The 72,089-nt window shown below is 35.7% G+C and overlaps 2 long non-coding RNA genes across 3 annotated transcripts; both read left to right on the top strand.

Annotated features, from left to right (window-relative positions):
• Positions 1-37,474: 37,474 nt before the first annotated feature.
• On the top strand, positions 37,475-39,438 carry LOC131062950 (uncharacterized). The gene is made up of 4 exons (XR_009111002.2): positions 37,475-37,685; positions 37,772-37,877; positions 39,026-39,097; positions 39,424-39,438. It is a non-coding gene; the product is annotated as an uncharacterized LOC131062950 (long non-coding RNA).
• A 1,278-nt stretch (positions 39,439-40,716) lies between these two features.
• Positions 40,717-58,125, top strand: LOC131062949 (uncharacterized). 2 transcript variants are annotated; one of them, XR_009111001.2, is made up of 8 exons: positions 40,717-43,174; positions 44,620-44,800; positions 44,904-45,024; positions 45,169-45,216; positions 45,591-45,662; positions 45,997-46,124; positions 46,410-46,524; positions 58,039-58,125. It is a non-coding gene; the product is annotated as an uncharacterized LOC131062949 (long non-coding RNA). The 2 variants fall into 2 exon arrangements; XR_009111000.2 differs by lacking the exon at positions 40,717-43,174 and adding an exon at positions 43,187-44,114.
• Positions 58,126-72,089: the final 13,964 nt, after the last annotated feature.

The following is a 72,089-nucleotide window of genomic DNA, read 5'->3' as shown; positions in this document are numbered from 1 at the left end:
AGGGGGAAGGGGAGGGAGAGAGGGAAAGAGAGAAAGAGAGACATAGGGAGAGACTTGAGAGGCAGAGAGAGAGAGATAGAGAGAGAGAGAGAGAGACTTGAGAGAGGGGGATAGAGAGGGAATGGGGGAGATATAGAGAGACCTGCAAGGTGGATGGAGGGATTGTGTGTGTGTGTGTGTGTGTGTGTGTGTGTGTGTGAGAGAGAGAGAGAGAGAGGGGGAGGGAGGGATGGTGAGAGAGAGATACCTAAGAGGCAGAGGGAGGGATTGTGAGAGAGTGAGAGACAAAGATCTTGAGTGAGAGGGAGGAAGAGATGGAAGGATAGTAAGAGACTAGAGAGAGAGGTGAAGAGAGGGAGAGAGTGAGAAAGAGAGATGATGATGAAAAAGGGAGAGAGAGATGGGAAGGATAGAGGGAGAGAATGGTAGAGAGATACAACTGAGAGAGGAGTCTAGAGTGAGATATAGAGATAGAGGCTAAGATGGAGAGATACAAGAGATAAATAATGGGAGAGAAAGAGAGATGGAAAGATAATTAGAGAGATATAATGATATGGAGAGAGGGAAAGAGAGTTAGAAGCAAAGAGAGAGAGAGAGAGACTTAAAGAAAAAGAGAAAGTTAGGGGGGGAGAGGGAGAGGAAGAGAATGGGAGAGAGGTACACTTGAGAGAGGAGGAGAGTGAGATAGAGAGATAGAGGTTGAGAAGGAGGGAGACTTAAAAGAGAAAGAATGGGAGAGAAAGAGAGATGTAAAGAGAGTTAGAGAGAGATGGAGAGAGGGAATGAGATGAATAGAGGGAATTTAAAGTTGGAGGGAAAGAGAGAAAGAATGGAAGAGAGAGACACTTGAGAGAGGAGAGAGACATAGAGAGATAAAGGATGGGGAGAGAAACTTGAGAGAGGAAGAGAAGGGGAGGGGGAGGGAGAGGGAGATAATGGGAGATATAGAGAGAGAGAGAGACCTAAGAGAGAGAGAGTAAGAGATAGAGATACTTGAGAGAGGGAGAGAGAGAGATCAAGTAAAAGAGGGAAAGAGAAGGATAGACCAAAGAGAGAGAGAGTGGGTGAGAGAGATGGGAAAGAAAGGGAGAGATACCTAAGAGGGAAGCAAGTAGAGAGGGAGAGACCTGAGAGAGAGAGAGAGAGAGAGACGAGAAGAGAGGGGGATTGCAAGGAAGAGACCAAAGAAATAATGTTGATATGTACATGTTGATTACTAAAATTTGACTACCTAAAATTTATATGAATATTATAAAAACTAGAATCTACATTGTTGTGGTTGTGAAGTAGGGTACCTGCAGTTGCAACACAAACACTCAATAGATCATTACAAGCATGGTTAGAAAATTAAAAGAAAATGAAAGATAAACCATGACAAAGTGACCTATCACCTCCTAAGAGATGCGAGTGTGGATTTTATCTCAGATCTAGATAAGCAATCCTAGTGACTTGACTACACCTAGACGAGGGATTTGAAATGATATGATATGAAAGATAGATGAGATTGATTATGATATATTGATCCAAGAGTCTAGTTAAGCTAATGATATGCATGATTAAGCTATGATGATGATAATACAATTAAGCTAGAAAATAGATTGATTAAGCTACGTGATTCAACAATTATGCTAGAAAATGATCAAATTAAACTAGATCTAAGATGCAATTGCCTATAATAACAATGCTCAAATGATATGCTAAAATGGATATGCCTATAGTAACAATGCCTAATTTGATATGAGATGGGATCCTTTGTGCTCCAAAATAGGGGATATTTATAGGATTTCCAAGGCCAAGGGTGAGGTGGTAGGAATCAACGGTCAAGATTGAGTTTGAAGATATCAAGGGTGAAATTGGAGGAGGTTGGAGAAGAGGTTGGAGAGAGGGACACTTGTCATCTCTATGGTGACAAGTGTCAAGGAGCCTTGCTCATAAGAGGGCAAGTGTCCAAGAAAGGAGACATGTGGCCAAAGTGTCATGTGTCTCAAGGGGAGAATATCCACACCATAGGAGGTTAGGATAAGGAGGTTAGAATGTGCAAGATAGGATAGGGTTAGTTAAACCCAGGGTTAGGTGGAATGGGTTAGGTTGGGGGACGGTTAGGTTAGGTGGTTAGAAGTTAGGAGGCATGTGGGTAATTTGAATTTAAAAATTCAAATAGTAGGAAAAGGCTAATTAACTTTCAACAACTCATAAATTGATTTGTTTTAATTAATTAGGGGATTATAAGGAATGAATTAAATGGGGGGAGGATTAATTAATTTGGATTAATTAATCAAAGGGGACTATTGAAATGAACCTATTAAATAAATCCTTAGATTTATTAATAAGTAGATGAATGAGAGAATTTAATCAAATTGCTAATGAATTCAACTAAATTGGGAAGGGGGATTAATTAAATAATTTTTTATTTAATTAATTATCTTTAGACCATTTTTAGGTGTATACATGCATTATAACTCCTAGAGATCTAGAACCACTCTCAAACATCCTAACAATATATACATAAAATATAGCTTAAAGTATAAGTCACATTTCTATGAAAGGAAAAAGGCAAATAGAAATGTGACTTATACTGAAATGTCATATTTTATGTATATATTGGGAGAGAGAAAACTTTGTGCTTTCAAAGATGAAAAAATTGCATGAAATACATTTGGCATGTGCCTTATTTGACGCATGCTAAATAAGGCATGCGCCAAATGATTTTTTTATTTTTTTCATTTGGCACACGCCAAATTTGGTGTGTGCCAAACGTGTTGCCTTGGAAAACACCAAGCCAAAGGCTTGGATTTTCCTTGGGCATCCAACACAAAGGCTTGGATGCCCTCTCAGGCACGAGATGTGTTTTCTAGTAAATATTGAAAATTTTCTTTTTTCTTTGTTCTCTCCATTAGGTTTGCACGTGTTTCAATGCAATTAAAAAAACACCATAAAATCGTCAAGATCTCTCTTAGCTATCCAACCTTATAATTATTTTCAAATTTTGATAATGTTAAGGTCTTCATCCATAATTTCTTTTGTTAGTGTGTCTGATTTTTGTCAAAAACCAACATGTCATATTTTGGCCATAGATTTTTACTCGTTTATCGAATTTTAAAAAAAAATACATTTTTAGAAACTAGACTCCATTCTACACAATTTTTTAAAAAAGTTCTAATTTTTTATTAGTTTTCACAAATTTTAGGGGGGGAGCACACTAAAATTTCTATGTTTTAGGATGTGTCCACTTTGGAAATTCGCAAAAATTTAAATATTCATAAAAAAATTAGCCAAAAAATTTGGCATAAATTGCAATGTGTTAGCTACTTTCTTACTGGAGCGATTTGCAAAATTCTAAAAAAAAATTAACATTTTAGGGGAACCACATCTCCTGCAATGTTACTTTTTCTTAAAAAATAGGACCAATAAATGTGGTGCCCCTTTTTGAAACCCTTAATCTCCTTTGTTTTCAAAACAAATTAGTAGTTTATAAAGTAGATTCAGAGCACTTCAACTTTTGTTCTTGTTGCATCTTCAAATTTTGAGTGTACCTATCTTCAATTTCTTGTCAAAGTTTAGACTTAGCTGATTTCAGAAAAATAAAATAAAAATAAAAATGTGGCATCTTAAGACCCCTTTTTGGTCCCCCATCTTTGTGCACTTACCCAGAAGGAAAAGCTTCAAACCTATCAAATATATTTCAAAATCCTTAAGTTGAAAGAATAAGAAAACATATCCTCCTATTTGGTTCATTTTGATGAGATCATGAACACAATAAGAGGTCTTGGTGAAGAGGTTGATGAAGTCGTGATTAGAAAAAGGGTATTAAGATCCTTTCCTTTAATATTTGATTCCAAAAATCTGATGATTGAAGGAATGAGAGATTTAGATAAATTGACAAAGATTGAGCTACATGGGATTCTTACTACCTATGAAAGGAGGATTGAATATAAGACATAAAAAAGGGAGCCTTCCTTCAAAGAATCATGTAAAAGGATAAATTGTATGAACCAAGTGATAGTTCAAGTAATGAAATATATGAAGAAGAATATCACTTCATGAGGAATCTAAATAAAGGATTTGGGAAGTATCAAGGTAAATTAGCATTCAAATATTTTAATTATGATAGAATAGAACATTTTTCTTCTAATTGTTTATAGTGTAAGAGTGAAAGTAGTGAGGATGAAGAGGACTGCTATATAAAAAAACAAAAAAATTATCAACAAAAAAGGGCTACAAGCAAGGTCAATATGAAAATAAGAATGAGGTTTTCCATAAGTTCAAAAAGGGTCTTTATTTAAGAAAATACTATCTCATTGGAGATAAGGGCCAAATAAATTTCAAATAGTGATCTAGAGAAGAAATACTCTTCATGACAATGGAAGAAAAGTATGATAGAGATGACAAGAAATTCTTTTTAAAAAATTAGAGTAAGTGCATAATGAATATGAAGACAAATTGGACCTTGAGGAAGAACTCCATTGTGCCTACGGGGAGATTGAGAAACTTAAGAAAAGATACTAGAGACCAAGACTACAAAATCAAGAGGATAGTGAAGCTAAAGAAAAATTAATAAAAGTCTTCACAAATCAAAAAAATTGATTGTAGATCTTAAATTTAAAATAGAAGAAGCAAAAAGGGTTTAGGTCAACTAAAAACAAGAGAAGAAAATTGCAAAAATATATAATTCAAGGTTGTTTCCAAAAGAAAGGAAATTGAGAGGACAATGGGTCTATTAGATAGAAATTTGAAGAATGATAAGAGTTGATAACTTGGTTCTAATATAAGAAATCAAGCAATATTTGTCATGGCTTTCTCTTGCAAGGGTTTAAACATAAATTGTGTTCATATTATGTTTCTAAGTTCTAGATCTTGCAATGCATTATTATTGGGGGTGATTAATTTTTGAAGTATTTCTATTGTGGTTAATTAAGTTATGACAAGTTTAAGTCATGAGGGACAAGAGCTTATCAAGATCACCAAGAATCTTATGCTTCATTTGGTTGGGTGGATAAAATGCTTGGGTCATATATCTGTCATCTAGTTTGTGAGAGGAGGTTATCCAGGTCACATAGAGGTGACACATCAGGAGACAGAGAAAGTCAGAGATTTCAGGTAAAATTTTATGTAATTATCATATGATGTATATTTTATCTTATTGTAAAAGACCAGAATTATCACATGAAAAAGTTATGTAAAAAGACCTACAAGGTCACATGATGTAATGCGACCAGAAGCCACCATGCAATGTAACTAACAAAAAAAAGAAGAGAAAAGCTACTAACATACTAACCCACTAACATGCATGATTTATTTTCTTTGGTTTAGTTTTCTTTTCCGCATGCATGCATGTTCATATATAATTTTTAGTTAATTGATTTAATTATGTGGTTTTGCATGTTAATTTAATTCATAATAATTCATGCACACGATTTATTCTATGCATGTGCACACTTAACTCAATATCATAAATGATTATGGTCATGTTATTTGATCTTCATGCACACTTACTTCTGCATATTTCATTTTTGCATGTTAGTCATGAGATAAATGGATGTTCAGTTCATTTATCTATTATTGATAGTTCTGATACTAAATGTAAGTACAGATCCAATAGCCAATAAGATGAGAGGGGGGGTGAATCATACAAACTTAATCTTCCATAAAAACATCAGATTCAACCTAGATAACATATACTTCAATAATATAACCAAAACTATTAAACATGCAAACTCAAAAGCATATAAACATCATAAACCTCATAACACCAAATTTAACGTGGAAACCCAAATAGGGAAAAACCACTATGGGATTTCGGACCCACTAAGAAATATACTCTTCTAGAGTATGCTCGGTTAAAAGCAAATCTTGTTAAAGATTACAAAAACATTGCTAGATGTGACCCAGTTAAGGGATTTCCCTCAGACCTGTTAGGATCTTCACCTTGTTAGAAGTGACCTTGTTAAAGGATTTCAAACACTCAATCAGAATGTCACCTTGCTAGAGGGTTTTACAAATAAGACTATTAAGTCCACTCGGTTAAGAGATTTTCTGTCATTTTCACAAAATAACAGTAATAAACATCTATCTGCAACTTCACATCTAAAATGCTAAAGAAAATTCTTATTTGTTCAATACAATCTAGACATAGAACTAATCTTGTCCATCTACTGGGCTTCTATACTCTGTTATTCAAACAAGTCTTCAAGCTTCTGTGCTTGGTAATCACTATGTAGCATCCCTGTGCATACACTTGCCCACATACATTGTTTATCAATAGTTTCCTATTTATAAACAATTAGCTAACTGCTTAATCTCCTTGATCACATTTCCCATGATCAATCATAGCCATCAGATCTTCAATCTTGTCCAGGTTCAATGCATCTTTCAATCTAAAAATGTTTTACCCTACCTAGGAACTTGCACATATTTCTTGGAACTTGTGCCAAGGTATTGTGGTTCAATCTGCATTGTAGATCTTCATGCCGACTTTCCATTGCCTTAGATTCATTAACAAACTTCATGCATGACATACCAATCATTTAATCAATTCCAGCTCATCAGCTTCCTTCATTAAATATCACCTGTAATCATTTAATGCATTCTGTTATAGCTCGGTTACAACTCGATAAATACTAAACTTCACTTGGTAGACATTCTGCCTTCATTAACCGATAGTGATAACCTTAAGGTTTACCGACTAGGTTCTTTGCTTGGTAACATAGTATAGTATTATCCTTACAATTTACAACATATGTATGATGTTAAAACAATCTAAACATCATGATCTCATCATTGTCTGACTTGATAATAGTTGCCCATTGAATACCTTATTCATCCTCTTATTCATTATAATATTTCCTATGTCTTTTACCTACATCTTTATATTCTCCAAATCATACTTCTTAAGATATGGCAACATCATACTGAATAAGAAAATCAATTTCTTGACATCAATGACAAAATAATAATATCAAGATAGTAAACATCCTTAATCAGTTATATCCATAATCATCAACAACCTTCTCAATATCCTTATTGAAATGCCAACAATCTTTCATTGTCTGTTATAATGCAATATTGCCAACAATCTCCCCCTTTGGCATTGATGGCAAAACCAATTGATTTGACCTTAAAATATTCGGATTGCTATGATTCTGAAATGCTGAAATGCTCTCCCCCATACATTAGACTTCTCCTCTTTTCTTCAGTCTTCTTTCCAATCTATAGTCTTCTCAGTTTTCTTCCCCTTAAATTGGTCTTCTCCACCTTTGACAACAATGCCAAAAAGTAAAGAACTAAAACATAATTTCTTCCTGTATGAAGTGATTTCCTGCTATTGTGTATCAATTGAGTCTCGGTCAGAGCATTTTGTCTTCTAATTCATGTTCCTTGTATTGTTTCCTATAATATTTCCTATACACCTTTAGAAAACATCCTAAAGTGTGCAATGCATCATCAACTCCTAAAAGATATTCTATAGAGTCATCAGATTGATGCTTTCACTGAACTCGGTCAGTGAGTAGAAGATAGGGGTAGGACCCCTAACTTACTTCTAAGATATTCAAAAGTGTCCCTTGGTAGTGGCTTGGTGAAGATATCTACTATTTGTTCCTTTAATTTGTGCTAACATACTCCAACACCACTTTCTTCTCTTGAGCTTCTTCTCTAAGATAATGATATTTGATAGAGATGTGCTTTGTGTTAGAGTGCATAATAGGATTTTTTGAAATATTAATGGCACTAGTATTGTCATAGAATATAGTTACTGGCTCGAAAACTTTCTCATTTATACCTTCCAACAATTGTTTGATCCATGCAATGTTGGTACAATTCAATGCTGCAACAACGTATTCAGCTTCTGCTATTGACTGTGAAACACATCCTTGTTTCTTGCTAAGCCAACTCACTAGTCTTTCTCCTAAAAAGAAAGCTCCTCCACTTGTTCTTTTTCTATCATCAATGTTGCCTGCCCAATCAGCATCAGTATAAACTTTTAAATCAAAATCATTTCCTTTCTGATATACTAAGCCATAATCCTCAGTGCCTTTCAAGTATCTAAAAATTCTTTTGATTGTTGTCATGTGTGTTTCCTTAGGATCTATAGAGAATCTTGCAACTATACCTATTGCATGTGCTATGTTTGGTCTGTTGTGAACAACATATTGTAGTTTTCCAATCATGGATCGGTAAAGTGTCTCATCAATAGATGCAGATTCATCATTCTTTGATAATTTACAGTTGCTAGTCATAGGAGTACTTACTGGTTTTGAATCCTCCATTCCAAATTTCTTCAAGATTTCCTTTATGTACTTGGATTGAGTAATGAAAATCTCATTTTTCATTTGCAGTATCTGTAAACCTATAAAATACTTTATCTCACTGATTAATGACATCTCAAATTCTTTGGTCATCTCATTTCCAAAATTCTTGCATAAAGAGTCATTTCCACAAAATATAATATCATCGACAACTATGGCTGAGATCAGTATTCCATTTTTGTCATTCTTCATGTAGATATTGTTGTTCTCACTTGTCATTATAAAACCAATCTTAATCAAATAAGAGTGCAATCTTTCATACCATGCTCTAGGTGCTTGTTTTTGACCATATAAAGCTTTGTTCAATTTACATACCTGATATTTATTATTATCTTCAACAAATCCTTCAGGTTGTTCAATAAAAACTTCATCTAATATTCCATTCAGAAAAGCAGATTTGACATCCATTTGATATACCTTGAAGTTTTTGAAAGCAGCATATGCCAACAATGTTCTTACTCCTTCAAGTCTAGCAACAGGTGCAAAAGTTTCACCATAATCAATTCCTTCTTCTTGAGCATAACCTTTGCAAACTAGTTGTTGGGAAATGGTGTTGTACACCTTGCATAATAATGGTTTATTATTGCATTATTTTATTATTGTGTGAGGTGGACAAAGAATTAAATTGTAATATCATTGTATTGTTGCACCTAGGAGCACCTAGATGGACGTGCAACATGTAGAGATCCTTTTGGATATTCTTGTAACCACTTGATGAGTTGTATTGACACATTGGTATTGTTATTTTATATTGGGGAATGTAATTGTGATAAAGTACCCAATATTAAATGTGGGTCATGGGTAGTTAAGGAAAACATTAAAAGGTTGGTAAGGAAAATATTATTTTATTGTCACATGGTTTTGGGCACATGGTTTTGATGTAATACCACTTAGTGGTTTTGTGGTTGCTTGTTTCTATAAAAGCACCACAAGGGTAGTTGTTTGGGATAATGAAGCCAGGTTAGCATTTGTGAAGGAGGAAGCATGGCATGGGATGTGTGGATTCATGCTTGATCACATGGAGTGCTTGGTTATGGATGGGTCTTGAAGGCTTTCCATAGTTGTATTGTAATGGACGCATTGCTGATAATACATGGTGGATGATGCTTTTGGAGGCTGGGTTTTTCCCTCATGAGGGTTTTCCCAGGGTATATCTTGTGTCACATTTTGTGAGTATGTTGTCTATTCTTTGCATGTGGATCTTATGTGTTGATTTGGTTAAAATATGAATTTGGGTTATGTGGAAATTGTCATAAAGTTGGCTGCGAATTTCCTTTCACTAGTCTTGCTTTGTTTTGAATGACCTCTCCTTTTTCATTTAGCTTGTTTCTGAAAATCCACTTTGTACTGATTACATTTTTGTCCTTTGGTCTTGGGATTAGTGTCCATGTGTCATTCTTCTTGATTTGATCAATCTCTTCTATCATAGCATTTATCCAATCTTCACTGTTAAATGCCTCTTTCACTATTCTCGGTTCAAATTCAGATATCAAACATGTGTTTTGTCTCAGTTTGTTCCTTGTCATCACTGGATCATCCTTATCTCCTATAATCCGACTTGGTGTATGATGTCTTCTGACATACTTGGCTAATACAGGCTCAGTAGGCTCTGTATGATCTTCTTCATCACTCGGTAACTAGATATTCTCTTCATTTTCTTCAACAGTCTTCTCGGTAAGACTTCTCGGTTGAACATAGACAAATTCATCATAGTCTTCTAGTTCCTTGGAATTTCCTTCATCCTTTCTTTTTGCAAATTCATCAATTTTCACATTTGCACTTTCTACTATTTTGTTAGATGATTTGATTAGACATTTAAATGCTTTGCTTCTAGAAGAATAACCTAGAAATGTTCCTTCACTTTTCTAATCAAACTTGCCATTTCTATCATCTTTGTGAACATATCATCCTACCACCAAAGATTTTAAAATAACTTACATTAGGTTTCTTATCATACCAGATTTCATATAGTGTCTTCAAAGTACCTTTCTTTAATTGTACTTGGTTCAAAGTGTAAACTGCAGTGCTTATTGCTTCTCTCCAAAATGTTTGTGGCACCTTCTTTTCAATCATCAGTGTTCTAGCACAATCCACAATAGATTTGTTTCTTCTCTCAGCTATTCCATTCTGTTGTGGAGTTCTCGGTGCAGAGACTTGTCTTTTAATACCATGATCATTGCAGAATAAGTTGAATTCATCAGATGTGAACTCTCCTCCTCTATCTGATCTAAGACATTTCAGTTGTCTTCCTGTTTCATTTTCAACTCTTGCCTTGTACCATTTAAACATTTGAAAAGATTCTGATTTATCTTTTAAATACATTACTGACATCATCCTTGAATAGTCATCCACAAATAATATGAAATATTTATCACCATAATAACTTTGAACTTTCATAGGACCACAAAGATCAGTGTGCACTAGATCTAAAATTCCCTTAGAAGTGTAAGACTTACTTGTAAAGCTTGATCTTATCAACTTACCCATATGGCATCCTCGGCACATAGCATTCTTAGGTTTTTCAAGACTCGGTAGACCTCTTACTCGGTGCTTCTTGCTTATTTTGATCAAATTATCAAAATTTACATGACAAAACCTTTTATGCCATAACTAGGTATCATCTATCTTTGCATACAAACACTTGTTAAGAGTTGAGTCAAGGTGAAATGTGTTACCTTTTGTTTGTGTCCCGGTAGCAGCTAACTTTCCATTTTTGTCATGAACTTTGACAATTCCTTTCTGAAATTCTATTCGGTAACCTGTGTTGTTTAGTTGTGCTACACTCAACAAATTGTATTTCAAACCTTCAACCCAATAAATATCATTGCATCTTGCATTGTCAAGAAGTGTTATAGATCCTTTACCTTTCACCGGACATGGTGCATCATTACCAAATCTAACATAGCCTCCATCATAATCTTCTAATATAACAAACTTGTGTTTATCTCCTGTCATATGATGTGAACATCCACTATCTATGATCCAAGAATCATTAGTGTTTATATGAGATATTAGGGCTTTTTCTTCATACCTTTCTTCATCTGTTCCATCTTGGATAGCCACATAAACTACTTCCTCTGTATCAGTTTCATCTTATTTATCATCATTGGATTCCTCATCGGCTATTAAACATGTCTTTCTATCTCTTCTTATGAAGTCTCAGTGTCCTCTGTAATGATTATCTTTATGTCTGTCATCTCGGTAATCTCTCCTTTCAATAGAATCTTTGTCAGGATAGTTAGAAGCCATATGTCCTATCTTATCACAATTGAAACATTTCAAAGATAGTTTTCCTTTATACTTACCTTTGCCTCTCGGTAACCTTTTGGCTAATAGTGCTTCAAACTCTTCTTGCTTTTTGATTTCCTCATATAGTTTGTGTACTTCTTCCATGTTCTTATGAAAACTTTCACTTGCTCCATTGTGATCTCCTTCAGAGTACTTATACTTTCTTTCATTGAAATCATTAGATTCATCAAGATGAAAAGAACTAAATGCAAATTCAACTTTATTTACCGAAGATCCACTGTTATCAAAGTTACTTAATTCAAATGCATGTAGCTTACCAATAGTAGCATCTAAAGAAACTGGCATATTAGGTATAGACCTTAATTCATTGATTGTAGAGACTCGGATTGCATAAGCCGGTAGAAGGGTTCTTAACAACTTACTTGTTATATCCTTTTCTTCAATAGTTCCACCTGCTCCTTTGATTTGATTGACAATCTCCTTTAGTCTTGTACTATACTGAGTTATGTTCTCACCTTCATTCATCCTCATAGATTCAAGTTGTCCTCTTAGACTATCTACTTTTTCTCTTTGAACATGTTCATCTCCTCCATATACTGATATGAGCTTATCCCACATTGCCTTTGCATCATTGCAACCGTCTAGATCATTAAACTCTGAGTCGATCAATGCAGATGTTATTTCAATCATTGCTTGAATATGTTCTTGCTTTGCCTTTATCTCTTCCATAGTTAATGGATAGGTGCTCGGTGTAACAAAATCATTCTCTAGATAGTATACAACATATTCTCCAACTCCTGATAGATGTAGCTTCATCCTTTTCTGCCATGTAGAGAAACTTGACTTGTTCAGCTTCGGTGCATCCCTCTTATACATCTTTGGATCTTTAACTCAAGTGCCTTTAAACTTTTCTTCTAGAGTCCAATGCTCTGATACCAATTGATAGTTTTGATACTAAATGTAAGTATAGATCCAATAGCCAATAAGATGAGAGGGGGGGGTGAATCATACAAACTTAATCTTCCATAAAAACATCAGATTCAACCTCGATAACATATACTTCAATAATATAACCAAAACTGTTAACATGCAAACTCAAAAGCATATAAACATCATAAACCTCATAACACCAGATTTAACATGGAAACTCAAATAGGGAAAAACCACTATGGGATTTCGGACCCACTAAGAAATATACTCTTCTAGAGTATTCTCGGTTAAAAGCAAATCCTGTTAAAGATTACAAACACATTGCTAGATGTGACTCGATTAAGGGATTTCCCTCAGATCTATTAGGATCTTAACCTTGTTAGAAGTGACCTTGTTAAAGGATTTCAAACACTCAATTAGAATGTCACCTTGCTAGAGGGTTTTACAAATAAGACTTTTAAGTCCACTCGATTAAGAGATTTGTTGTCACTTTCACAAAATAACAGTAATAAACATCTATCTGCAACTTCACATCTAAAATGCTAAAGTAGATTCTTATTTGTTCAATACAATCTAGACATAGAACTAATCTTGTCCATCTGTTGGGCTTCTATACTCTGTTATTCAAACAGGTCTTCCAACTTCTGTGCTCAGTAATCACTATGTAGCATCCCTGTGCATACACTTGCCCACATACATTGTTTATCAACAGTTTCCTATTTATAAACAATTAGCTAACCGCTTAATCTCCTTGATCACATTTCCCATGATCAATCATAGCCATCAGATCTTCAATCTTGTCTAGGTTCAATGCATCTTTCGATCTGAAAATGTTTTACCCTACCTAGGAACTTGCACATATTTCTTGGAACTTGGGCCAGGGTATTGCGGTTCAATCTACGTTGTAGATCTTCATGTGGACTTTCCATTGCCTTAGATTCATTAACAAACTTCATGCATGGCATACCAATCATTTAATCAGTTCTAACTCATCAGCTTCCTTCATTAAATATCACCTGTAATCATTTAATGCGTTCTGTTATAGCTCGATTACAACTCAGTAAATACTAAACTTCACTCGGTAGACATTCCGCCTTCATTAACCGATAGCGATAACCTTAGGGTTTACTGACTAGGCTCCTTAGGGTTTACTGACTAGGTTCTTTGCTTGGTAACATAGTATAGTATTATCCTTACAATTTACAACATATGTATGATGCTAAAACAATCTAAACATCATGATCTCATCATTGTCTGACTCAGTAATAGTTGCCCATTGAATACCTTATTCATCCTCTTATTCATCATAATCTTTCCTGTGTCTTTTACCGACATCTTTATATTCTCCAAATCATACTTCTCAAGATATGGCAACATCATACTGAATTAGAAAATCAATTTCTTAACATCAATGACAAAATAATAATATCAAGACGGTAAACATCCTTAATCAGTTATATCCATAATCATCAACAACCTTCTCAATATCCTTATTGAAATGCCAACAATCTTTCATTGTCTGTTATAATGCAATATTGCCAACAATTATTTGTATGTCAGTTATCATAAATTTTACATGTGCATTAATGGTTAAATTAATTTAAATTGTAACTATGAGTTAAAGGATGATTAAACTAGGGTTAGGACAAGCGGGTCATTACATATATCTAATTCTACACATGAATAGAATGGACATGGTTTAGGATGTTTACAACAAAGTCTTGATGCTTATGAGAAATCTACATCACATTTTTTCAAATAAGGCCTAAGTTTCCAAAGTCCTCCTTTGTTGGCATCTTCTCCCTAATTGTCTAATATGTCTATGTCTTGTTACAACTTCTCATTGCAATGAGAGAGTATCTTTTATGAGATTCTTAAAGACAACTTGATTACTCTCTCTTTAAAAAATCAAAGAAATAATTGTAAGAAAAACCAACAAAATTCTTCTTTTGGCAAGTATCATCAAATCCATGGCCATTCCACTAATGAATGTCATGATTTAGTGGATAAAATTTAATGACTTATTGTAACTAGTATCATTCAAATACTAGATGACAATGCCTTGGATTCCAATCTTATTCCTTCCAAATAATATTTGTGTTCCTATTATATTGCTCCTCACTATGTGACATTGCTATCTTATTCATTAGGGGCTCATTGTCATTAATGGTGGTACAATTTCAGGTGCAATCATAATTATGTAGAAACATAATAGCATTGTTATTCTTGTCTCCATGCTCGGGAGGCAATAATAACCTTTCAATCATTCTTCCTTTGTAAAGATCCACTTTTCCTTTGATGAAGTGTTGTTTGCTTATGATACATTATTATTCCTTGTCTACAACCTCTCCTTCACTTGTCAATGCATTTCTATTATAAACAAACCCTTCACTTTGGGTTAAAAGTATGTTGAATCCTTTGTCAAGAATCCCTTTTACCTAGCAATATGGGGAAGGTATGATTTCTTGTTCTCCTTCCTTTCTTTTGTTCAATGATGTTATTTTTGTTCAAAAATATCCTCTTGGAGGTAGATGTTTTTTAAGCAAAGATCGCTTCATCCTTCTCCTCATAAGGATTCCCTTTACACTTTTTGTAAGATATCTCTTTTAAAACTATCTTTTTCTTTCTTATTAGAGTAATACCTCTTTAGCTTGGATTTATGAACATTGTTGCCTATAAGGATATCTCCTTGGTGTTGAAGGTGTGTATCCTTGTTTCTAGCTTCTTTAAGACATAAACATAGCTTTATGTTAACATCTTAAGGGGGGGCACAATGCATTTTTCCCTCTTTGTACTATATTTTTCATGCCTTATAGGGCATGTTCATTCTCAAAACCAGACCAACAATTCTTAAACGAGATATTTCATTTCCAAAAAGTAGACAAAACAAATTATATATTATACGAGGTGGTAATTCTCAAAACCAAGACAACAAGACTTAAATAAGATACTTCATGTCTAAAACCAAACATATTTTGTTTTTATTTCATGTCTTATATAGGTTGTTTCATGCTTGAAACCAGACCAACAAGTCTTATTCAATATGCTTAACTCCTGAAACTAGACAACAACATATGTAGTAGGGTGAGTTGACTAGCATAACACAACTTGATAGACCGTTCAGCTCTTCCTTTCTCAGAGAGTGGAAATAGCATAATACAACTTTCTTGACTATTTTGACTCTCCCTCTTTACATGAATCACACAACATAACATATCTTGTTGTCATGTGAGTATTCATGTTCTCGTGGGTCACCTAACATAATACAACTTGCCAGCTTGTGGATTCCATGACCTCTATTGTTCTTCTTATCATGTATCACCTAGAATAATGTAGCTTGTTATCCTATGGTGTCCATGTCCTCTCTTTTCTCTTCCACGTGAGCTCATAACTTTTCTATTTGTGGATCACAGTTCATCATTTAATATATGCTCTTTCTCTTTTTATGTGATCACTTGTATTCTTGTGATAGCATTCTGAGAATGATATTAGTGCTTGATACATTTGATTATTGGCATCTCTTCAACTAGTTGACTTGGAGCCTTTTTTCTATTACTAACCCCTTATGTTGTGTGTATTTTGTATTTATTTGTCTTTAATTGGATTTATGTATTTTTTTGTTTTGTGTGTCCTTGCATGTGATTGTGTACGTTAAGATCCTAAGATTGGGGGCTTGGTTCCTCAAAATTAGTGATGTCTTATCTCCTTGTGATCTTTCTCCTAATTGCTCCTTTATTTCATCTTTCTACTTTATCATGAGTATTTTCATAGGCTCATATTCCCATTAAAGTGGGGGATAAATGTAGTATCATAAATTGTAACTGGTCCAATTTACTCCTCATGTTTGAACTCCTACTTTAGCATGTTTCATTTTCATTTCACTTAGGTCTATTTTGGCTCCATTTTGCTCCAACCTAAATGTTACCTATTGACACCACTAGGTGGGCCCCATCTGGGAGGCTACCCTCTCTTATTTCTTAGCTACTAGTCCTATTTTTTGAGGTCTAGGGCACCCCAAAATTCCTTGGTCCCACTTAAATAGGTGCTAATTTAAAATGGGGTAGACTCTTTCCCTCAATTTGGTCCCCATAGCTACACTTGATTGTTGGGGGTCGGCCTAATCAGTAATTTGCTTAGGGAACACTATTTAAAGAACTCTTGTCAATTCATTTTAGATCTAAGACTCCATGCATAATATTTGTGCATCTTTGAAGCATTCATCATCAAGCATTTTCATACATCAAAGGCTGTATTTCATCTTTCAAGCATTGTGGAGCATAGTTGCATCAATCTTCATGCAAGCATGTGTGTGAGATTAGGTTTTTCATGTTCATGTGTTTGTCATGACATTACATTCAACATTTTTTATTACATTCAAATAGCGTTACATCATAAATCCTTCTATCGACCATTGTAGTGTTAGGGTTTGTAGCAAATCCGAAGCAAATATGAACTAACAATTATATGTAGATTTAAATACAAAAGATAAAGAAATAAAACAGGACACAGATAACATAGAGATTTAACGTGGTTCACCCAGAATGGGTTACGTCCACCATACACAGTCGTCCAATCTTTCTTATTATCCAGCACAAAACAATACATCAACCTTGCAATGCCTTAAGCATCCCAACTGCTTATAACATGCGTTTTTAGGGCAATAAACAAAGTCGGCCTTTTTAGGGTTTTATTACAATGTCGATTTTCATCAACAAAAAATGGTGAGGATACATGCTGAGTGTATAGTACTTTGCTGATTAGTCACCACATATCAACATGTAGATCTGAGGTATATCTCCTTAGAATTTACTTCAGTATTTACATTATTTGATTCAAGGTTAGTCCCTAAATTAAGGTTTTCCCTAAGGCAAACCCCTATCCACAACCCTATTTCCTTTCTTTTTGTGTGTAGGGAACAAGCTCAGGAGATGTACTCGGGGATTTCAATAGAGTCAACAATGATGAATAGGTTCAACTTTCAGTGGAGTTAAATTCAAAGGACTAAGGCGAATCTATACTACTTGGTCTCAAAAAATTGGGCCTAACTTCTATGAACGGGTTCTAAACATTTTCATTTGCCCAAATCTTAGTTTGGGACTCTAAGGGATATCTATACCAGTTAGGAATTTGTTCCTCATGGCTATACTTGATCATTGAAGGCCAGCCTAATCAATAATTTACCTAGGGAACCCTATATAAAGACATCCTATCAATTCATTTTAGATTTAAGACTCCATCTATAACATTTGTGCATCCTCAAAGCATTCGTCATCAAGCATTTTTGAACATCAAAGATTGCATTTCATCTTTCAAGCATTATGGAGTGAAGTTGTATTAATATTCATGCAAGCATGTGTGTGTGATTAGGTTTTTCATGTTCAGGTGTTTGTCATGACATTACATTCACATTTATGATTACATTCAAAGAGCATTGCATCATCAATCCTTCTATCATCCATTATAGATCTGAGCTATATCTCCTTAGCATTTACTTCGGTATTTACATTATTTAATTCAATGTTAATTCCTAAACCGGGGTTTGACTTAAGGCAAACCCCAATCCAAAACCACATTTCCTTTCTTTTTGTATGCAGACAACAGGCTCAGGAGTTGTTCTCAAGGATTTCGACAAAGTCAACAATGATGAACAATTTCAACTTTTGGTGGAGTAAAATTCAAAGGACCAAGGCAAATTTGTACTACCTAGTCCCAAAAAATCAAGTTGAACATCTAGGAATGGGTTCTAAACATCTTATTTTACCCAAATCTCAATTTGTGGCTCCATGGGATATCTGTAGCAATCTAATTTCGACAAATCTACTTCAATTATTCATTGTTTTATCCTAATTTCACAATTCACATCCACTCTTCAACCAGAAAGAGGGATCAAACACATAACCAATGAATCTAATCAGAATTTCAGCCCTTTCCATATTTGGATTGTGGTTAGATCTATTTGGTTCACCCCTCTTTCAATGTAGTGTTCCCCAAGGAAAAAATAGTGGTCTTACTATCCTTATTTGTGAAACCCTAGTTTTTCCACCATTACATTTTGGTGAACCCGACTCTCAAGCTTGCATTCCTTCTAATTTTTCATTTTCAAATTTGATTCATATGCACTTAATTGATTCATATAGGCCATCATTTCTGAAACATATAGCTTATGCACTTATATTCATAATCATTTGATAGTTAATTCACCTCCATTATATTACTCCTTGCATTTATGAAAAAAAGATAAGAGGTACTTTAATTGATAGTGGGTCAACACTTAAAATGTATGGTGTTGACTTATGTAGTTTTCTGATTTTTACCAGTATGGTTTAGTTATATTCTTGAATATTGTTTTTGAAATTAACCTTTGGTATAGTGATAAGAGTATGTTTTATTTTTTTGGATCATTGGGTTAGGAGTACAAACCCTACTATGTGCACTTAACTTTTGACTTTTATTTTATCTAGAGTGGGGAATTTAGAATTATTCTTTTATTTGTGGAAATGGTTTAAATGAGTTAAATTGTTTATTTATTTTTAAATACTTATACAATAAAATAGAAAAAATTGTAAAGAGGATAATAAAATAATAGTGGATAGAGGTTTTTTTATTTGAAATTTTTAATATTAGCAAAATTCTAATTTGAATATTGATTAAAGAAATTAATTTTTACTTGGAAAAGGAATTAACAAAATTTGAAATATATAATAAATATTATTTCTGATATGAATCCAAGGAGGGTTAATGGTTAATCTCATTAACTCCTCAAAAGTTTCTAATAAATACTTGGTAATGGTTATATATTTATTCAAATTCCAAGCATGTATTTCACCCTTTTTATTGTATTAATAATTATCAAAGAATCTCTTTCAAGTTGTATATTTTAGAAGCCCGATTTCCCCCCACTTTCAATGCTTTAATCTAGCCAACTGAGCCTCAACTTCATAGTTCATTCCCTCTACGAGTTTTGAAATTCCAACTACTACAATATTGCCCTCCCAATCTTGTGCCACAAATCTAGTTCTTGACAATCCTAGGTTACCCTTTGAGGCCCCATCAAAGTTAGTTTTATACCATCAGTCCCTCGGCTTGGACCACTCCACCACCTTCACCTTCTTGAATTTCATATTAGCTTGAGCAATCCCATTAACTGACTAATTTTTTAATCATTTTAATATATACAAAATAATTTAATAACTTTTAGTCATAAATTTAACTATTTTGCATTAAGTCATTCAAACAATGACTAACTTTAATAATTATTAATAGTTATTTTATTGAGACCAATTATAATTATATTTACCAATTATAATTAATATTACATAAATATAATTAAAATAATAGAATATTACACTACAATTTAATAATTAAATTTAAGATTAATTTTATTATGATAATTATAATTTTATATATATCTATATATATTAAATTAAATTAGGATTATGCTCTTAAGAAAAATATATATTTTCACTATAAAATTTGTATTATATTATAATTATTTATATTATTTATTAGAGTGAGTCTTATAATTAATATTACATAAATATAATTATACTAATATAATTTTAAAATAATAATGATTCAAAATTATAAAATTTAAAAAATAATATAAATATTTTTATTACAATTCAAAATTATAATAATTAAAAATTAGAACAAATATTTTTATTACAATACTATGATGACAAGTACTCGCCATTACTATGATGACAAGTACTCAAAATTGAAGTCTCGGGTTAGATTAATAGGTTTTCTAATTTAGTGATGGGTATTGTTGTGATGTGCACCATGATAGGTGCTTCTATTTATTTAGGGAAGTTGGATTTTTTCACACAAATAATGAAACACAAAATTTAAATTACTATTTGGTTTAGAAAAGCAATCTATAGGTTTAACAAATGTAATCAGGGTTATTTTGATGTCATTATTAAATATAATATATTAGATTTTTTTTTTGCAACTTATTATTTATGTATTTTCCTTCTATCCACTCTCTTTGAACAACATATAAAAGAAGCTTTGAAGCATAGGAGATTATGCATATTTGGGAAGAAAGAGGAAAAATTGAGTGTTGTAGAGAAGGAGATATGACAATGAATGAATTTCTATATGACTATGTATCCTACGACACGGGCTATGGGGGTAAAAATTTGCATCGCCCCCATCCAAGGCTTGCACTGCTCTGTCCACCTCTGTAGTCCCTCCATGAGGGCCCATTCGTCGTGCAACTTGTCATTGTCTCTGTCTGATTGTCGCTTCCTTGAAACTCTCGCCAGTAACTCTTTTTTCATTTCTCTATTGAGCTCTTGTGGGGGGTGCCCTAAAGGATTTGATTAATGTTTGATTTTTTAATAATTTATTTTAATATTTTTTAACAGTTTTTTATTTATCATATTTTTTTATGTTCTTTTAAGTTATATTTGTAATATAATAAATATGATAATTAATTATCTATTTAATTTTTTTTAATAATAAGTTATATGTTTAATTTTTTTTAAATAACTTTATGATATATTATATCCAATGAGTTATATTTGTAATATAATTAATATGATAATTAATTATATATTTAATTTTTTTTGAATAATAAGTTATATGTTTAATTTTTTAAAAATTATTATATTTTTATTTTATTTTATATTGTTTATAATAATAAGAAGTTTTTAATAAGTATAGTTATTTTTGAATTTATACATTCAATTTTTTTAATCATAATTTATATGTTTAAGTTTTGGAAAATATATTTATTATATATTCTATTCATAAGTTTATTGAACTTATATATTTAAATTTTTTTAATATATAATTTATATGTTTAATTTTTTAAATATCTTTATTTTATTTTTTTGATCGACAATATTTATATTTTATTAATTAAACTAACTAGTACAACTTCATTAAAAAAATTCAATACCAAACCACTTCCCCAAAGCCACCCACAAAAAACATCCAAACCACCCTTCCAAAACCATGATTTCGAAAACTAGTAACTTGCTCAAACACTACCCCACACCCACTACTTCAAGTATGAAAGTTCACATATTACATCTTGCCATTCAAAAATCTTGGCAGAATTTGTTCAAATAGTTTTTAACGTAAACATAAAGTTTTAAGTTTTCAAAGAAAATTTTAACTAAACAAAAGAGATTGGCACCTAGAAGTACCCTGGCCCGCAGAACACATCATCTCTCTTTCTTCACAACTCCTACAACTGAGGCAATTGAATCTCCATTGGTCCTCAATGTTCACTTGATAGTAGCCCCTTGAGAATTCGTTCCTTCCGCCACCCCACCAACATCGTTGACCACACCACCCAGTTCAACCTGCCTTGCCAGCTCTGTTGATAGCCATCTTGTAATCGGCCTCCTACTTCTCGTCTCATCAACCAACCTCCCCTCCACACCCACCTATTGAATTACATCTTCAAGCTCCATAATCTGGACGTAAACCACCAAACCTTCCCAACCTCATCTCACATCATCCTAGAACCGAGCTCTAACTTCCTCTCAGTGATGAACAAATTGAATTCGGGAATGCCTCACCCATATTTCAGTATTTTCCTTTGGGATTCCTTCAGAGAGGTTGAAGCCCCAACCCATAATGACCCATTCCGATAGTGACTCCAAATTTAACAGGTATTCCTGTGGAACAATCTTCTTCAAAACCTTTCTCACATTTGCACATGTATATCCCAATTCCAGTCCCCAAGCCATCATTAGGGAGTAGATATCAGCTCTGCATCTATACCTGTGGTCGATAACTGCCACCTCCTCTCCCAAAACTAGTTGAATCACCTTCAAGAACAACAAGTCTTTTGCCAGAAATATTTTCTCAAGCTTTTTCAATGGGACGGGACCCCGAAAGGCCGGCATCAACTTGGAAGATTGCAAGGTAAAATTTGCTTCCATATTGGGCATCCACAGGAAATATACACTATAAAAGAAAAATAGATGAAATCTGCCAAAAACTTGTTTCCTGCACCAACTCACAAACTAGTCTCATTAAATGTGCAAGAATACCAAAATTAGAAATTAAGATGGCACACTCCACAACCGCTTCCATTTCAGAGGACATTCCACAATAAATTCTCATTAACAAGCCAAACTTACTACTTTGAAAAGACAACTGAAAGACATGTAATTCGAATTTGCAGGCGTACAATCTTGGCAAGGTAGCTTAACATCATCGTACAATACCATCTTTACAATCTCGCCACCTCACTTCTCCTATGGAAATCTCACACACCACATTTGAAAGGCCATCAGCAATGGCATTCCCACCTCTTTTCACATGGGAAATACAAAAATCTTGGAAGATTATAGCTTTTCACTAATTATATGTATAAATTTATTCAGCTTCCAACATGAGGTATTGCCTTTGATCAAGGCATTGACCACAACCTGGGAATCGCCCTCCAAGTGTACCTTCCCTACCTTCATGTTCATTGCCAAGTTGGTTGCAAGTAAGGCCGCTTGAACCTCTGCCTCATTATTGGTTCCATCTTGAATCCTTCTTGCTCTTGTGAAAAGGACCTTCCCTTCATCGTCACAGACCACGCATCCCACACCTAAAGTACTCGAATTACCTTTTGAGGCCCCATCGAAATTTATTTTCACCCACCGTCTCTCCGGCTTTGACCACATCACAACCTCCTCTTCGAGTGAACCACACATAGGATTAACCCTGAGGAACCCATGAACGGGTCTAAGTTTGATGAGGGGCCACCTTGTTGTCAACCAAACTATACGGGTATTTCACATATTTATGATTAACCATCGCTAAAGAGACTACTTCAAAGATAGCCCGCTCCACCCTACCACACACAATATCTTTATTATTTTAATAATTATTATATTATTAATATTGAAATTAGTATTACTTGATTAATTGGCATTATTCGTTAAATGAATAAAAAATTCAAATTATTAGTGTTTATAGCTAATATTTAAATCTATATTTTCTTGTAAGCATATATTTTTTTATCATATTTTTTGTGATAACATATATAGTTAGCTATACTATGATCCTTATGCAAATGGGATAATGCCATGTTGAAGGTGGTTCTCCTCCTAGCATAATGGTTAATTGGTTGCATATGAATGTTTGTTTGCTCACCCTCCCCTATCATCTTTTGAGTTGAAAATTTTGAAAACAATCTCCTTCCTACAAGCTTATTTAAAATATCCTTACAAACTTCTTAGAAATACCTTTTCACTCGGGTTAGATATGCTTATAAATATTTGCTTCTTGGAATTTATGAATTTCTTTTTCTCACATCTACATTCAAAAATGAAAAAAATATTCCCATATTAGTTGGAAGGCTTGGTTTGTGCGTCTTGAAATATATGCCTAAAAACTTCACATCTTTTCCATAAAGTTAATCTTACATTAGCTGGAAGACTTGGTCCACAACAATTGTAACATATATAGTTCAATATACTATGATCTTTATTTCAATGGGTAGAATATATAATAGTTATTTAAAAATAAATAAAAATATAAATTATGATTAAAAAATTTAAATATATAAATTAAAAAATAACTATACTTATTAAAAACTTCTTGTTATTACTAACAATATAAAATAAAATAAAATAAAATTTTAAAACATTAAACATATAACTTATTATTTAAAAAAATTAAATATATAATTAATTATCATATTTATTATATTACAAATGTAACTTAAAAGAACATAAAAAAATTCTAATAAAAAAAATTGTTATAAAAATATTTAAATAAATTATTAAAAATCAAACATTAATCAAATCCCTTACGGTACCTCCATGGGAACTCAACAAAGAAATGAAAATAGAGTTGCTGGCTGGAGTTTCAAGGAAGTGGCAGTCAGACAGAGATGGTGGCAGGTTGCATGACGGATGGGCCCTTACGAAGGGACTGCAAAAGTGGATGGAGCAGTATGAGCCTGGGATGGGGGCGGTGCAAATTTTCGCGGCCACATCCAGTACCGTATCCCACAACTTCCTTCTAGTGCTTTCTATAATCTTAGAAGAAAAATTTATGACTTCTTATTAGCAATTTTATCCATTACCACATCTCTTTATGCACTTGTTTCTTAAAATTATAATATTTGATTCTGTATTGCTCTTCAACCACATGCATCCTTTAAATGCTTGCTTGTTTTACCTTTCATCCATATGTAATTGATTTTCAAATGACTTCAAGACATGGCATGAATATCTCAATTTACATGGAAAATAGGTTGTAGCAAACACACATTTGGATGATGTGGCAATCCTTTTTCTTGTTAGATCCATCCTATGCTAATCATATCTACTCAAATATTATTCACGTTTTGCATAGAAAATGGTAAGTAACACTCCCTATATGTTCAACCATCTCCGTACTCGACTTAAAATTTCAACATTCTCATTTGTTGGTAGGGTTACAAGTTCCATTCTCATTAGGATTTATCATGTTTCTCTTGCTCATTGAGTAATTTCAATGTGGAAATTAGCCTTCTTCCTAAGCTTGATTTTATGTTCCCCTTGTCATTAGTTACTTTCACTTCGTGTCATTTTTTAAGCAACCCTACTTGGAGGTAGTTTGCTTCTTTTCTTTGACTATGTTTTTTCATGTCATAAAATTTGATAATACTCTTATTTTAAAGATTGAAATTAGTTGGTGTAAATAAATATTCATCATGGATATTATTACACTTTACTTAAGTTAACTTAGGATAATGCATCTCTTCGTAGTTTGGATATGAGACACTTAAGGAAGTGTGCACACAGGAATATAGCTTGTAGGAGAAATTCCACCTTTTGTGCTCTTATCTTGCTGTTACACTCCACATTCGGTGGGTCGTCCACCTCTTATGAAATATTATATTATTTCTCCTACCCACCTCTAGTATTTCTTACCTACCCTTATTTCTCATCGAGCTACATGTCATGATTGTGTACTTGTATATCCATATGGTCTTGCCTATATAAGCAGGATCATATTCATTGTATTGGTGAATCCAGTTGATCATTTGTATATTGATGAGAATACAGTTTGTTCTTGTCATTCTATTGTCTATCTTTATGCTTTTCATTGTGCCCTTGATCTTGGCAAAATCTCACATGGTATCAGAGCTATTGGGGCTTCATTGATTGGTTTTGGGAGACATCTTGGAAGGCTTCTATTTTCGGATCTAAGGTACCACATGTTTTGGAGGCATCTTAGAGCATTTTTGACCTCACCATTGCATCTGGGAGGCCATTTCCATAAAAATCGAGTATAAACTTGACCTATTTTGGTGAAAGTCAAATTTTGGGTGTTGGAGAATTTTTTTGCCTAATTCAGGTGGTACGGTACGAAATTTTTGGATTTTTTCAAAAAAAAATTGAATTTTTTTGGGGTCTGTGCCTTCTACCTAGTTAGTCAGCTTGGTCTAGGGGTGCAATGACCATTTTGACAGTCAGACGGCCGTCAAATTTAGCATAGTGTTTTGCTGACGTTAGCATTTTTTGAAAATTTTAGACCCCTCTTTGTTGAGCAGTTTGGATTTTTGGGTCAACTTTGGATGCTCATATCTTGCTCAATTTTGCTCCTTTTCAGGTGCAATTTTTTTTATTTAGGATAATTTTTCATGCTCTTTGCAGTGGTGTGGTTATTTTTTGTTTTTGGTGCATAGGTTTTTCAAAATTTTTGGATTCTTTCTGTTGTACTTGTCCAATCCTCAATTTTGCAACTTCAAAGGCTTCATTTGAGCTCATACGACCTCCTTTTCAAGTGCCATTTTTTTTGAAAGTGCATATTTTTTTGTCTACTTTCATAATATATGATCATTTTTTAGAGATTTTGAGTTAATATTGTACTTTCATATATTGGTCTTTTTTGGCCTATTTGGTACTTGTAATTTGCTTGGATCTTAGTTTAGATCACTTGCATTTTTAGTTTGAGTCTCTTTTGGCCTTATTAAGGTAGTTGTAAGTTGAAATTATAATTCCACTTTGCCATTTTTTGCAAGTGGCCCATTGTACACACACTAAGTATAAAGTGCCAAATCATCATTTTTTTTTTGGGGGGGGGGGGGTGTTGTTTGATTGAGTGAATTTGGGGGGGTGTCTTGTGTGATTGTGCCTCTCTTTCCTTGTGCTCTTTCATTTTTGTTGCAATGAGTCCTCATAAATTTCCACCTTTAACTCCACATAATTATGCATCATGGAAAATTAAAGTAAGGAGCAAATTAATGGAAAAAGGTCTTACACATTACATAGATGGAACAATAGAAGCACCACTTGATCCTAAGGCTGATCCTAATTCTCAGTTAGAATGGTTCATTAATAATTGCATGGCTCTTGGAACTTTGTGTAAGTATGTATCAGATGACCTCATTTTTCACATTGAGAAGTGTACTGCAATCAAAGAGGCTTGGGATATGTTTCAAAAATTGTATAGCCAAGTTGATGAAATCAGAGGTTACAAGATTGACAATGAGCTCACCAACTTAGATCCCAAGAATTTTGATACAATCCAAGAATATGTCACCAAAGAAAATGAGCTAAGAGCAAAGCTTAAGGTTTGTGGAATTTACAAAAAGGATGCTTAGTTGATATTCAACTTGTTGGACAAGCTTGCACCAGAATATGCAGCATTTGTTTCAAGCTTCCAAACTCATCGTTTGACAGTGGGTAGTTCCTACATTTTGCCTTCATTTGATGCTTTCACATAAATGTTGATATTGGAACAATCTAAGTTGTTGAACATGGGGCTTCTCAAGTCTTCAAAGTCCAAGGCTTTGGTGGCTAATCAAGGAAGTCAAGGGAGTCAAGGCAAAGATTCCAACAAGAAGAAGAAGCAATCTAAGTCAAAGCCACAATAGGAAAAAGGGCAATCATCCTCTCCATCACAAGGCGATTTTTCATCCTCTTCCAAGAAGGGGACTCCACTTAAGAAGGATAAACCAACTTGCGCATATTGCAAGAAGTATGGTCATGATGAGCATTGATGCCACACCAAGCAAGTTGACAAGTTGAAAAATCTTCTTAATAAAAATAACATCAACTTGCCATTCGCCTACACAAAGAAGGATTCATCTCCTTCCTCTTCCTCACATTCTAAGAGAAAAGGGCAAGCATTTGTGGCTACAACAGGTTCTTCATAGTAGTGGATACTTGACTCGGGTGCCTCTTATCACATGGGTTCTACAAAGGAGCAGTTTTCTTCATTGGAGCCATCAAAGGTACCTCACATTTACATAGGTGATGATACATAAGTTGAGGTTGAAGGGAAAGGTTCAGTTGACATGGATGATGGAACATTTGAGAATGTTCTTTATGTTCCTAACTTGTCTACCAACCTTCTCTCTATCTACCAAATCACTCACTATGAGAATGGAAAAAAGGCTGAGTTTACACTTGATTCAGTTGTGGTAAAGGAACTCGATGATGATGCCTTGGTAGCAGTGGGACAAGTCAATGACAACTCAAGGCTTTATTCATTCTCCCAATTTTTACCAATTTCTCCTTCTAGGGCCTTTCTTACTCTTTCAAATTCAAAAAGTAAGTTATGGCATAAGCGGTTTGGTCACCTCAACTACCGCTATCTTCAACAGCTTATCACTAAAGGCATGGCCATAGGTCTACCTCGAATCATTTTTTCAGAGGGTGTATGTTCAGGTTGTTCTATGGGCAAGCATCCCGAGGAGAAGTTTGATAAAGGGAAAGCTTGGAGAGCTTTGGAAGTTCGTCAACTTGTTCATAATAATGTAGCAGGTCCATTTCCAACACCTTCATTTAGTAAGGCCCGATATGTCCTTACCTTCATTAATGACTACTCCCACTTCACTTGGGTCTACTTTCTTATTCATAAGAGTGAAGTATTTGACAAATTTCAGGACTTCAAGACTCATGTGGAGAAGCAATCCGGTAAAGTGGTCAAGATTCTTCATACAGATAATGGAAGGGAATATGTGAACAAAATACTTGAGAATTTTTGTACATTTGAGGGGATTGAACTTCAGCATTCTGTTGCATACACTCCACAATGGGACGGAGTTGCAGAGTGGAAGAATAGAACTCTCAAAGAAATGGCTAGTTGTATGATACATGCACGTTCTCTTGATCCTGCCTTTTGGGCAGAGGTTATCAATTGTGACACACACATCCAGAATCAGGTTCCTCACAAAGATTTGCAAGGTATTACTCCTTTTGAAGCTTGGGTTGGTAGGAAACTGATTGTGAGACATATCAGAGTTTTTGGGTGTCCAGCATGGGCTCGCATACCTCCACAAAAACGCAAGGCATTGGAACCTCAAAGTAGGCCTTGCATATTTGTTGGATATCCTGAGGGTGTTAAGGCATATAGATTGATGGATCCAAAGACACATGAGTTGTTTATTGAGAGGAGTGTTCACTTTGAGGAAAGCTCTCCTAGCTTAGCCTCGCTACCTCCTCTACCTTCCTCCATTGTGGATAGTGATGCTAGTGATTCTGATGCAGAGCCCTCCTTGTTACCTACCAAACACCTCCAAATGTATGACACTTACCCCCTAGCACAAGAATGGGATCCTATCAAGGCAAGGCTCTACAACTTAGTACAATCTTCTCGCCATCTTCAAGACCCTCTCTTACTCAATTATGGGTATCTTGCTACAACACACACATGGTACCTCCAAGGGTTACAAATTAGTCTCACACTGGTTTTGGGTCATACAAAACTCCCCAAGTTCAAACAAAGCACTGGTGGCAAGGGTACCTACTCATTCCTTAAGAAACTCATTCAATTAGGCCTAGTCGCTTGTAGCCCTATTTAGCAGGTAAAGGGACCTTCAATTCAGATTTTCCCAAACACCTAGCTAAACAAATTATAGATTCAATTATCCTTTTGGAATTTATACAAGTCCCCAAAAGGGAGGGTCAGGGTCTAGAAAATAAAGGTCTTTGCCAGCAGGAATTTGACTATCCTAGAAGGGCTAATTAGGTTTCTTTTGTGAAGCAACTATGTTCAAATGAATAAACCGGTGGATTAAAATCCCATGGGAATGTTGGGAAACATAAATCGATAGGGATTACATGGTTACATGCCTAGAAGCATCACCATTTGCACACAAGGTGATTTTGTTTGTTCAAGGTCTAGGTAGCCACATAGAGATGTCTACCTAGGGTCACTTAAAACACTTCTCTCCCTTGCTCCTCCTACAAAAAAATATTAGAACTCTAAAATACATTGACCGTACTTGCCTTTCACCAAATCCCATGAGCCTTAGATTGGTAAAATGCAAGATATGGCCATGAATGAGGAAAAACCCAAGGTAAACCCTAGTTTTCCAGGTACCTACAACAAAACTTGAATATCAAGAACAACACACATAATCAAGGCTCCAAATAAAAACCAAAATAGAGTCAACTCTCCTCTAAAATCAATTCGCATCATTGGGAATGGATCCCAATCCATACAGAACTGTACCACAGACCAAAACTCCAAAATTGTAGGAAAACTTAGAATTTTATTGGTTTGCTGCATCAAAATTCTTCTCCATACAATCACCCCTTTTGGAAATTGGATCCTCAAGGTGTATAAACCATTCCTCAACTTCTCTCAACCGAAAGTCAAGAGGTTAGAGTTGTTGGAGAAGTTTCAAATTACAAAATGCAAAAAGTGCATAAAAGTTGCTCACGACAACATTTGCAAAAGTTGTTAAAATGTCATCTTTTGCCTCCTAATTCCTTGGGTCAAGTTAAACCCCTCCTAAAACATCTTAAAACACTTAAAACCAACACATTGGATCCCCTCTTGTCCAAAAGTCCTAATTGGCTCATATAAATGCCAAAATAGGAGTTTGCTCACAAGATGGGGTTCATTATTACAAACATATAATGCATGATTGAAAACCTATATAAAACATCCTAAAGACATTATTAATCCCTTATCCTCCCTTATCAGAGTTTGACATGTCATCTTGAAGGGTTTTGATGAGGTGCTCTTGCACTAGATTCAGATGATGAGACTCCTTCAACTCTGACTTGCAGGGTTACACCTTCGCAGGGTCCACTTGCAGTTGAGAAGCCTCATTCTCCACCTCCACCTAGACCTCGTTGGGCTCAACAAACACTTGAGTCCATGGGTTCTCTTGTTGGGGATCCTTCAGATACATGGAGAACTCAATCACAAAATCAGGACCTTCCACATTCTTTCATTGCTACCACTTCTGATCCACAGACATTTCAGGAAGTATCAGGGGTTCCTGAGTGGGACCAAGCTATGGAGGAAGAGTATAGTTCCTTGATGAGGAACAACACATGGGAGTTAGTCCCTCTCCCTAAGGGGAGAAACATGGTTTGATGTAAGTAGATCTATCAGACCAAGTTTGTAGTGGATGGTAGTGTGGATAAGTAAAAGGCTTGTCTTGTTGCGAAAGGTTTCTCTCATGTTCCAGGTGTTGACTATACTGAGACCTTTGCACCCATAGCCAAGATCAACTCCATTCGCTTGACACTTGCTATTGCCGCAACTCATGGTTGGGTTGTACATCAGATGTATGTGAAGAGTGCTTTTCTTCATGGGGATCTTGATTTAGGAGATTTATATGGAGCAGCCACAGGGTTTCATCCATGATTCTTCCTTGGTTTGCAGACTAAGGAAATCTCTCTATGGCCTTAAGAAGGCCCTAGGGCTTGGTATGCCAAGATGGATTCCTTTCTTCTCTCAGTAGGGTTCACTAGATGTCATTCTAATGTGAATGTGTACATTTTGTGATAGGATGACTCACACTTGATACTTGTGCTCTATGTTGATGATTTGATCATTATAGGGAGCACCACATCCATCATTAGCAGGGTCAAATCTGCTTTGCATGACAGATTTGCTAGGACTGACTTGGGTCTTTTGCACTACTTTCTCAGGATAGATATTTCACAGTCACCTTCCAGGATTACACTATCGCAGTCCAAGTATGCTATTGATCTACTTGAACGTTTTCATATGGCTGATTGTAAGCCTGCACCGACTCCCTTTTTTTCAAGAGTCAAGCTTGAGGCTCAGTGTTCTTCTCCACCAGTTGATGCCACATTGTATCGTCAGCTTGTGGGTAGTCTCATCTACTTGACTCACACACGCCCTGATATTTCATTTGCAGTTGGCATGATTTTCTGCTTCATGCAAGAACCACATGAGCTTCATTGGAAAGCCGCCAAATGCATCCTTCATTACATCCAGGGTACACATCATTATGGGATTCACTATGCAGCAGGCACAGGACTTCGCTTGGTTGGTTACACAAACTTCGATTGGGCTGGCGATCTTGATGATCGTAAGTCTACTTTAGGTTATAGTTTTCACCTTGGTTCATGCACCACTTGTTGGCAGAGCAAGAAACAACATGCTATTGCTCTTTCTTTGACTGGGGCTGAGTATCGAGGAGCTATTAATGCAGTGACTGAGACCATTTGGCTTCAGTAGATTCTCATAGAGTTTGGGCTCACCACTCCACGACCGACAGTTCTACATTGCGACAATCAGAGTGCTATTGCAATCTTAAAGAACTCGGTTCAGCATCAGCGAACCAAACACATCGAGATCCATATGCACTATATCCTACAACGGAGTAGGTTGTAGACATATTCACCAAACCATTCACCGAGAGTAAGTTCCAGTAGTTGCGAGCTCTCTTGGGGGCGTAAGATGTCTCATTAGGGGGGGTCAGCTGACTTCTCCTTCCTCTCTTATGGGGGGGAATTTTTACTCTTTGAGGTTTTGTCATTCTTCTTTGAGAGTCTTTTGTACATTCATCTCTCTTTTGGGGGGGAGTTTTTTCCCACTGGGTTTTCTCCCTTTCTCCGTTTGTGAGATATTGCATTGCATAGTTTTTCTTGCATTTGCATTTTGTACATGGGTACTATCATGGCCTAGTAGCCGGGACCCATCTTGCATTGTTGACTTGAGTCTTCATTCCCCTAAGTTGCACTTAAGGGGGGTGTTGGTGTAAATAAATAGTCATCATGGATATTATTACACTTTACTTAAGTTAACTTAGGATAATGCATCTCTTCGTAGTTTGGATATGAGACACTTAGGGAAGTGTGCACATAGGAATATAGCTTGTAGGAGAAATTCCACCTTTTATGGTCTTATCTTTCTGTTACACTCCACATTTGGTGGGTCATCCACCTCTTATGGAATAATATATTATTTCTCCTACCCACCCCTAGTATTTCTTACCTACCCTTGTTTCTCATTGAGCCACATGTCATGATTGTGTGCTCGTATATCCATATGACCTTGCCTATATAAGAAGGCTTTTATTTCATTGTATTGGTGAATCCAGTTGATCATTTGTATATTGATGAGAATACAGTTTGTTCTTGTCATTCTATTGTCTCTCTTTCTGCTTTTCATTGTGCCCTTGATCTTGGCAAAATCTCACAAAATTCTTTCATTTTTGCATTATAAATTGAGCACACCAATTCACAAGTATAAATATATGGTTTCATTAGAACTAAAAAAATGAGTAGTAGAATCTTTGTACTTAAAGAAGCCATTTTCAACATGTTGATAGATATCAAGCTCATCTTTGTTTATTTCTTGTTGCAACTACAACTAGGTTGTCACATCTAGTGGAAATCAAATGTATCAATTAATGTAACATAATGTACTAATTTGATTCAATTTAAGGATAGGTCTCATAGGCTATTAAAACATCCAATGTCAAAGATCCATGTGTCACTTAGAATTTCTTTTATTAATTTATTTTTTAGCTTTGGCATGCTTTGAGAAGATTGAATAAGATTGTTTTAGATTTTGTGTTAAAACTTATTTTTTTGATAATTCATCGTTTATCTTACTACAAAGAACTTGTGTCTTTTTATCATGAAATAGAAATTGGGACAAGCCAATTTATGTCTTTATATTCAATTAAATGCCAAGTGGTACTTGATTGTACATTCACAATTAGAACCTCAGTTCTGTATATCTACTATGGTAGGAAACAACCACACCTATGAGTGAAACTCCCCTTTCCAAAAAGCTAAACCTTTAGCTATAAAAGAAAAAAAATAGTTATTTATTGATGATTTAATTATTGAATGATAGATGACATTTATGCCCTATTGAGCACCCATGTCTAGCAACTATCTAATTATAATTATTCAATTTTGATACTTTATCTCAAATCAGCAAGAAATAAACATTTTCAAAACCTATTATAAGATGCTATGCTTATTTATTGACCCAATTTACTTTAACATTAATAGTAAATTTGATATTATTTATATGTTTAGAATTACATCTAAACACATTTTTCATCAAACATGTCACTTATCAAACACACCCTTTAGACCAAATCACAAGGTACCAAAACTAATCGTTATATGCATCAATATATACAAGTAAAAAAATATGCATTAATTTTTTTTCAAGAAAATCTTACATCACATAATAAAGAAGTTGAAAGGGCTATTATGTATGTGTCACCATTGAATGGGTGTGACAAGAATGGGAAATTATCTCTTGGATTGTAAACACTCATCCTTACTAAAATATATTCCAATCATAAACTATCATAAATGGTTGAAGGTAACTCAAGCACACAAGGATTTGCTAAGAACAATATAAAATCCCTTATCAATATAGACAAACCTCAATAATGAATCTAGTAACTAGAAATAACTCCCCCAAAATTTATTTTTCTAAGAGGATTAAAATAAATGACGAATTCCAAAGGAAAATTTTTGCTTATACACTTGGATGCCATTAACAAATCTTGTAGGCACATGAAACAAATTCCAATTACTCTCTTCTTCCACTACTACCTTCTCCATTTCTTTCTCACCATGCACCCAAACTTGGTGGGCATATGAAAATACCATGTATTTGCAACAAACAATGCAAAAGAAGAGGATTTTCATACCCTCACAAAAAATTCTTCATGTTATATTTTGTAGAGAATCTAAAACTTTAATTTAGGATAATTTTTGTACAAATTGGGCCATGTTGGTAATGTGAAGTTTTGAAGAGAGAGAAAATGAAGAACCCAAATGTAGGTAGAAGGAGAAAAATTAACCTACATTTCCAAATCTTTCAGTCATAGAGAAAACTATGACAAGGCATAAACTTGAGTTTGCTAAACAAAAGTTTAAGAGTATATATTATGTTATACAATTATGAAGTGGAAATCTAAATACTCTACATGATGCACCAACAAAAAATGCTCGAGTACATTTATAATGGTTAGACCATTGAGTGTAACAAAGGAAGGAGGGTTGAAGAAGGAATTAAAGGGTGAGGAGTGTAGTGATAGTGTTTTAAACCCTCTCACTTGTGGTGGAGGGTTTTTGGTGATGTAAAACAAAGAACAATATGATGCACAATACATTTCTCAATGTCTTCACTTAGGCTTCACATATTCACCTCACTTAGCAACTCCCTTCCAAGGTAGGATCTTATGAATTAATAGATGGGGTCGGTTCTAAATTTATTTATTTTATTGGGGGATGTAGAAGTCTCCTATGTGGAACCTTTTGTAGGTCACAAGGACCTCTTTGTTTATCTAAGATTTCAGTTCCTTTTGAAAGATGAGAATATTGTAGAACAAAAACAACATTTTGAGCTCATGGTCATCTTCTTGGAGAGGACATTTGAGGGTCCAATAAGAAGCTAGAACTTTTTGGAATATGGTGGGTTGTAAGAGGTTTCATAAATTGCCCCTATAGAAAAGTAGGCTAGATGGAGGGTAGAACAACTTACTATATTATATTGGAGGTAATATGTGTTCTAATTATCCATGTCTATTTGATTGAGTGATTTATAATTTTATTAGCTAAATGTCTTGAAAATTGATTGATTACGCTAAATAAATAAGTCTTTGGGCATTTACAATTGTGACATGTCACCATACCTGAATGATGGGATGTACCCACTCACCACCAATGGTTAATCTATCAAATCATAGAGCATCAATGCCACTTGTGTATTTCTTTTAAGATTTAGTATTTTCCCAAACTTTATGAGTTTTTATTTATGTCCTCCTTAATGCTAACATTTTAAATGAATATTTAAATCTTTTTTCCACTTCCAACCTTAGATGCAAAATTATTTATAATTATTAATATAAAAATTTATACAAAATATAATTTAAGACAAATCTATTATACATCTAAACTAACAAGTGGTGATAAATATTATATATCCATCTCAATATATAAAAATTCAATGACACGAATTTAATTAAAATTTATAAAAATAAAAATGAAAATATTAATTTGTTTAAACTAGATGCCTAAATGAACCAAAAAAAACTTTTTATTTTGGTATTGTAGACTTAATTAAACACTATTTAATTAAACCAAAAAAATAGCCGTTGAGAAATGATAACGAGAAAAAAACATATTTCAAATTAAGAGCGACAAAAGAATTCAAATTTTGATTCATTCGGTTCAGACATTCTCTCTGTTTGTTCTATTCTGTTCTGTTCTTTCTTCAATGCTCTTTATGTTCCTTTTGTTCTTTTTGTTCTGTTCTGTTCTTTTTTCAATGTTCTGTTCTGTTCTGCTTTGTTCTTTCTTAAATGTTCTATTCTGTTATTTTTGTCCATTCCTGTCTTTTTTTTTTTTGCAGAGTTTTTGTTTTGTTTTGATATTTCATTTTCCCTGTGTAAAGCGTGCACGCTGGTCCGTCTGTTCATCTTTTATTTGTTGTTGTTTTGGTGTTACATTTTTGTGGTAGAGTCGAAGAAGAGGAGGAAAAAAAAGGAAGAGGCAGAGCAACCAAGGATGAATCCTTATTCCAGGTATGGGTGATTAATCAAGCCATAGTGTACCCGCTCTGTTATTGTGATTAATTAAGCCATTATTGTGAAAAAAGTGTTCATGTCTAAGGTGGAATTTAAACCTTGAATTAACTTCGTGATTATAGAGGGCAAGTATTCATGATTATAAGTCTTTTTTGAAATAACTTAGTGATTGTAGAGGGCAAGTAGTCATGATTGCATTCCTTATGACCTGCCTCCTAGATCACAAGTAGCTGCTCGAAAAGGAAGCTATATTTCCAAAACAGCTAACCCAATGGTTGAATGGATTGATGTATTCTCAGGCATTGATTTGATCTTCTCCTGCATAGCTAATTCATTTGTATTTTCTATCAAGCGCAAATCCCATGGAGAGGTCCTGTTGAAATCCTAGTATGACAGCTTGGTTTTCAGGATCAGTATCTGGAAATCAGTACAAGCCTTCCCACATCAGCTTCACTGTTTGGGCTGGAAGAGAACACACAGCTCAATGGGTTTAAGATTCTTCCAAACGAAGCTTATGCCCTTTATACAACTGATATTGATGTCAGTAATGTAAATGTTTCCCATGAATTTGAGAAAGGGAGGTTCGGAGTTCTATCGATGAATAGCTATAAGATGGATACCTTTTATACAGGCAGGAAGCTAACATACAAGGATATTGGGGGTTTGCTGAACTTCTACTTCTTTGCAGGTTCGTCTCCATTAGATATGGTTCAACAGTTCATTGAGCTCATAGGACATACAGCTGCAATGCATGTTGGGTTTCTGGTATGTCCGTGCATGCCCTGCTCTACAGTCTTTTTGGTGTAGCATGGGTTTATTGCCTTTCAGATATTTTACAGAACCTACAAATCATCTACAATAGTAGGCTAAATTATCAGCTAACTGATCTTTGTTTGGTTATAAGATTTTCGATAAGATTTTCCTTCGCCTCAAGTAAGCAGATTTTATAAAATGGAGAATAAAACCCCAATTTCTAGTATTGATGTTTGGTTATATGCTTTAATGTAATTAACACATTTTCACCTAATACCCATTAGTTATTTTTGCCCTTTTAGAATACATATCTGTAGATAAAACACTTCAGATTCGGACGACCATTTTTCTCAATCTTTCAATAGGAATGAATGTTTTGATTTGTTTCCACAAATGGTTATTTTCAGGTATATTTAGGCTTATGGTTTTCTTTTCTCCTTTTAAATCCTTTTGGCTCGAGTAAAGGACTCATGAAGTGAGATTTCAATGCAGGCATGAGATGCAGGACCCAACAAGTGTTCATATAACCAATGCAAAGAAGAAGAAATTAGAAGTTCTTTATGACCTGCTTGGTAGTTCACAAGTAGCTTCTCTAAGGCAACGAGTAGCTCACATAGCTAACCCAGTGTTTGAATTCTCTGTGTTTTTTTGCACAATAATCCATTTGGATTTACTATCAAGCACAAATCCCATGGATTTTCTATTCAACCCCTCATATGGTAACTTGGTTTCCAGTATCTGTTACTTCTGTATGAATTTATGCCCATTGGTAGCCTCGGTGAGTTGATTTTGGGTGGGTGAGCAGATACGAAATTGTTGAGGGAAAGGTTCAGGGATTGTGCACGGAGATGTGAAGCCAAACTTCATGGAGAGGGAAGCTACCATGTTCTCCAAAGCATACACCGCACCAGGTATTTACTTCTCGTTTTCATTTAAGTTCTACATTTGAATTATGAAATTCAGTGTGTATATTTTTGATGAAGTAGATAAACCTTTAAACCATTCTGTTTATTTTATATTCAATGTTGGGATCGAATTTTTCTTATTAATAATAGTTCGTTAAGATCAATAAAATGATTACAGAATTCCCATGTTTACTATAGAGTTCTATTGATGAACAGCTATGGGATGGATGGTTTTTATACTGGTAGATAGCTTTTAAAAAAAGTTCTCTGTTGGTGGTTATTTTTTTTTTTTAACATTTGTTTGAAATTCAAATGATTGGGAAAAAAACTCAATAATACCCTGGATTTTTAAAGTTCGGTGTAGTTTAACTAGTAAATTCATTTGTGAACATTACATAATATTGGGCTTCGACTTGGTCTATCCAAAAAGGGGCAAGAATTCAGGGGAAAAGGACAATTCGAATTCGTCAAAACTCAATCAAAATCACTAAAGAAAATAAAAATTCCTCCATGCTGCAGAGGGCAGTTTGCCAGCTTCAAAGTTTTTTCCCGCTTGATTTTGGGTTTTGATGTTTTAATAATAAATTAATAATTTGTCATGCACTATAGTGTCCCACGTCTTTGTCTCATGCTTCCTGAAAGATTTGTCAACTGACTGGATTTATCCTGAGTTATTGAATCAAAGTAGCAATTTGCAAACAACTATTTAATAATTTATATTGAGGCACATTTACGAAGGAATGGTTGTGCATCGTTTCTATCCAAAAATATTTTTTAGAATTTTTTCTGGAAAACGAGTTTTATATTAACTCTCTGATGCAATCTCATTTTCCACTTTTAATTTACATTTTATAGGGGTTTAGTACCAATCAGAAACACCCATACAAGTGAAACTAAAATGCTTTCGTAAAAACTTATAAAGATTTCTCTTGATCCCAATTATATGAAATGCATGTTTCACAGTGTATGTGGTGGTGATGGGCCATGGTTAATGAGGATAGCTTAGTCCCTTGGAAATTTTGAAAATATTTAATCAAGAAGCGTTGCCTATGGATGAATTTTCTAAATTAAGTGCTTAAGTCTCAGTACAGTTTTCTTTTTATCTAAATTTACTTAATCTGTCTTAAAAGATTTACAGTGAAACTTGATTGCAGGGAGACCAAAAACATCAGGAGCTTTCTCACCTCTATGATAAGCCATGCTTTTTGGGATCGCTAGCTGTTCAGGTACTTCCTTTTCCCACAGTGAAAACTCGTACAAATTTCTAAGAGACGAACCTGCATCAAGTAATACTTTGATTTTTGTCTACCTTAGTTTGTATGTAGGCATATTTATGAAGAAATGGCTGTGCATCATAATTTTTGCATGGGTATAGCATTGTTTCTATACAAAAATATATCAGGGTTCCATATAAATTGATTTTAGTTACGCATTCATATAATCCACTTGGATTAGAAAAACCTATGATGCTAAGCTTTGCATTATATGTTGTCTCATTTCTGATGCCAAATAATATTTGGGAAGAAAAAGTAATATAATTCTCCTCTGGTAGGCTCCTCAAGTCCCCAATCAACAGATAAATGTTATGGTGGAGGAGAGCACAATGGCCAATGCTGGCATTTCTAGATTCACATTGTCCAGATAAGACAGAGCCTCCTTATCCTTCTCATTGTATAGAAAACCCTGTTCCAGGTATTGCTTTATTTAGTTATTTTGTGCATTTATTTTCCTCTTGAAACATAATCCTATAGTACTATTTGATTTGATTTCTTCTACTCTTCAACATTTTCTTTGGTTTCCGTTGGCTGCTTTGATTATTTGCATAATCTAAATACATCTTTGGATGGGTTCTGTGAAATTCAATTCATATGACAATATTTGATGTATTGTTTCAGATTCTTGGATTGATCAGTTATGATCACAAATGGATCCTTTTAGATTCTTATGGCATCATAGTCTTATTTATTCAGCTAATCCTTGGATCTTGTCTTTAGGATCCTTGAATGGTTGGAGGATAACCCAAATATAGTCATTAAACGTAAGGATTGCATCAATGGCTCCAATACATTTCTTGATATTCAACAGGTAAGTTTTGAAATGCTCTAGTTTAATTTTTGCATTGAACTTCTACTCTGAGATTAAGAAAGTTCATCTTATTTTGTAACTCTAGTTTTACTTAATATAAAATATTAAAAAGCCATACAATTCTAGTTCATGATGAAGAGATCTTGGGTAGTGTTTTTTAGACTGTAATATCTAGGCTGAAATTTGACTGTTTGTTAGATAAATTTACTGCAAGAGCAAGATTGGTATGATGCTTTTGTTGATGATCTCATGTTAATGGAGGATATTCGTTTTATTCTTAATTTTTTATGAAATGTAAATATTAAAAGAAATTCTGGAATCTAAGCTCTTCCTTTCTTTGATTGTTTCTTGTTTGCTACAGATTTTAAGCTTTTCCATAATACAGCTTTTCTCTTGTCATTATTCTAATGCAAGTGGTATTTGACAACATATGTACTGACATTGTCTCAATTAGATGTGGTTCAGCAGTTCAATGGCATTTACATAGCAGCATTTTCAAATTAAGCTGTTTCCTAAGTTATTGAAATTGATGAATTTAGCAGCATTTTCAAATTACCAATTTGCAAAAAACCTTTCTTGTTCCATATAAATTAATTGTAGTTATGCATTGATATAATCCAATTGGATTAGGAAAAACTATGATACTAAGCATTGCATTATGTGTTGTCTCATTTTTTATGCCAAATTAATAATATTTGGGAAGAAAAAGTAATATGATCCTCCTCATCCCCTATCAACAGATAAGCTATGGTTGGCCAGGAAGTTCAGTGCTCCAAAATGGCCAATGCTGGCATTTCTAGACACACAATGTCCAGATAAGCCTTCTTTCCTCATTGTAGCATAAGTTTTTAATTTTTTTTAATTTTAGCACTCAACTTCTACTCTGGAATTAAGGAAGTTCATTTTATTTTCTAGCTCTAGTTTGTTGGTGTAGAATGGTATTGTTTATTGGCTTTCTAAATATTTAGTAAGCTAAACTATCAGCTAACTGATCTTTCTTTAGTTATGTATTTTACCAAGTAGTGAAGTTTCATTACCATTGGAATCTAGTAATTTTGCTTCAGGGTTTAATATGTTTTTGATTCCTTGTTTTGGGAGCTTTGGTCGGTATGTTGGATTTATTCATTTTCTTTAATATTTCAAATGGGATAAAGGGATAAAATTTTCCTTGGCTTCAGATAAGCTGATTTTATAAAATAGAGAATGGAATCCCAGTTTCTAGTATTGAGATGTTTGAAATATTTTGAAAATTTATTAGCTGGGTGCCATTGTTTTACTCAAGAAAAAACTAATAGGATTATCTGTGGACCATAATAATATAGAAATAACTACCAGGATTATCTGTGGGCTGTATTGATACAGAGAAGCTACAATCATTGAAGTTGACAAGTTTGATGAGGTTGACATGGATGATTAGAAATGGGATCTAGTAACATTTTAGATTGTTTTCATCACCATTTCCATTTCGTGTGACTAATGCTGTTAATCCATGTGTTTCTTGTGTATACCGCTCCTTTACGAGTTCTTTTAATCTGTGTGTTTCTTGTTTATACCATTCATATTCTTTCTTTTTTGTGATTGTTCATTTCTATCAATGTTTTATTTTGTCTTTTTTTCTTCCTCTCTGTTTGTTCATTTTTTTTCCTATTTGTTTTGTTTTTATTTTTCATATTTATTGTGTACAGCGTGCACGCTGGTCTATCTGTTCATCATATTCATCTTCTATTTGTTCTACTTTTTTTGTTTTGGTGTTACGTTTTTGTGGCAATCCATAGGAAGAGGCAGAAAAAAGGAAGAGGCAGAGCTACTGAGAGCAACTTCAAACTGGCATGATAAAATTTGTAAATCTTCAGGTAATTCTTCATAGACAAGAAAGAGCTCATTATTAGTTTTGCAAATCCAATCAATTCAAACTGGCATGATAAAATTTGTAAAGAACTCTCATTTTGATTTGAAATCATTTAATCTTTGTAGTTTTCATCCTCTTAATAGCAACTTCCTGTTTCCCTTCTTCCTCACTTTTTCTCGCCACTCGGACCATTTTCATCCTTAATTTCATTATATGTAGACATCGAATAATATTCGCTTGATACCCACTTTTCATCCCTCCTGTCATAAAATTTAAACCAAATAATGCAATAGCCAATATCTATCTCAGACTCACCCACCAAGAGGTCAAAGTTGTGAATGCCAAGTTTTTCGCTGGCATAAATAACAATGATGTTTGGCTGATCGATGGTATGTTGCAGCCTTTTGTAAATCTAAATAGTCTTGAGACCACATTCTATCAAATGGTTTTATACACCCTTAGTATTATTACCTTTTGCCCTTGAAGCTATAAACACTAAGCCCTACTTATTTACCCTTAGTGTTATTACCCTTGAAGCTTTTGCTATTGCTTGCATTATGATGATAGTGATGGGCATGACATGTTTCATTTTGGAGACAATTAATGCTTTAATGTAATACTCATTAGTTTATTTTTGTCCCTTAGGAATATAGATTTGTAGATAAAACATTTCAGATTTGGACGACTGGTTTTTCTCTTTATCTTTCAATTTTCACAATGTGTTTTGATATCTTTGGGAATGAATGTTTGGATTTGTTTTCACTCATGATTATTTTTAGGTAAATTTAGGCTTATGATTTTCTTTTCTCCTTTTAAATAATTTTGGCTTGAGTAAAGGACTCGTAAAGTTAGATTCCAATGTAGGCACGAGAAGCTGGACCCAGCAAGAGTTCATCTAACTTATGCAGAGAAGAAGACATGTGAAGTTCCTTATGACCTGCTTAGTAGATCACAAGTAGCTGCTTTGAGGCAATGAGTAGATCTCATAGCTAACCTAGTGTTTGAATTCTCTGCGTTCTTAGGCAATGAGTGAATCTTCTCCAGCATAGCTAATCCATTGGGATTTTCTATCAAGCACAAATCCCATGGAGAGGTCCTATTCAACTCCTCCTCAGATGGCAACTTGGTTTTTAGTATCTGTTACTTCTGTATGAATTTATGCTCAATGGTTTCCTCTGTGATTTGATTTTTGTTGGGTGAGCATTTACAAAATTGCAACAGGACTGTAATTTTGTGGTTGTGCATGGAGATGTGAAGCCAACCAATGTACTAATGGACGGTCACATGGATGCCCAGATGGTTGATTGTGGCTTAGCCAGACTCATGCAGAGGGAAGTCACCATGTGCTCCATTGCATACACTACACCGGGTAGTCACTTCTCATTTTCATTTAAGTTCTACATTTGAATTATGAAATTCAATGTGTATATTTTGATTAGAAGATAAACCTTTTACCCATTCTGTCTATTTTATCTTCATATGTTGGATCAAATATTTCTTATAAATGATAGTTTCTTTAAGATAAATAAAATGATTATAGGATACTTTGTTGTTCATCAAAATATTTGTATGTTAAAAACATGGATTACAATACAAAATACTGTTCCAAAAGTCAGTACTTCACAACTTTCACGGTCTGATATACTTTGTCATGCACTAAAGTGTCCCACGTCTTTGTTTCATGCTCTCGAAAGATTTGTCAACTAATTACTTTCATCCCTTCACAGAGTCGACATGGAACGAATTAAAAATTAAGCTCTTCCCCGAGTTATTGAAATTGATGAATATAGAAGCATTTTCAAATTACCAATTTGAAAAAAACTGTTCTAGTTCCATATAAATTGATTTTAGTTATGCATTGATAAGCATTGCATTATACGTTGTCTCATTTCTGATGCCTAATTAATAATATTTGGGAAGAAAAAGTAATATGATCCTCCTTTGGTAGGCTCCTCATGTACCCAATCAACAGCTAAATGTTATGATGGAGGAGAGCACAAGGGAATTTAGTGCTCGAAAATGGCCAATGCTGTCATTTCTAGACACACATTGTCCAGATAAGCCAGAGACTCCTTATCCTCCTCATTGTATAGAAGGAACTGCTGAAGAAAACCTTGTTGCAGCTATTGATTCATTTTAGCATCCTAGGATAAATTGTAAGATTTCAGCATATTAAATTACATTTTTATTTGTAACACTTGACAGCCCTTGAATGGTTGGAGGATGGCCCAAATGGTTTAGTAGTAGCATACAAAAGGTTAGCTCCAATTCATTTGTTGATTTGGGTGAGAGCCAACGATATTCAACAGGTAAGTTTTTAAATGCTCTTGTTTAATTTTTGCACTGAACTTCTACTCTCTGGGATAAAGAAAGTTCATTTTATTTTCCAACTCTGGTTTTACCTAATATTAAATAAGCCAACAATTCTAGTTCACGATCAAGAGATGTTGGGTAGTGTTGTACCTAGGCTGAATTTTGACCAGGCATCCAAAACACTGATTAGTATGCTTTGACTGAAAATCTAATGATAATGAATTATAGTCCAAATTGTTTTATTTAAAATTTTTTACTTTGATTCTTTCTCATTTGCTACAGATTTTAAGCTTTTCCATTATACAAATTATCTTTTGTCATTATTGTAATGCAAGTAGTATGCTTTGACTGATAATCTAATGATAATGAATTATAGTCCAAATTGTTTTATTTAAAATTTTGTACTTTGATTCTTTCTCATTTGCTACAGATTTTAAGCTTTTCCATTATACAAATTATCTTTTGTCATTATTGTAATGCAAGTGGTACCTGACAATGCAGGTATTTGTAGCAGGCATATGTAGCAAGCTTGCTATTGTAATATTAAGATGAAGATGAAAAACAGGGGGAAAATTCTTCTGTTTGTGATGTGTATCACACTTATTCCCATTAAGGGCAGCCCATTAAACAATGTGAATACGAGGGAAATCACTGCAATACCTCAACACAATTAATTTTAGTTGTATGATTCTCCATTCCATGTTTTACCCCTCATTCTAATAATTAAACTCATGAATTTGCATTGAGAATAATGGGTACTATGGTGTATCTGATAACTACACAAGGGACTTTTGCTGCTGAAGATCCACCACCTCTCCCACAAATTACTGGGCAACACCCACTGATCCCAATCCTCAGACTGAAGTCTGTACCTGCATACAGCAACAATGCCTTATTGGGCTTCTGGTATGTCTGTACATGCTCTGCCTTTGCAATTTTTTGGTGTAGCATTGTATTGTTTATTGGCTTTCAAATATTTTACCAAACCTACAAATCATCTACAATAGTAAGCTTAGATAACATTTTAGATTGTTTTCACCATCATTTTAGATTGAAGTCTGTACCTGCATACAGCAACAATGCCTTATTGGGCTTCTGGTATGTCTGTACATGCTCTGCCTTTGCAATTTTTTGGTGTAGCATTGTATTGTTTATTGGCTTTCAAATATTTTACCAAACCTACAAATCATCTACAATAGTAAGCTTAGATAACATTTTAGATTGTTTTCACCATCATTTTGTGTGATGAATTTTAAGAATTATTTTATAGATTTGGGGTCTTTACAGTTGGTAGGCATTTCATTACAGTTGCTAATGAGGATAGCTTAGTAGAAATTTTGAAAATGTTTATGCAAGAAACGTTGCCTATGGATGAATTTTCTAAATTAAGTACTTAAGTCTCAGCAAAGTTTTCTTTTTATCTAAATTTACTTAGTCTGTCTTAAAAGATTTACACTGAAACTTGACTGCAGCGAGACCAGAAACATCAGGAGCTTGCTCACCTCTTTGATAAGCCATGCTTTTGGGAATTGCTAGTTGTTCAGGTACTTCCTTTTTCCATAGTGAAATCCAAACAAATTTCTGGGATACAAACCTGCATCAAGTCATACTTTGATTTTCGTCTACCTTAGTTTGTATGTAGGCACATTTATGAAGAAATGGTTGTGCATCGTTATTTTAGTGTGGGTATAGGATTGTTTCTATCCAAAAATATATCAGGTTCCATAAATTGATTTTAGTTATGCATTGTTATAATATTACAATTCACTTGGATTAGAAAAGCCTATGATGCTAAGCATTGCATTGTATGTTGTCTCATTTCTGATCCCAAATTAATAATATTTGGGAAGAAAAAGTAAGATAATCCTCCTCTGACAGGCTCCCCAAGTCCCCAATCAACAGATAAATGTTATGGTGGAGGAGAGCACGATGACCATTTCTAGACACATATTGTTCAGATAAGACAGAGCCTCCTTATCCTCATTGTATAGAAAACACTGTTCCAGGTATTTCTTTATTTAGTTATTTTGTGTATTTATTTTCCTTTGGAACCATAATCCTTTATTACTATTTGATTTGATTTCTGCCACTCTTCAACATTTTCTTTGGTTAGGAATCTATGGTTTCCGTTGGCTGCTTTTGCATAATCTAAATACATCTTTGGATGAGTTCTGTGAAATTAAAGTCATATGACATCATTAGATGTATTGTTTCAGAATCTTGGATTGATCAATTATGATCACAAATGGATCCTTTTAGATTCTTATGGCATCATAGTCTTATTTATTCAGGTAATCCTTGGATCTTGTCTTTAGCATCCTTGAATGGTTGGAGGATAACCCAAATATAGTAATTAAACATAAGGATTGCATCAATGGCTCCGATACATTTGTTGATATTCAACAGGTAATTTTTGAAATACTCTAGTTTAATTTTTGCAAGGAACTTCTACTCTGAGATTACGAAAGTTCATTTTATTTTGGAGGTCTTGGGTAGTATTTCTTAGACTGTAACATCTAAACTGAAATTTGACTGTTTGTTAGATAATGTTATTCAAAACACTGCAAGAGCAAGATTGGTATAATACTTTCGTTGATGATCTAATGTTAACGAAGGAATAGTCCAGATTGTTTTATTCTTATGAAATATCCCCTGTCCTATTGAAGATTGAAAACAAGGAATATTTGTTGTCCAAGCTGTGTGTTATGCAGTTTTGAAGTTTTTGTGTTATGCTGATAATGTTTTCAGATTGTAATGATGACCATCACACATGAATATCTCAAGAATAAACAGCTCCTAATTGATCCTTTTGACTGATAATGAACAAAAGATCCATATACAACTGTCTCATATGGAAATAAGTCAACTAGACTCAAAATCAAGAGCTAACAGCAAACTAATATATTGTCAGACACTTGTCACACGTCCTCAGATAATTATGAAAGAAAGTGTAATTAAGATGCAACTCTAAACTCTTTCCTCCTTTATTTCATTGGGTCATCTAAGAACATTACATAGGCAGCTAAAGAACAATTACATGGACTGTCATTAATGATCAATTTTCAGATATTCGGAGGACATATGGACTGCAACTAAACTCATACATTCATACTGAAAAATACAATGAAGTTTAGCTTGTAGATGAACCTGGTGTCGAGCGCTATGAAGAAGCAAGCAATATCACATGTGAAAGAGCCTCCAATGTGCAAGATCGAACCTCTTCCTATGTCGGCCCTGCTGCTGCAAGTGGGAGGTCTGAGATGTCAATGTTGGACTGCAGTAAGTACTCCAAAACATCCTCAAAACTAATCGCCTTCAACCCTTGAGTGGAGCACTTCACTTATTGATGTGTCTAAATGCCAAAACATGGAGATATGAACCAAATCGATGGTTCACAATGCACAGGTCCGATTCTGATTTCAAACTAATATGTGGCCGATTCTATCACAAAACCCTCTCAAAATACCACAAGGGAAATCACTTTCACCTTTCAATAAAATCACTGTTCTCCAATTTGGGGGTTGAAGTTCCAATGAGGAGAGATGAACAAAATCGGGTTTAGGACCAGGCAGTTCAAATTATGCTTCAGACTTTGAATAAGATCAGCAAGCTTATGATACTCCCTCAATACTTCCTCCAAGAGGATCGGCTGCCCTTTCTCCTCAAAATCAATATGCAAAAGTCCCTAGATCTGCCAATCTGAAAGTACAATGAATTCATCCACCATGGCAAACAGCAATAACTCAATATGCACAATTAGGAAGACTGAGGTGTCTCCCTCTCAAAGAAACCCCTCGGAAGATCTTCCACTTCCTCAGTTATGCCAACCATCGGGAGTTTCGGTTCCCGAATGATTATTTGCAGACAACCTTCCGGCTCTACAAGTTAGCACAAGAAGAGATACTCAACAACTGATAACGATCAATGAATTACCTCCCTCTATTTATTTCTTTCTTATCCAATCATATGATTTCTTCTAGAAAATCTCTTCTTATGGGTAGGTACACTTTATTATTATTTTATTACACATTAATTTAATTGTACTTTATAAAATAATATTATATTATAATCAAAGTGCACACATCTTGTAATACATGTAATCTCCTTATTTCACCATTAGACCCAAGAAACATGAAATGTGAAGCCATAAGTCACTACATCTCGGCCCCCTAATCAATCCTCTTGGCCTACGAGGGTTGGGAGATAGGCGAATCCCGTGAAAATCTGAGGACTAATGAGAAGGGGACATGTTGATGTGTGTTTTATGCACATAACATTTCAGAATAAAATACCAAATTATTCACCCTCTCTTGAACAAAATCACCTCAGATGCTAAGGGTAAGATCAACTAAAATGATTCCAAGGTTTCTACATGTTAGGTCTTGACGAGTGGGTAACTCAATGGTCGATGTGAATTGCTGTGTTCACTTGGGGACTTACACAAATGTTAGGATTATCTTCTTTGATCATGAAATATGTGGAATAGGTATGCTGACAACTTAGGATTTAGCAATGTAGTTCTGGACTTGATTCTTACTAAAAAATGGGCAAAAGGAATAGGGTTCAGGAAATCTATTCTAGGCCTAGGAATGTAGGAAACAATGAACAAGTTTAGTGGAATCAAACTAGGCAAGGTCTCACAAACAGGTATTGACACAAGCTTAGTGCAATCGTCTAAGGTATACTCAAGGATTTTCAGACTATCACCATCAAACGTTGGCACCATCCAAGTTGATGCTTGTCAAGGGACACGTAATAGTTGAAGTTAAGGTTACTCAAATTTTTAGTCGACCACACAAGGCATACTTACCAGTGGCAAGAGGCTAGTGGTATGGATTAAGGATTCCACACAAATATATTCAACAAATCTTTCACTCAATCTAATAAACATGAAAAATAAATTCTAATCTAAAATTCTAATCTAGCTTGGAGGAATTCAGAACCATGAATGCAAAGACAACATTTGAAGAGCAAAATCACCAACAATTGAACAATGATTTAGATTCAAATAGCTGCGGCATATACCAACAATTCTACAAAAACTCTCTTACAAATGAGAGACAAGGAGGTATATATAGAGTCTCATACAAAAATGGATGGCCAAGATTTAAACTAAATCAAGGGCCAAAATCATGCCAACAAAACCCTTTAATTGCCCTAATTAGGGTTTACATAAAAAATGATGGCACCAACATATGGCCCAATAAAAAGATACCTAGTCATCAAATAGGGAATCTTCTAGAAGATTCCTCCCTGCATCTCTCTCTCTCTCTCTCCTAGCAAACTCCAAGAATCTAGCCAATACTGAATCTAACTCCTCCATGGAAATGCTAGGTAAAGGTATCTTGCTACAAATCAATCACGTCCAATGAATCTGAGCAAGCGTTCAAAGTGTTCTCCAAATCTGGCATGAGCTTTTGTGAACTATGAACATGAATCAACAAAGAGACCAAATCATCTATCTGACTCTTCTTCAAAGAGTCCAATTGACAAAAATACATAAGTTCCATCTTGTCTCTTAATTCGGCTAAGTGTAAACCACTAGTATCACTAACATCAACACCCAATAACTCTTCAATTGAGGCAAGGATCTTCATTTCAATGTCCTAAATCAATCCTTCTATCTATGTACAACTCAGCTGGGCGTTCTCATAAGTTGATTTCTTCACGGCCAATGAACAATACTAGCCATGGAAATCGTATCTGTCTCCACTATGCACAATGTTCTTGCTGATCTACGTGGACTTAGGAATCCTCTTCAAAGCTTTGAGGCATGGAATAGTCTTCTCCTAAATAGGCTGGAATTCTTCCCAAACTCCCTCCAAATACTGGATTCTAAACATGAGCCTAGTTGTCCTATCATATGCCTAGACAAACCGAGTAAGGAAATCATCCGCCTGTTTTCTTGCACTTTCAATCTACTTCTCCACCTTTGAGAGTGTATCTTTTGCTGCCTCATAGTGTGAATGTAGTCCATGATCAATCGCAATAGGGGAAATAAGGGTGGGATTCTCACGCCTTATCCCTGCAATATACTCTCTAATTCTGATATTCTCTTCTCTGTACTTCTCCTTCTCTTCAATTTCTCTATCTAACCTTGTGCTGATCACCTTAAGATTATCACCGACCTCTTGAAATTCTTGCTCTCTTGTAGTACGGCCAAGGGCAACTGAAGTAATCTGGAAATCCATAGGAGTAGCAATGTTTGTTGTCACACCTCCAATAGGAACAACCACTTGCGCAATTTGCATTCCCGTCTCATCTCAAGATATGTGCGACAAAATCTTAGATCTCTTGGGTTCTTTCTCCTTATTGCTCCTAGCTAGGTAGTCATCAATGTTATCAATAGGCTGTACCTCTATCATTTTCTTACTTTTTTCTATACTTTTCATCAGCCAATCAGGAATAGTGGATATATCCATACCATCATCGAGACACATGTCTCGATCAAGTCCTCTCAATGCCAAGATAACATCATCATCATCATCAGGATTACTCCTAGTCAAATCATATATCTCATTTCCCAAACTTACCTCCAAAAGGATAGCAGGGGATCCCAGCTGATCATCATTCTCATTTGGTGGAGCAGATGTCGTTGTGGCATGTAACTCCTGAATATTCTCTAGTAGTATCACTGTGTTTGAACATTGCTGGGTTTCCTTATTCTCTTATGTTATTTCAATTTCCTTAATTGATGAGACACTGAGAGGGGGTGAAGGAATGATAGGTGAAGGAAGGATGGTCTTTTGCTTCTTCTTCTTGACCTCCTCAATCTTCTTCCCTTTGGCCTTGATTCCTCCTGGCGTGTTTTTTCTTCTCTTGGGAGCTTGACTCTCTTCGTCTGCATGAATCCTGACATCATTGATAGTTCTCTGATCATCTTCAGAAGTAGACTCTTCCAGTTTCACCTTTTCATAAGTGAAGGAAACGTCCATGTCAACTAACTTATTCATTTGAATATCCACCCATGTACAGGAGAAACTCAAGACCTCTCTCATCAATATCTTCAAATCTCTCTTTTGACTCTGACCAATTAGGCAATAAGATTGCCTTCTTCATTTCATTTTCATACTATGGATGTGTATGATCCCTGACATTTAACACTTGATCAGGAATGAGGAAAATTCCACACTTCCTCATGAAATCCACTGACATTTTGGACCACATTTGTCTCTTCACTGCCTGCTCGTCCATCAGGTTGGCCCAATAATCTTCTATGTCTACCTTGTGGATAAACTTCTCTCCCTTGATCCTTCCAACTTTCTTATCTGGATCAAATCTTTCTCTTTTCTTGAAGGTTGCAAATCTATAGAATGCAAGCTCCTCATTAGCAGTGCTAGCGGCTAAGGCGGATTGGCAAACCTCAAATGTCTTCCCAATTGAAATAGGGAATGTCATGCTTGTACTGTGCTTCTCTCCCTGAATGGAATCAAACTCTAAAAGTTGTCTCACCACTTCCAATAGGATCATTCTGTCGGAAGGATACCTAGGAAGCTTGTAGGGTCTAGATTGAAACCCATGAATCCTAAGGTATGTGAAAGTGGGAAACTGAATATACCATGATCCATATTTCTCTATTAGCTCTATTGACTCCTTGGACAACCTCCTATGGATTCCGCCTCGCAGCATCCGCGTGATGTACATTATGAATACATCATTCACTCTTTTATAATCTTCAATTCTATAAATTTTCAGCTAGGGATGGCACTCATAACTCCCGAATTGTCCTTGCCCATTCTTGACTTCACCTTTGCATATCAATCCTTTGTATGAAACAAACCGTGCAAGCAAGTATACCAAGTAGGAAGTCATGGTGAAAGACTTGGACTACTCTACATTCTTCAGCTGAAAGTCCAGATTGTCACTTATGATTCTAGACCAATTTATCAATGTCCCTCTAAGACAATCCTGGATGAAGTAGAACATCCATCCATCGAATATTGCACCCTGTGGCATCCCCATCACTCTGTTGAGTAGGAATACTAAATCCTCTTTGAAGTCTGTGCACATGACTGTCTTGGGAGCCTTGGAATGATGAAGCTTAGGCTCAATCATCCACTCTTTGTTTACTATATTCTTACACGCATCCATCTTCTTTGTGTACCGCTCTTCATTTTCATCCCCCTTAGTTGCATTCTTCATATCTGCTCCATGTGGAATTCCAAACACATCAGCAATCACATCCTCAGCAAGGTAGGCAATGACAACGCCCTTAGGAGTCTTGATCCCCATCACTCTGTTGAGCAGGAATACTAAATCCTCTTTGAAGTCTGTGCACATGAGTGTCTTGGGAGCCTTGGAATGATGAAGCTTAGGCTCGATCATCCACTCTTTGTTTACTATATTCTTACACGCATCCATCTTCTTCGTGTACCGCTCTTCATTTTCATCCCCCTTAGTTGCATTCTTCAGATCTGCTCCACGTGGAATTCCAAACACATCAGCAATCACATCCTCAGCAAGGTAGGCAATGACAACGCCCTTAGGAGTCTTGATCATTCATGAGCAAGGATCATAACATCGTGCACACTCCAAAATAAGCTCACTGCATTGTATGGACTGTGGAAATCCAGCGGCTTGAAAAATACCGCTCTTTAGAATGTTTACACATGCTAGGGAAGGAATCTGATTTTTTACTCCAAACATCTGTTGTCACATTAGGTTCAGGCTCAAGAAATGCATGTTTGTATCCATAATCTCCTTCCATCTGGACAACATCTTGGATTCTAGATAGAATCCGGTCTCCAATATCTTTTGTTGTTCTCTTCTTTCCTTAAATCTGGACTTCGACATCGCACCTGTACGAAGCTTGAGGTTAGAACTTAAGAAAAATATAACATTCTTAATAAAATTCCTGACTTCTTAATGATTTTAGGCTAATTAGGGTATGAAGTCAGGAAAATAGTCCACACTCTATGTAGATCTTAACAATTTAAATACAAAATGTGACAAGATTAGGATATGAAACCCTTGTGAAAGGTTGTGTTTTGATAAAAAATTATGTTTGAAGACACCTTTTGCAGTCAACAATGGAGGTCACAAATCTGAAGACAACCTGCAACTATATGACTAAACCTCTCAAAACATGTTGCAATTATCTGTGCATAAATTTAATGAAAATCAACTTATACAATGAAAGTAAGTCAAATCCGGGAATAATGGTATGGCTGGTAAGAATTAAATTTTTTGAGGACAAGAAGCCATGGCGAAATGTAGCCCTGTAACAGCCCTCAAATGGTCAAGTGATTGACTGCAAATGACATTGAAAACTCTCCCAAAGGCAAATCGTTGAAGCTGGAGCTGGCTGGCAATGAAAGTTTAAGTCTGAAAATAGATAACCAGCCAACAATGGAGTTGAACCAAATGGAGGCTGAACCAACTGCAATAATGGCGTCAAGACTCAGATCTGAAGCAACATCAGCAAGTAGGGAATAATGGTGACCACCAAACATGAGGTAATCCACCCAAAAAAGGCACAAAAAAACTCTTGCTAAATCAAAATAGCATTTTTCCAATCATGGCACCAAACACTTAAGTCTAAAAATGTCTTCAAAATTTACTTCAATCTACACACAATCTGCACAATGGAGGTCAACCAGCAAGCGACGATGGTGGTGTCAAAGAAAATCGCCAAAGTTTGTCAATACCAAAATCGCCACCCTTCACCAAAATCGCTAAACACACCATAAATAGCGCCAAACATGGAAAATCGTGGCATTAAGCCATTAATGGCAACCACCAAAAGGTTGCTAAGCTAGACAAAATGGAGAAGAATGGAGTCTTCTACCAATCGCTTCACCAAAACACTTCACCAAAATTCACCAATAAGAGAGAAAATCACCTTTGCATGGAGACACTTGGCAAACTCAAATAATAAAATAATGCTGGACTCCTCTCTTTAAACTTGCTTTCATCACCAACTTTCACCACACAAACAATGTGGGATAAAACACTTGTTCTTATACTTGCTTGGGTGAAACTGATTTGCTTCTAAAAGGTTGAAAACATTAAATGCTTATTGCAAATCATTTAATTGTTTTTTAAATTTATTAAATAATTGTTGCTTTATTAAAAAACAATTAAAACAAGGCTCACTTTATTAAAATATTGCAATTTAAATCAAAATTTGAGCCACTTGGGAAAATCGATCCTGGTAGGGATTAAAAAATCCCATCAAAATGATTTAAAATGTCAAAATATTCCCCATAAGGGAAAATCAATCTTAGTATGGACAACATTTTCCAACAAAATCCATCAAAATGCACACAAAATGGGGCTAGGGGAAAATCAATTTGAGTGTGGAATAAAAATTCCGGACAAAAATCACTTTATACATTCAAAAATACCCCTTGTGGAAAAACGACCTCAATCGGATGAAAATCCAGACTTAAAATCATCAATAATACTCTCAGTGGAAAATCGATATGAGTCTGGATGAAAATCTGGACAAAAATCCTCAAAAACTTGTCATAAAAGACTTGGTGAAAAATCGAGCCAAGTGTGGAATGAATGCAAATGTCATCCGCAAACTTGTCCATACCTCCTTGGTGGAAAAATGTGGGTGGTCAGGATAAATCCTGACACTTAGTCAAGTTTTATGCTTCCAGGGGAAAAACGATCCTAGTATGGATCAAAGAAATGGGACTCGGACTCGGCAAGGCTGACTCGGACTCGGACTTGGGACTTGGGACTCGGCGTCATACTTGGCTCCAGACTCGACTGGACTCGGGAAAGTGAAAAACTCATGAAATTTAGAGATTTTTAAAGATTTAAAACTTGTTTCAGACACCCTTTATTGAATACACCTTAAAGACACAATAACATCATCAAACTCGGCTCATTTAATTACATACACAAGTATACATCAATCACATAAGCATAAATGCAAATTGTAGCTGAAGAAAATAACAAACATAGATATATAAATATTGTCAAATGTATACAATATTACTGTTAAGGCCCAAAAGTGCACCCAATACTAAGCTATTAAAACCTAGCACTTTGGGTAAACATGGGGAAAATCACAAGTCTGTGGGTAAACTATTAATATGATTGAACCTCCGGATAGGCCGGTTCCTGAAAAAAGAGGTATCACAACTCTAACAAGACCTTAAGAAAAACCTTTGAGGAAAAGGGAGAGAGAATAAGAAAACAAGGATGAAAGAATTGCTAACAATATAAACAAGGTGATACACCAAATGATCTAAAAGATAACAGAAAAACTCTTTTAAATGCACCTGTTCTACACATATGACATCTCTGAATTCATATCACAAAAAAAGTGTTTCATACAAAGGGTTATTGCTCAAAAAACTTGAAAGGAAATAACTTTCACAAACAATTATTTTGATAAACCACAATGCATGACCTGTGATTCATGCATGAGACAGAAAATTCAAGAAAGGTTATTTCACAAATAACACAAAAACGAAAGTTGCTCTCAATCACACAATGAAAAATAACTTAGAAATGATAAGGCATGAATTGATATCTTTATTGAAATCTTCTGTCAGAACTGCAAAATGGGTTACAAGATACCATAACTCAGCTAGGCCTGAGAAAAAAAATCCAAAACCTTTATAAACTAAAATCCTTCCTTCCTTTATGCAAAAAACCTTCCAAAGGCAAGGATAGGATGACTAGTGCTCAACTGAAAGTCTCCATGAGTGATCTCCAAATCAAAAATATCTTGAAATCCGAGTAGGGAAAGGAACCCCCACAAAAAGGCTTCAAACTTTGCATATTCGTGTGAAATCAGGTGTAAACACTTGGTCAACTGAAGGTTGACCCATGAAATACTCAAAATCAAGCTCTAACTATTGGAGAACTAGCCCAAACTCATGAATAACTGCATCCCAAGCCTAAATTCGACCCCCAAATTCATGTGACAACTTCACCTAAGGTTCAATATTTTCCTTCCATGTGCATATTGGAAATGATTTTTTTTTTTTTTAAAACACAATTATAATAAATATCAATTGGATTTATAACTCATCCAATTAAATATTCATTTTACATTGTCATGTGTATATGGAAGAAATTTTAATTTCCTTTTAAGAATATAGCTAGGAAATTAATATGTGCAAAAATAATTAATTATATAAATGTTGTTTAGAAAATAGCAATTTTTTACAACATTTATATAGTTAATAAATAATTAATTAATATACATCTTTTTTTTTTTGATAAGTCTAAAAGACTTAGGGGGTTTTAAGCCTCCCCACGGCTTGGCAAAGCTTATCATTAAAATATAAATCTAAGTGGGAGTTTATGAAAACCTCGACCACCATGCATTAATCTCTTTGCATTTTAAAAATATAATCCCATAAAAATTGAGCAAAGGGGAAATAAGTGAAATGCGATGGAAAACCTAAAATCATTATTCATTTTGCAATTCCAAGTTTTTCTTTCACTGCTAAAGAGGTAAATGGGCCGAGTTGCTAGGGTTCGAACATGGAGATGGGAACTAGTTTTGCGCGTTGACTCCTATGAATCCATTTTCTGGGACTTAACAGGTCTGCTCATGCGTTGGAAATCATAAGGGTTTTTTCTAAAACCGTGGCATCACTCCATGTTTACAGAGAATGAGAGGTATTTCATCAAAAACGCATTTATCCCGAAGACTTTTCTGCTTTTCCCTCTTTGTTCTTCAAAAAATCTTTGCGAAATCTCTGATTTTTGGGGACTTTGGCAAATGTTAGGAAGAAACTCTTTCATTTTTGTATAGTAAATTCTGAAATTTCTGAAAACTTCTGAAATTCCTTTATATTTTGCTGGAACCCGACATTTGTGTTTGTATCGAGCTCTGATAGTGGGGTTTTCGCGTTTTTTGGAAAAAACTATGCATACATTCTGTAATTTCTGGGTTATTTGCATTTTTTGAAAAGGAAATTGGGGCTTTTGTTTTATATTTCCCTTGTTATCTCTGCACCTTTCTGAAAATGGAAAACTGTAAATTTCCTTTGGATGGAAAATCTGTTGAAGAGGTTTTTTATGTAGAGAACTTTCTGCAAATTTCTCTTTCCCTTTCTGCAGGAAAAGTAAATCTGTACTTTGAAAATCTTATGACATTTCCTGCTGTTTTTTAATAGAAATCTCTGTTATTGGACATGATTTGTAGATTATGCTTTTCACATAACCCTCTCTGCAAACTTGTCTGAGTTTTTTATGATATCTTTGAAGAAGGAATGTCTGTAATTTTGTATGGTAAACTCTGAAGTTATTCCTTATTGATAAACTTGCTAAACTTGCTTGATTTCCTGAAAATCTGTACTTTCTGAAGATGAAATTCTTGGATGAAAATTTGTTGATAAGTATTGTTTAAGAACAGCTTGTGCTATGTACGTCTCACCTTCTTCACACCTTTGATTGAAAAGATTCTGAAAGCATTCTAATCCCCTTTTATTTTTTGCATTAGAATTAGTTATTACAGCTTCAGCTATACTTGTGCTTCTAGTATAGATATGGTCTTCCTTTCCATTTGCAACATTGACGATTGCTTGGCATATCCCTTCAGACCTCAGAACTTAGGCTCCCTTTTGTCTTTTTCCACTGTAGCAATTTCCATCTTCATGGCTGCCTATACAACATCTAATGCTTCCTGTAAGTACCCTCTGAACAATCACATGGTTTCTATGAGCTGGGCTCAACCCTTGTGGGAGCCTCATTTAACCCCACTCATAATAAAACCTCTGAAATTTGTAATTCTTTACTTGTCTGCACATTAAACAAACAATTAGAAAAACAATAATTCTCCAAGCAATGAAGGTGACCTTTATTCTTTGTCTTCCAAGATGCTTATTTTTTTCTGTCAAGGGGAGCTTGATTATATGATGCAAATGTATAGGTAAGATCAGTAAGCATCAAGTCATTGCTTAGATCTTTTGATCTAACCCACTTCAATTTTTTTACTTTTTACAGGACGAGGAGGAGATTGGAAGAGGATGGATACCAAAGTTGCAGACCTACGACTTCGAGAGCAAACTTATGCCAGCCATATACCCCCAGGCAATGGCTGGTTCCTTTCTTATCTTATCCATGCATTTGCTTTATTTAATTCAGTTTTTTTCTCTTTTGCATAGGAAAGTAAGGATTACTCTCATGATCTTGTGTGAGAGAAAATTTATTTGTAGATTACTTCTCGTAATCGTTTCAACTATATAAAATATAATGAATAAAATAACAAATTGAAAGATTTCACTTATGTGACTGTAATCTTTGCCTAGGTACTAAAATTTTCCATTGAATTGTAAATATAATGAAAATTTCAGTAACAATTACAAAACTCATGGAATAAAAAATCCATGTCATCATATGATCATCATCAAATGTTTCATACAAATACCAAAGGTAAATAGTAAATACAACTACAAGTTTACAAGCCTATGGCTCAGAGGGCCATGCACCCTCTCGCCTTGGCCTCTTGCGAAGGTGTTTAAGGTACGTCCTGGATGATTCAACAGCCATAGTCACTGCCCGTGACACCATGCCATGCTCACCAACATCAGGAACAACTGTCACTCTGAGTCTCAGTATTTCTTGTCTCTGTTCGTTCTCTCTGCTCCTCCTCTACAATGGCTACAACCTCAGCCTCTATATCTACCTAGTCGATCCAATCAATGTCATCATCACTAAAGATAGCTGCAGGAGTCCCAGGATCTGTTTGATTCTCATTGGCCCACTCTGCTTCAAGATCAACCTCATCTAGAATGATAGGAGAGATGTCAACTAATGCATTCTTTCTCATTCTCAGGCGGAGGTTGTAGTGAACAAAGACGAGATCATTCATCTTCTCCATAGATAATCTATTGCGCCTCTTCGAGTGTATGTGCTCAAACATACTCCAATTGCGCTCACAACCTAATGCGCTGCATGGTTGGCTCAAGATGCGAATGGCCAACTTCTGAATATTTGGTGTCCTTGGGCCAAAAAAGCTCCACCAATGATCTGAGTTTGAAATGAGAAAAAAAAATAAAATCAATCTCACTCATGAACTCATTTAACAAGTTACAATATACAATAAAACTAAAATTAAGCCTTACAATTTATTTTTACTTGGCATCATAGTTGTCCTACCATCTTTGGCGACAGGACGAGAGAAGGTCTCCCCTTGTGCATCTGAGAACAACTGTAGCTCTCGAATAAGGTCTATCTGAGAAGTACTAGCAGGTCCCATCTTCTCCATGATTGAGTATAACCCATTAAGGACCTCCACATCAGCCTTGAAAGAAGGGATAAAATGGAATGCCGAATTCAGATAATAGGCTGCCGCATGGATGGGCCTATGAAGCTGATGATGCCATCTCCTATCAATGATCTCCCAAATGGGACCATACTTGCTCTCATCTCCTCCATAGACGAAATTGATGGCCTCCTTCGCCCTATCCATGCCCTCATATATATAGCCCATTGCGGGCTTATCTCCATCCGCAACTCGCAACAAAACCACCAAGGGCTTAACAAACTGCAAAATTGAAAATATTGTGTAATTTAGAAAAATGAGCAAATAAGAGAATACATATAATAAGTTATAAAACATGAAGTTAAATTGTAGAATTTATAAAAAAATTACCTTCACTATCTCATCACAAGGGACCCAAAAGTCTTGCTCATCAAAAATGCAGTCTGCCATATCTTTCCCTGCAGGGGTGTGGTAGCATAGGATGAGGAAGACCACTCCTCACCAATAACCATACGTCTCAAGGCAGACTTAGACCTAAGCATGGACTGCAATGTGAGGAAGTTTGTGGCAAATCTTGTGATTCTTGGACGATGCAACTCCTTCTGCTCTGTGTATTCTCTCATAAGAGCCAACACCCATGAATGATTATATGCAATTTTGCAGACATTTCTTGCCCTTTCTACACATCTCTTGACCCTTGGGATTTTTCCAATATCCTCCAACATGAGGTCAATGCAATCAGCAGCACATGGAGTCCAAACTATAGATGGGTGCCTCTCTATCAATAGTCTACTTGCAACAACATAATTTGTTGCATCATAAATTGTAATTAATGGAGGTAAAAAGTTGCAAACTACAAGATAGTAATTAATTTGCAAACAAAATTAGTTTGTAATCAAAAGTTTACCCGCGGCAACATAATTTGCTGCATTGTTGGTCACCACTTGTACCACATTCTTCTCACCCACCTCATCAATCACCTCCTCTATCTGCTCACATAGGTAGGTGGCATTCTTGCAATGGGCAGAGGCATCAATGGACTTGACGAAAATGGTGCCCCCTGAAATAAAAAAATAAAGCTAGATCAATGATCATTCAATAAACCATTAGATAAAAAATAAAAAATTAAAGACTATATGAAACTAAAATTAATCAATCACCTGCGGAAGAAACAAGAAAATTAAGGAGAGTTCTATTTCTCCTATCCGTCCAACCATCAGTCATGATGGTGCAACCTTTAGTGCTCCATATCTGGTGTTGTTCAGCTAAATCCTTCTTCACATCATCCACCATTTGAGACAAAATGGGTCCCCTCAAATCACTCTCACTAGGGGCTTTGAACCCCACCCCGCATATGGTAAGGGCATCAACCATTTCTTGCCAATAAGGAGACCCGTCGCAAAGAAACTCAATGAGATAAGTTAAGTAAAAAAATTCAATGAGATAAGTATAAAAATTAAAACAATCAAACATAAAAGTTAGTAAAACATTCACTTGGCTACAAAGAATGGAATACTGCTGTAGGTCCAAAACCTACCAACTGCCATTTTAGCAGCATCATGGACCTCCTTGTTCCAACCCATGGCCTCAAGCGACGGTTGGAGTAGTGCGAGGCACAAAGAAAGAATCCAACCTAGATTTACGAATCCTAGGTCCAATGCTAACACTCCCACTACAACTACTAGTGCTAGGAGCATGAGAAGCAATGGTGGCACTACCACTTATAGAAGTAGAAGTGGAAGCACCAGCAGTAGCAAACTGAGTGGGATGATATGAAGGTAAGGAAGAAGGACCTCCAACATAACCTAACTGTGTCCCTCTTCCTAAATTTGCCTATCTCCCAATGGCCGCTCGATCCTCCTTTTGTTTCTTTTTCCTTCCAATTTCCTCAACCATTACATAACATTCACGTACGGCCTCAGGGAGTGCTTTTAGGCATGGTTCGACATCATGTCAACGCACACCAGCAATATGGTATTTCAGTCATGTTGATGTGTTTTTCATGCACATGCGAACACATAATAAAATACCTAAACGTACCTTATTCTCTCTTGAACAAAGTTCCCGATTGCTGAAGATCTTGCTGAAGGATCAATCGAGTCAACTCCAAGGTTCTTGTATGTAGGGTCTCTACGTGTGGATGAGCTCTTCGTGGTATGATGTGATTTTGTTGGAATCACAAGGGGACTTACTTTTGATGACCTGAACGTCTAATTTGCTTTGGATATTGCTGGAACGTGAGATTTTACTGGTCCTAGATTTTGGAAAAAAAGGAAAAAGGAGAAGGGTTGAAATGGGATCTATTTCTAATACTAAGAATGTAAGAGCAATGAATGACCTTTGATGAAATTCTAACTAAGTCTTTCTTTGACATCCTAGGACCTTCTCCACAAGGTTAGTGCGATCTTCTGAGGAAATCTTTATGATGTTCAGATCATCGCTATAGGCACGGACACCATCAAGCTGATGCATATCAATGAAGAAGCGACAATTGAAGTTAAGCTTAAGCTGAATGATTCCAGTTGACTACGCAAGGCAAGTTTGCAATCAACAAACCGCTAGTAGTATGGATATACGAATTTCACTGTTGGTCGTACACGTTTCTTCCACTTACCTATTAACATAAAATCAAATTTGAGAAGTATAGAGACCATGCAAATTATTGAATCGACCCATAGAATTCACCATTTCTTCAATGAAGTTTGCAAGTCCTTTACAACAACATCTTGGCAATAATCTTTGCCTTCTCTTTCTATTCTACTCTAACTATTTCCTACTCTCTGACTATTCACTACTATCTATTCTCTATCAACCAACTATTAACCTTTACAAATGATGAGCCAAGGCTTTATATAGGGAGCCTTTTACAAACAGACGACTCTAATTGATTTAGAATCAATGGCTAGGATTACAAGATAAAAAGCCTAATTAGGGTTTGTTACAACAAACTTCCTCTAGCCAATGAGAAAATTACATTCCAAGGGTAAGGACCAATAAGAAGCCGGGGTAGTGTTGACGTGTATTTTGTACACCATCATACACAGAATAAAATACCTAAGGGTATCTTATCCTCTCTTGAATAAAGTCGCTAACTGCTGAAGATTCGCATGAAGGATCAGTTAGGATGACTTCAAGGTTCCTTTTGGTAGGGTCTCTACATGTGGATAAGCTCCAGTGGTATGATGTGATTTGCTGGAATCACAAGGGGACTTACATTTGGTGATTGAATTTCCGATCTACTTTGCTAGAACACAATCTCTTACTAACTTGGATTTGAAAAAATGGAAAAAAGATAAGGGCGAAGAGAGGATCTAATCCTAACACTAAGAATGTAGGAGCAATGATTTGATTTTTGATGAAACTCCAACTAGGTCTTGTTTTGACATCAATGGAACATCTACACAAGGCTAGTGCGATCTTCTAGGGAAGCTTTATGATGTTCAAATCATCACCGCAGGCATAGATACCATCCAAGTTGATGCATATCAATGAAGAGGCAACAAATTGAAATTGAGCTTAGGCTGAATGATCCAGTTGACTACGCAAGGCAAGTCTGCAATCAACAAACTGCTAGTAGTATGGATGTACGAATTCCACCATTAATCAATCACATTTCCTCCATTCATCTAATCATCTACCATCTAAGATTGAAGACTTAACAAGAAACCATGCAAATTGCAAGAAAACGACATATTTCACCATTACTTCAATGAAAATGGAGTTTGTTTACAATCAATGGCAACAATTTCTTGCCTTGTCCTCCTATTCTACTCTCTATCTACTAACTACTTTCAACTATTTCTATACTATCTCTCTCTAATTCTCTCCAATTATTAGCCTTTACAAATGAAATGCCTGGGCTTATATAGTGCCCACAATACAATTTGATGGCTTAGATCAATTCAAGATCAATGGCCAAGATTTTACAATGAAAACCCTAATTAGGGTTTGTTACAACCATTACATAACATTTAATGCTTGACCAATGATAAAATTGTATTGCTTGGACACATGTCCCTTCTAGAAAAATCGACCAATGGATAGCCGAGGTAGGTACATCGGAGTTTGTGCCACCTTCCATGAGTTAAGTACATTGAATCTGGACATGCTGAGATGGACCTCACTGATTGGAGACGTGATGACTAGGATGCCACCTCATCTGACACTTGTAACTTTGGTAAATATTCAACTTGATGTTGTTGAGAAGCTTGCTTTAATTAATTCATCTGGAATTATTTGCTTCTTCAACGAGCCCTTGTTCTAACTCCTTGCGTCATTGATGTGCAGGAAGATGATGTACCTCGCCTTGGAACGCTGGATTGAAAGAGGTCGCCCATGTCTTGGCTTGATCGTCCTGGCGAAGACCGTCCTTGATCCGGCTTGATTTTTCTTGATGAGATCTCCATTTGATGCCTACACAACATTTCAAAATTAGTAACATGATTTTGCAATATAAATTAGAGAGCAAATTTTAGGAAACTTAATGATAAGTCCTTTATTAATCATTTCCTAAAAAAGACGATTGAGCTAAGGAAAAACAAAATTCCAAAATTCAAAATTAAGGAAATGACGATGAACAATTCAAAAAATAAGACAATAAAACCAATATCGCCATACCTTAGGAGAGAGCTAACTCTAGAATGCAAATGAGAAAAATTTGCCTAGGCAAAATTGACGTATAGATAGTCTTCAACGTGATTTTTCTTCAAAATGACAACTTCGCCACCTTTGATATGTCCTTGGCAAGTTCGCTCAAGTGAGATTAAGTTCGCACCACCTTTGGATAGATGTTTCGCCTTGGATAAAACTAGTGCCTTCTTTTGTTTTGAAATGAAATTCGCTCCTTCAAACACACTCGCACTCCCTTGATGATGTTTGCGCCTTCCTTGACAAGACCCGCACCTTGAAGATAATTTCGCACTTCTCCCTTTGAGATCGCATGAAAAATGATAATGTGAAAATAATGATTCTCACCTCCCTTTATAGCGCTCATCTCACAATTACCACCTTAGGCCGACTTGATAATTAATAAGGCAAATTTAAAATAAACTTAAAAGGCCGACCTTCAAAAACAAATAAATACCAAGCGCTCCTTTTGATTTTTAATGATTAATTAATAATTAATTAAATGCCTTTATCATTTAAATTGACAAATTCGATTTTTACAAGGCAAAATAATTAATTAACATTAAGCGCAATATTTAAATGCTATTTTTAATAAAATATCGATTTTGTTAGCATTTAAATAAATTAAAAAAATGTGTTTTAAGCGCCAAAATGAAAAAGTGAGAAGATACGTACCTCATCGCCCTGGTCCTTGACTGAGAGACAGGAGCGATCCATCAATTTGGTCATTATTCTTGCAATTTTTACGTCCAAGGTCCTTATTTCCACGTTGGAATTGCCATTTTCGCTAGGTCCTTTGAGCTTAATTGACTTGTTCTTGCAAATGAATATCCTTTAGATATGATATCGCCCTGGTCCCTTGGAGAGGGACAGGAGCGATCTCCATTGTTTCTCCTTGATCTTGCATCTTTGAACTTCAATCTTCATTGTGGGGACAAACAACGTTATTCCTTCATTCCTTTCTCATTTCACTTGAATTTTACAAGGCGCTTTGATGTTTAGAAGATCATCGCCCTGGTCCCTTGGAGAGGGACAGGAGCGATCCTTGTGTCCTAGCTCAAATTTGCAAACTTTTGATCTTCGTTCTTCGTTCATTGCCTTCCAAAGGACGTCCTCGATCTTGCCCACCCTTGCATTGTCTTGATTTTGTCGGAACATGAGTGTTTTAGTAAAAATCGCCTTGGTCCTTGTCCAAAGGACAGGAGCGATATAGCCTCTTGGTACAAATTGGTGATCGTTTGACGTTTGAAGCCTTTGGTATATCACCTTCGAAGGACGCCTTAGACCTTTTATCACCTTGCAAAACATTGACTCAACGTGATTTTTGTATGAATTAGCCAATATATTCAACATCGCTCTGGTCCCTTCCTGAGGGACAGGAGCGAATTTCAAGATTTTGAGCTTGTCTTTGCCTTTTTCAACTTGCCATTGTCTTCATTGGGTAAAACGTGGTCCCTTGATCCTCCTCAATCACTTGATGCGTGATAAACTTTCAAAATTTAGAGCCTTTATACAAATTTCACTCTGGTCCCTTCCTGAGGGACAGGAGCGAACTGGGAGTCTTAGTGCAAATCTTTCAATGTGACGACCTTTGTAACTTGTTGCTTGATGGAAATGCCTTGAGACGTCCTTGCCACCTTGTTCTTCGCCTTGGAGTGGTTTTGAACTTGAAGAAAAGGCAACATACTTATTGTATCGCCCTGGTCCCTTGGAGAGGGACAGGAGCGATTTTGCTCTTGTGGGCCTCATTTCACTTCATCACCTTCAAAAATTATATTCAACGGATTCGCAATGCCTCCTTTCATTCAATCATGCCTTGAGATCGGTTGAAATTCAGTGAGAAAATCATCTACAACAAAAATCGCTCTGGTCCCCTTCCTGAGGGACAGGAGCGAACTTAAGCATTTTGGTCCTTTGTTGACGTTTGATAATCTTCAATTTGTCTTCAACGGGTTCGATTGACCTCCTTTCTTGCCTTCGAACATAAAATTTGCTTGGTCTTTGTTCAGGACGTACCCTATGAAGAACTTCGCTCTGGTCCTTCAGTGAGGGACAGGAGCGAAATTGACCCTCTAGGCAAAACTTCATCATTTCCTTGTTTTTGATCAAGTCTGGATGTTCTATCATGCTCATTTCGTCCTTCACCATGCCTTTGATGTCTCGATTCGTCCAAACAAGGTCAGGAATGGCTCAACTAAGCATTTTCTCTCTGGACCCTTGGTAAGGGACACGAGCGATTCGCCTTGGTCCCTTGGAGAGGGACAGGAGCGCTTTTCGCTCTGGACCCTTGGAGAAGGACACAAGCGAAATTTGACTTTTCGCACTCTCGATCAGGACAATTTTAATGGAATATAACATTTAAGTATAAGTGACATTTCCTTCTATGTTTCTTCTTTCTTATACTTTAAGTTATATTCCATATATACTTTCAGGATGTTTGAGAGTGGTTTCAGACCTCCAGGAGTTATATTGCAAAATCTAGTTTTTGGAGGTTTTTTCAGTTTCCAGACTTAGTCAAATTTCAGGGTCAGGACATTCCAGACTTAGCCAAATTTCAGGATCAGGACCTTACTCAAGCCGGACTTGTTATCCTGTTGATCTCCCCGACAGTGCTTCAAGTTATATTCATTTGATAAAATGTACCTCTTTGGACCTTTTCACATCGTCAAGACGTTAAAATCCTGCAAGGACAAAGCAATATTGGATTTGTAGCTCCGGTCCTTCACTGAGGGACAGGAGCGATTTTTCCCCTGGAGGCATTTCTGTGCTCATGAAAATCTTCAATTTATATTCAATGGAAAGATCTCGCCTTTCTCCATCACTTCCAATTCGTAATTCATCTTGACCCTGCAGGAATAGTAAAATATTTGAAAACGAGCTCCCGTCCTTCACTGAGGGACAGGAGCGATTTTGCTCCTACAGGCCAAAATAACATGATTTTACACATTTTATCACTTCACAAGGCGAAAACAAATCATTTGAAATGCCTAGGATCAAAATTCAAAAAAGTCAAAATTTGGTCAAAAATATTCAATTGGACAAAAATTCACATTTCATCTTCAACACTTAGACAAATTTAAGCTCTGCATCAACATTCCAATTGAAAATTAGACCATTCTGGCGAATTCATTTCATTCAAAATTTGCATTCTAGAAAAGGAAATTCAAAAAAGCTCTCAAAACTGACTGGATTTTGGTCCGAAAAGACGGTAATTAGAACCCTAAGGCTTGACCCTAAATCCAGACAACTAACAAACTAACAAAACCCTAGAAAAAGCAAAGCGAAAACGAGCAAAACGAGCAAAAAAACATGGGTCCCCATTTGCAATGGGGCGATGTGTGAAAACGTCACAACAGGTAGGTACCTTGAAGTTTGTGTCATCTCCAATGAGTCAGGTACATTGAATCTAGACACGCTGAGGTGGACCAATCCAACTGGAGGAATGATGACTAGGATGCCACCTTGTCTGACACTTGTAACTTGGTAGATGTTCAATTTGATGATGCTAAGAAGCTAACTTTAATTGACTCTTCTGAAACTATCTGCTTCTTCAATCGACCCTTGCTTTGACCTCCTTTGTCTTTGATGTGCTAGATGGATAGTGTACCTTTCCTTGAAATGCTGGTATCGCCTTCCTTTGTCATCTTGTGGTTCCTTAGTGTGGCGAAGTGAAGGTTCTAGAGGTAGCTGGCGAATTGGTCGTCCTTGATGATGCTGGACTGGAAGAAGTCGTCCTTTCCCTGGCCTCATCTTCTTTCATCTGTAAAACAAACCAAAAGATGATTAAGGACACATAACAAATTTATTTCAACATAGCATTTTCCACCTTAAATCATCAACAAGAAGAAATTAAAATGAAGCTTGCTCAAGATTCTCCCTAGGCAAACATATGATAGCTTTAGCCTCTCAAAGGCCTAGGGATTCATGCTTTGACCTTTATCATGAGCAAATTAGGTGAAATTTAGAATTTCGCTCTGGATCCTTTGGAAGGGTCAGGAGTGAAATTCACTCTTTAGCTCAAAATCCTTACCTCTTGGACTCAAAACCTACTCAAACGCATGATTGTGGCAATCTCCAAGTCCAATCCTCCTTAACCACTATCTTGGCTTAGCTCAAACTTGAAGGAAAAAAGGACATTTTGTGAATTTCGCCCTGGACCCTTTGGAAGGGTCAGGAGCGAAATTCAAGTTTTAGGTCTCAATTCTTCATTTCCCTCACTTCAATTCATCTTGTAGGGTAAAGAATACCTCACTCCACCTTCAAACCTGCCATAGGTATCAAAGTTTAGCTTCACTCAAGGAGAAAATGGTTGATTTAGAGAATTTCACTTTGGACCCTTTGGAAGGGTCAGGAGCGAAATTCAAGTTTTAGCTTAAAATTTGCATTTTTGAAGGCAACAAACCATTCAAGGGAAATCCTAGGGGCATCCCCAACTTGGTCTAGGCCTGGCTTGGCACAAATTTTTTGGAGAATAGGATGGGTTTTAGGATTTTCGCTTTGAACCCTTTGGAAGGGTCAGGAGCGAAAATCTTGTTTTGAGCTCATTTCTTCATATTTGATGACTCTTGGCAATTCAAGGACATGCCTAAGGACACCTTTAATCCTGATCCACACTAGACTTGGCATAAAATTGAGGAAAAAAGTGGTTTTGGGGAATTTCGCTTTGGACCCTTTGGAAGGGTCAGGAGCGAAAATCCTGTTTTGAGCTCATTTCTTCATATTTGATGACTCTTGGCAATTCAAGGACATGCCTAAGGACACCTTTAATCTTGTTCCACACTAGACTTGGCATAATATTGAGGAAAAAAGTGGTTTTGGGGAATTTCGCTCTGGACCATTTGGAAGGGTCAAGACCGAAATTCACACTCTAGGCTTGACATTTCATTTCTTGAACTCCAATCTACATTGCCAAGCAAAAATACATCACTCCACTTCCATATATGCCATAGGAACCAAAGTTTTGACCTCATCCGAGGAGGAAATAGGTGCTTTGAAGAATTTCGCTCTGGACCCTTTGGAAGGGGGTCAAGAGCGAAATTCATGATTTGAGCTTATTCCTCCATCTTTTCAACTTTAATTCTCCTTCAAAGGCAAGGTCAAGCCACCTCCCTTCTATGTATGCCATGAAAGCCAAGGATTTAACTTATTTTGAAGGGAAAATAGGTGATTATAGGAATTTCGCTCTGGACCCTCTGGAAGGGTCAGGAGTGAAATTCTTGATTTGGCTCAATTCCTTCAAGCTTGATGATCACCAATAAGTCAAATTCATGCCTCAAAACATCTCCCAACTTGACAATACTCTAGCCCACATCTGACTTAGCATAAAATTGGGAAAAAAGATGTTTTTGTGAAATTTCGCCCTAGGCCCTTTGGAATTTCGCTCTGGACCCTTTGGAAGGGTCAGGAGTGAAATTCGCCCTCTAGGCTACAATCCTCACTCTACAACACTTCAAACATTTTCAAAGGCAAAAAACATGTCCATTTTTCCTCTCATCATGCCTTGGATATTAAAATTTGGTCAAATAAGGAAGGGAAATGAGGTTTAGGAGGATTTTCGCTCTGGACCCTTTGGAAGGATCAGGAGCGAAAATCATGATTTGGGCTAGATTGTTCATTTTTCAAACTTCAATCTTGTTTTGGGAGCAAAAATAGACCACTCTCTTTGCATCTCCATCTTGGTCCTAACTTTGGCAAAGTGGAAAATGAGTGCTTTCAAGAATTTTGCTCTGGACCCTTTGGAAGGGTTAGGAGAGAAATTCACCCTCTAGGCTAGAATTCTTCATCTTTTCACCTTTACTCGCTCCCTAAGGCTAGAACATTCAAAAAACACCTCCTAACATGCCTTAGAAACTAGGAATTTGGCCTTGATAAATGAGAATTTGAAGTTTAAAGGGATTTTCGCTCTTGACTCTTTGGAAGGGTCAGGAGTGAAATCCCTATCCTTGGCTAGTTTCTCACTTCCTTTCATCTCATTCCCTTTCAAACTTGATCAAATCAACTTCCTCTTTTCGCAATCAAGACAATCCACCACCCAACCGGCACCAAGCAAGGTTAAACTAGGCTTTTAAGGCCAAAAGAAGGCTAAATGGAGGATCTCACTCTGGACCCTTTGGAAGGGTCAGGAGCGAAATTCTCCTCCCAGGTTGATTTTCATCATCCCAAGGTCTAAAACCTCCTATCTAAGGCAAACATGTATTAATCCTTCTCAATTATGCCTCAAAAGTCATTAATCTTGGTCATATCCTTGAGCAAAGTGGAGAAAAGGTAGATTTCACTCTAAACCCTTTGGAAGGGTTAGGAGCGAAATCCATGCCTTAGGTTCAAATCTTCTTCTCTTAATGCTTTCAAACACTTCTTAGGCAAGAACATATCAAAACCTTCATCACATGTCCAAGGAACAAGACTTTTAGTGCAAATAAGGTGAAGAATAGGTGTCTTCTTGGAATTTCGCTCTGGACCCTTTGGAAGGGTCAAGAGTGAAACTCACCTTTTGAGCTAATTTCTCACTTATTTTCCCCTCTTCATACCTTGGACAAACTTCATTAGGTTTCCTTCCATCATGACCACATGAATTTGCTCTTCAAGTTGACATCTAGCCCAAGAATTTGGTGAAAAATAGGGTTTTACATGAATTTCGCTCTGGACCCTTTGGAAGGGTCAGGAGCGAAAATCATGTTTGGGCTCAAATCCTGACTTCATTTTCACATTTCTTCATTCAAACAAGTGCCTTTTCATTCATTCAAACCTAGGAAAGGATTAGCTCAAAGCCCGGGTCGAGGTGGAGTGTCTTGTAGAGAAATTCACCCTGGACCCTTTGGAAGGGTCAGGAGTGAAATCCTCATTTTGGGCTTAATTCACCTCCTTTTCCACTTGAGTTTTCCTTAGTCTTGATCTTTGATTCATTCCTTCCATGTCTTAGCCAAATTTGCTCAACCACTCACTGACTTCCTCGAACTCAAACGGGACACCACCAACAAAACTAAGCCTAAGACCTTGAAAGAAACCCTAAATTGGAGCATCTACTGACTCATCCTAGCTCAAGCAGAGCCTACTATCCAGCGATCCCCCTGACAACACTCATCATGCAAAGGCTAACAGACAAAAACCCTAAAAAAGACCAAGGAAGCAAACCCTAGAAAGCAAAAAGTAGGGGTCCCCATTTATAATGGGGCGATGTGTGAATACGTCACAACATCTAGCGCCACCTCGAATAAATGTTCCTCTACATTTCAGAGATAAAGACTCAATTGACACTTAGAACCCCTGGAAAATTCAACCCAACTTATCAAGAGATTAGAAAATGTATTCAAAGTGGAGGGAAAATCCTTAACCAGATCCATACACTTAGTCTTTGATTACCCAGGTATGTGCAAGTGTATTCATTCCTCTCGACAAGACAATTATGACCTTCAAGTTCTCCTTTGATCGGCTACATAGTATATCTCCACTTCATAAGCATCCTGGATAGAGCCTCGCTGCCAGTCAGACGTCTATAGTCCTGACGAGGTTATCGCCGCAATCTCACGAACATTGCTCCATTGCTAGCTGGGCATCCATAGCCCCAATGGAGTTACTCGTATCTTCCCATTAGCCAATTTTGATATTTCATTTCATTTCATTTCATTTCATTTTTTCTTAATTTTTCGTTCATTTTCTCATTTTTTCCTTTTGATATTGCTTTTTCATTCCGTCAATTCCTTTGGCTTGTAAGCAGTGAAGCTTACTAGGGTTTGAGGATTGCGGTGGCGCTGGTCAGATTTTAGATTTTTCACCAATCACAGCTTTGCTTGCAAACCATAATGACTTGGAGTCTATTAGTGTGAAAGATCCCTGATGGATCCCCTTGCCGATCTGTTGTAGTTTTTAAATTAATAAACTATATCTTCTTGTGATGCCTTTGATTTGTTTTAGAGAATAGATAGAAGTTGCAGAAGGTTTGTTTCTTTTTGTGTATTTTGATAGTTTTCAAACAAGTAATGAATAATGAATAGTAAACATGAAAGGAGACTGAAAATAAATAAGAACATACAGCCAAATTCAGAATTGCTACAAGCTGTACCAGACAGATTTCTGATTTGTAAAACCAAATAATAATTCCAATGCAGATCCAAGGAACTTACATCCAACAATGATGCCAAACTGAAAGGTGAATAGTGATCATGAA

Source organism: Cryptomeria japonica, chromosome 6 (genome assembly GCF_030272615.1).
Source record: "Cryptomeria japonica chromosome 6, Sugi_1.0, whole genome shotgun sequence".
NCBI classification, from domain to species: domain Eukaryota; kingdom Viridiplantae; phylum Streptophyta; class Pinopsida; order Cupressales; family Cupressaceae; genus Cryptomeria; species Cryptomeria japonica.
The sequence above is the reverse complement of the archived record's forward strand: the minus strand, read 5'-3'. Positions and strand labels throughout refer to the sequence as shown.